Genomic DNA, 72,089 nt, shown 5'->3' on the forward strand with positions numbered 1-72,089 from the left:
TAATAGTTGAATTGTAAGGTAAACAATTTGTTACATCATTTTAAAGTATCGAATTTTACATAGCAAAATACAAAATTTGAGAGAAATCGGTCGAACAGTTTCTGAGAAATCGAATTTTAAAATTTGCTTTTTTTAAAATTTGATTTCTCAGGAATTATTCACCTGATTTCGCTAAAATTTTGTATTTTGCCATGAAAATTACAAACTTTAAAATGATTTAAAATATTGTATAACTTATAATTCAACATTTTCCCGGCTATTATTAAACAAATAATTAATATTTACTGTAATTTATTTTTTGCACTGTTCGGTTTCTTTTTTCCCTCGTTACTTATAGCTTTGTAAGCTATAAGCTTAAGTCAGCCATAAACGTGAAACTCAAAAAATTTAGTTGTTTGTTGTTTAATAAATTTGTTTATAATACAGCCATCAACCTTGATACTTCAAACAATAGCTGTTTATTAATGAATTCCTTAATTATTTACTTTAGTTTTTAAAAAAATTTAAAATGTGTCTTTACATCATGATACACATTTTATTTTTGTGTTAGTCATCTTGATTGAAATGACAGATCTGTTAAATCTGTCATCTTGCCTTGACATATTTGTCAGGGGATCTGCTTATATTTTTTGGAAACTCTTGTCTCAACATTGTACCAGACAATGTTTTACAAACATTAGTATTCAATGAAGGAATATTTATTAAATTTTATTCGTCCGATCTTATTCCAACGTAATGAAAATGGATCTGCGATATTTTATTGAAGCTCTCTCTTTGCTTTTCTTTTCTTCTATTGCCATAAAATTCATTGAATGCTTCCATGTTTACTCCCATCAATTCGTAGTTGAAGTATTAGGTGGTCCTGAAATAGCAAAGCAAGTGGCTAAAGAGCATGGATTTGAGTACCTTGGACATGTATGCAAATTAGTAAAATTGTTGACTTTTAATAATACAAAAACTGTTACCTTAAAGTTTTTCGAAAGCGTTTAATAATTTTAGAATGTACATGAATTAGGTGTTAAATATATCTTAACATGCAAATTATCTTTCTGTTTTTTTTATTTATTTATTTATTTTTTTGAAATTTATATCCAATATAGTCTTTTAATGTCTTAATTTACCTTTAAATTTAAAAGTTACAATGTGAGAGAAATGACTTCTTACAAAAGACATTTTTTTCTCTAATTAAGAAATTCTCTTTGGGACAAGTTAAAATATTAAACTTTTATTTTTGAATGATACTTGGTTTTTCAGCAATTTATAATTTAATTAGCTCAATAATTAGTTATAAGCTGAGCAAAATTTTAAATTTAATTTTGTAATAAAGTTTACTCCAAGAGCACTGAAGACAAAGTAACACTTATTAACAAGATACAAAATACAATTAAAAACACATAGAGCGCCATCTGGCGTCATTAAAAAAGCCTTTGTAGAATCATTTAATACTACACTCCCCTTGTGCGAAAAGGGTTTTACTTTTGGAAAAACAATCACATATCCACATAAATGAGTTTTAAAATAAAAATTTTTCTGAAGCAAATTTTAACTTATCAAATGTAACATCTTGATAAGAAATCTGAAATATTGTCATCAATATTATGATGTGGTAAAAATTTTTCATGCTTTTTGCGACGAAACTTTCTAGCCATAATATTTTTCTGCAAGACGCTTTCAATAATAACAAAGATATATGTTGCTAATTTAAGGGAACAAAAAGGCTGTGTCTAGAAAAACAAAATAACAATGTAATTTTTTTAGTATGTTAATTGAATATGTAAAATATTTTTGATTCTAATATTATGGGTGATATTCTCCCATTTTGTTGGGGGGGAGGGGACACACTAATTTTTTCCTTTATTGCATTTTGTAAATCATTATTACATTAAAAAAATAATTAAATATCATGAAATCCAAAGCACTTATTACTGAAAAACAGATCTACAACCAGATCATGCGAATCAGACTCTTCGGAAAAGAGTTACCCAAATGCATGTTTCATTTCAAGATTTGATTGTTGTAATAAATAACATCATATAAAAAATGCAGAGTTTTAAAGAAATATGCATGTGGAAATCAAAAGCAATGATCATTGCCTTAAAAAGTAAATGATTGAATGCGCGATTCGAATTTACCATCTCTCCTGAAATATATCGGAATATCTAAAAGCTATGTTAAAATCAATGTCAATAACTGCTAAAAATACAAACATAATGGATTTACGATGTTGCCTTAAATTGAGCTCTTCAAAAAGTGATTATTTAAATGTGAGATTCAAAATTTATGTGTAAATTTCTGCAGAGAAGCAAACCAATTTTTTTTACTTCTGAAAAGAAAAATCTTTCTGCAAGAATTCTTTAAAGTTCTGCTGCAATATCGCCATGTGGCCACAATTTTGCCAAGGGGTGATACATTATCTTTAAAATTTTATCATCAATCTTATCTCTAACAAAATGAAATATTAAAATTTAATGTCAAGTTTTGTTTGATGATTTACCATTATTTAACCGATCAATGGATGCTTGTCTATCAGAATAAATTTCAGTTGGAGCATTAATGAAATTTTGCTGTTTCAGCTATAGTAAATAGTTCTGCTTCACGAGTTGAGAGTCCAACAATTCTTTGTTTTTTGCTTTTCCACATGATGAAGGAATTACCTAAAATAATTACTCTTCCTGAAAAGGTTTTATAACTTCTTCACCGTTTTCCAGACTTGCATCTGTACTACAGTTTAAAAATCGAAATTCTTTATCATAAAACAAAATTTTATCTTTTGAACCATTTACATATTGCAAAACTTTTCTAACAAAAATATAGTACTTTTTCTCATGATGTTTGTTAAATTGTGATATATAATTAGTTGCGAAGGAAATAATTACACAGAAATGATCGTTAGAATTAGTAGAAAGGGGTTTATTTTTTAAATAACTGTTTTTCGCAATGTGATTTGGCTTCTTGCAGATATAACAGAAATTGGGCGTGTTACTTTTATTTCCAGTTTCTATGTAGAATGCTTCACTTTTTCGTGAAATATTTTCTGTTTTTGTTTTTAACATGCTCTCTTCCTCTCTCAGAATTTCGAGAACTTTGTCTAGTTGCTTTTCTCTCTCTGTTTTTAGGATTTCGCTAATTTTTGTAAATTTTCTTCTTAATCCTCTTACTGCATAGTAAACCAGCTCTCTTTTTGAAATTCCTAGTCCTAGACAGACACATTTTGTTTATAAGTCCACCAACTCTTGCTATGTAGTCACTTATATTTTCTTTGTCCTTCATTTCTATGCTTTTTATTTCGTTGCTGGCATCAATTTTTCGAGTTTTGGCATTGTCCATATAAGCAAATTGTAAACTTTCTTCATCTGTTTAGGAAAGTTTCATCTAGGCCGCAGCATTCTTCTTCTTCATAAGCGCAACAGCCTTTCACAGGCCAAGGCTGACTCGCAGATTTTCCTCCATCTGGCCCTGTCCGGTGCGACGGCCCGCCATCGGTTGACTCCCAACAGCTTGAGGTCCTTTTCAACGTCGTCTATCCATCTTGTAGGTGGTCGTCCCCTACGTCTCGTCCCTTCAATTGTGGAAAAAGTCACTTTTTTGGCAGGGACGGCATCAGAATTTCTGAAGAGGTGGCCCAGCCACCTAATGCGTGATGCTTTAATAGTTCTCACAATGTCGGTCCCACCGAATTTGTCATATTTTTTGTAAATTTCGTGGTTGTAAAGAATTCTCCATACGTTATTCTCTTGAAGAGATCCAAAGATTTTCCTCAAAATTTTTCAGGCCGCAGCATTAGCATTGTCGAAGATCCACTGCTCTTTTTCTTTTGGTTTCGTATCATCAAGGCATTCTTCATTTAGTACATATTTTATTCTTTTTAGTGTCAATACTGTGCTGATTTTAATTGACCATGTATAATAATTACTGCTGATTAGTAATGGAATGGACAGCAGGTTCCTTTCCATTTTGAAACTCAAACATTGTCAATCCTATAACATAGCCTAGAATATGTAGCAAAAATCATAATTTTTAAGGATTAGTTTTTCCTTTACATTCACAAAAATTGAAAATTCCTTACCATAAACTATTGAATAATTCCAAACATAAACAAATTGAGACATGTTGCACTTGCATATTTTCAGGCATAAGAATAAATGGCTACATCATAATTCTCCTATTAATTATTTTTGCTAATTTAAACTATGCAGTGAAAAAATTTTTTAAAATTTGTCTTAAAATAATTCATAAGATAATGAGCACATCAATAACATTTTGATATCAGATTTTTTTTTTTTTTAATATAGAGGGAAAACTTAGTTAATTTGAAGCCTGCATAATCTTACTTGATGTCGGTCTATCTGTGGTATTTTAATTAAGTTATTATTTTGCGGACAAAAAATTTGATCCCTGTATAGTATCATGACTGTGAATGAATAAGCTGAAGATTATTTATGTTATATTTAAAAACAAAAATTTAATTACAACTTCCGTTAAAATTGTTGCTTCACACTGCATGTTTTCTGTATGAACTGTTTATCAGACTACTTCATGTAAGCTATTCTAAAACCATTGGAACGTTCCTGACTACTCCTAAGTACCAAACACACAATCATAACTCTGAGAAACATAAAGGAACTTGTGCAATAATAAAAGTGGACATATTAACTTTAAAAATGTATTATGGATATTTATACTTCTTTTCAGTTTTAAAAAATAAATATTTATATAATATGTGTCATTGAAAAAGGATTTCTTGGTATAACTTCCAAGTTAGTGCTCACAAGACTTCTAACTACTTTGATCTTTCAAATTGTATATGTTTTATTTTTATTTTCTTTTAGATATTTGGGGATTATTATCATTTGCATCATAAAAGAGTTGTGAAAAGATCCTTACATAAAAGTTTGCCTCACCATGAACTTTTATCAAGTGATACAAGGGTATGATACACTTTTAAATATATATATTTTTTAAATGTACTTCATATTTTCCCACCATCAACACAACTTTCTGGATCACAATTCAAAATAAAACTCCTTTAAAAATGACAGGCTTGCACCCGGCACACAAAGATTCTACTCATCCCCACAAAATTGATCTGAACATTCCTTGCTTATCTGTACAGTTGTGCAGTTTGTAATAAATTAAAAAGGAATTGCCAGGTAATGTTTTAACCTTTGAAACCATTAGTGTAGTGTATTCTATTAAAATTTATGATATGCAATCCCAATTACCTTTAAAAATACATCTATGATTAATTTGCTTATGCATATGGTTTCTTATTTGACTTTTGAAACTCCATTATTGATCAAAACAACTGGATAATTCTTTAACTTTAAAACAATATCAATTCCAAGCAATTGCGCTTAAATAAGAACATCAGTGAAGGTATTACAGCAATAACTTTGCTACCCCTACTCTGCCTTGCAATTGAAGAAACAACATAAGTGCTTGTTAATAGATTTCGAGAAAAATTATTTGACAACTTTTTTCCTTCTTTTGCTAATAAACTTTAAAGTAGAATTTCAAAAAACTGATTAAACAAAATATAATTTTGAAAAATTTTTTACTTCGCTTATGTTGATTTTTTTAATGTACGGCAAAACTCTCTTGATCATTGCATCACTTTTTTAATCTCTGTGAACACAAGCCTAACCCAAATATTACATTGACAGCTATTATTGCTGTTGTTGGTAAGAAAAGAATTCCCGAAAAATAGATACAGTGTGGTAACAAACCAAAATCATGATTTTTTTTTTTCTGTACTAGACATTAATTTGGATTCTTGCATATTTAAATAAAACTGCATAAGAAAAACTTGAAAAAATAATGAAAAGAAAAGTTTTAGTCCAACCCAGACACATTGACAGCTTTTATCACCCATGTTAAAAAGAAAAAGTTATTCAAAAATAGGTATAATGTGATAACAAATCAGGGCTTTGAAATGTTTCTTTTTGTATCAGATATTAATTTAGATTCTTGCACATTAAAGAAAATGAATTTTTTTTTTTTAAAAATTATCGAAGAAATAACATTAATTTTAATATTTAAGAATATTAACAAAAAATGTAAGCATAAGCAATAACCATCGTAGTCCAAATGAGTAATATATAATATTAGTAGGCAGCCCAGTTTGTTTTTCTAAAATAAAAATACTACTGTGTTCATCCTGTGCATGAAAATAATCTGGATTGCCAATTATATAATTTCAGAAAAAAAATTACAAATTAGTTTGAATGCTACAAGTTGATATTCACTTAATTTCAAATTAAGAATAGTTTTTATGTTAACAGTTAAATATAAGTGAAGTAAGTATAACTGAACAGTTCTTCCTAGGAATCGTTTTGATCATATGCGTGCTTTTGAGTCAATTAATAATTAATGTGTCAATAATTTAAGTTTGCGTAAATGTTTGTGCAGTACAGAACCCGTTATTCGGAAATCAGAAAACCGGAAGACCAAAAAACCGGAAAACCAAAAAACCGGAACGAAATTCGATAAATTTTCCCGTCATTTAAAAAAAAAAAAACATTTCTTCATAAGATTTTAGGATTTTTCTTTCTTTTTTGAAAGATGTTTACCTTACCATCATTTTGGAAATAATCATTAGTATATTACTTCATCGTTTTTCCTTCTTTTTAAGATTATTTCCAAAAAAAATTATTTTTAGTTGGGTTTAACAATAAAAAAACGGCTTTTTGTAGTGATTCAGAAAACCGGAAAAATCAGTTATCCGGAATAGCGATGGTCCCGATCATTCCGGATAATCGGTTCCCTACTGTAATTAGTTTTTTATTAAGTCACAATTATGAACAATGTAATTTTGACTTTCTCTTTTGATTTCATTTAAAAGTAACATAAATTTTATTATTATTATTTTTTTTTACAGGTAAAAACATATAGCCAACAAGTAATTAAGAAAAGGGTCAAAAGAGATTTAAAAGGTTCTGCTGATTTAAATGATCCAAAATGGCCTGAAATGTGGTATTTGGTAAATATATTCTTGCTATTTGGTTTATAGTTATTATTATTGGATTTATATTGATTTTTATTGAATAAATTGACATTGTATTAGAATTTTTTTTTAATTGTGTGTATTAAAGGAATAAAGGTCTGTGAATTTTTTATAAATTCGATTTTTAAACCTTTCCGGAACCACTTTTATTTTATATTTTAAAAACAATTTCTTGAAAATATAGGTTGTTATTTAGCACTTTTAAATAGCAATTATATCACACATTTTATATTGATGTCCATATTTACATTGTAAATTTTTGTTCATTTAAATGAACATTTCTTCAGCATTTCTGTATATTTTAGATAGCTTAAATTTTTATCAGGTTTTATTTTGAATTTGAAAGCATGAACGTTTAATATACTTTTCAGTCCCCATTAAGTGCAAAGTAGTTTTTTGTTTAAAAAAATGATGAATCCTAACTTTTATCCATGACAAATGTTTTTTTTATCTAGTATTTGGTTGAATTTTTTTTTAATTCATAAAGTTTAAAATCAAAATGTTCAACATTAAACTAAATATTTATACTTTGTGACCAACACAAGCAATGATCTGCCTGAAAACAAAGTAATTTTGAAATTAGAAGAAACAAAAAAAAAAAAAACAAAAAACAGTTTATTATATTTTTTTTACAATTATCTTCAATTAATTAATTAATTAATTCTTACAATTAATTAATTTACAATGAAATTATTCTATTTGCAGAATAGAGGGTGGGGATTTGATATGAATGTGCAGTCTGCATGGGCCACAGGTGCTACTGGGAAAGGTGTAGTGGTCACTATTCTGGATGATGGCTTGGAGAAAGATCACCCCGATCTTGTTTTCAATTATGTAAGCACATTTTATTTAATTTATTTTTTATCAAATTTGCGTACATTACAATTTTACATTTCTGACAAAAAATTTATCTATTAAACATAAAAATCTTTTTCATCCTTTTTTGATTTTGAAACCTTGAATATTTTTTAGATTCTCTATTGAAAATGGAAATGTAACCTAATTTTTACAAGTAGCACTAATTAATTCACATGATTTCATTTTACGAAATATCTTTTTACTTAATTATTACATAGGTATGAACTTCTTTTCAACGATAAATTTTTAAGCAAAGTTTCCTACACTTATATGAGTTTTAACGTGAATTAAATATTCTGAAGATTATTTTAATGTTTAAAAAAGTAAATTGTTGCTATATCATTTCATTTTACTAAGGAAATTACTTCTGTTTTATGTATTTATTTCAGTTTTAAATCCGTTCTAAAAATTACTCCATAACTATGGAAAAATTATAAATCTCAGTGAATTCTATTTTTTTTTTCTATTTATTCATCATTTGGTTTCATTGATGCCTGTTTCAAAAAAGCTGCAATCTCATTTTTTTTTTTTTTTGTAACAGGGTTTCACAATTTACATCAAACAAATAATCACTTGATTTTTTTAATAAATTATTGTTTCAAACAATTAAAATGAAGAAAAAAAAGCATTAAAATGGTTTTTCCTTTTATAAAAAGATTTTGAGATTAAAAATAATAGAATCCTTGTAAAGCAATAAAATAATTTTAAATGTTTCTGAGATCAATTATCTTGTACACTAATTACCGATGATCGAGTAAAAAAATGAAACATTCTTAAAGAAATGCAAAATTAAATGATGCAAATATGAAGATGGCATATATAATGTGTCTGTCTTATATCTTAAATTTGTATTTATTGTCAAAATGGATTTATAAAGAAGAGGGTCTTTCTCCCTCTTCTTCTCTATATGAAAACTATGTTATATTTTAGAATGTTATGAATTCAGAATAGTTTTTTATCTTACTGTCTTAAAATTCTTTATGAGCATTTATAATGATCTTTATTTTTATTAATGTTAAAAGGTCATGAAAATAGTAAATATTTCAAGTGATTCAATTGTTAATCAAGAAATCTAAAACTTGAGATTAAAAAATGCAAACTATATGTTTCTGAAATAATGTAATAAACAATTACTTTAGAGCCTCTAATACTTTATACCCATTCAATAATTTCAATTTCGAAGTAAAATGCTTTGTTTAAAAAATTATTTTAACAGTCTAGTTATTGTTGTAAAATTAACTTTGTGTGAATATTGATGATTTAAATTATTATTATACATTAAGCAATATTATATATATTAGATTATATATTTGTGGAGAATTAAGGAAATACCAATCCTCTATTGGTCTTGCCTGGTCTGTTACTTGCCCAATCTGTTGCCTATTGATGTATTTTTTAATTTAATGATGACTACTAAAACCTCCACATATCTTGATGCTTCTTATTAAAACATGTAATTAGATTTATAATTAAAAACTGAAAAAACTGAAATTAAATGGAAAAATTATAAATGTAGAATTCTGATGCAAGTGGGAGGCAGCAATATTGGATAATAATTACTATTTAAAATGGATAATAAATTTATCACTGATTTATTTCCTTTTTTAGGATCCCGATGCTAGCTGTGATATCAATGATCATGATTTTGATCCCCAACCTCGATACGATAAGCTAGATTCAAACAGGTATTACATTCATTTTAGGATATATATAATTTAAAAAACTTACCTTTAGTTTGCATGATGAAGGAAGATTGCGCCATTTTATTTCATTGTATTTATTTTGGAAACTGCTACGCATATTACAATAAATAGTAAATGAAATTAAGGAAGAAAAAAAAATTGTTTTTTAATTACAAATATTTGATATAATTTCGTAAAAGAAATTCACTATCGCAAGATTAAGGCTCTTGATGGCTGTGTGATCAAATTTAAATCACTTGTAACAAGCACACTCTTAAGCACTATTTAATACTGAGATCATAAATTGTTGCCAAAAACACTGCTAGGACATAAAAAATGCTTTTTTGCAACATTAAGTACTGACTGTGTAAAGCTGAAAAATGTGTGAAAACTAATTTGCAGATTAGATATTTGTTTCTTAACAAAAGGATTACATATTGAACTGAAAAAAAAAATTGGTATATTTTCCTTTAATTTTAATTTTGTAATTCATTTATTGTAACGTGTGTAGTAGTTTCAAAAATTTAATTATTTAAAAATCCCATCATTCATTTATGCTTAACTTTGTGTATTCCATGCCAAAAATCTGCTTCTTAAATATTTTTTTTTTGCTTACAAAATTTTATTTCAGATTTATTTCATTTTGCAATTATCTGGGCTAATGACTTATCTGCTAAATGTGAATCATTAAATTCATTTAAATAAACTTATTCTAGACTGTGTTCTAGACATTGACACTGAAAGTTGATTGGCTTTGTTGGAATGATAGCTACATTTTGAACAAAATGTTTTTTGACTCTTGCTAATTTTTTACTGATTGATTTTTTGGACAAATTTTTACTAGATCAAACAACACATTTTGTTGTTTTGTTGCCAATATTCTTTAAATTTTAAGATATAATTTTTTTCTATCTTGCTTTCACTTTGAAAATTATTGCAGCAAAACTGGCTCAACATCCATGTGAAAAATAAATAAGTAAATAAAAGTGAGAAAAGAAATACCATAGAAAAATTAATTATTACATATTTATCGAATGATTTATTTAGATGGATAATAGTGTAAAATGTTTTCTCAAATAAAATGCAGTTACTGATCATTACATTATGAAATAACATTTTTTTAAATCTATTTTAGACATGGTACAAGATGTGCTGGAGAAGTTGCTGCCAGTGCGAATAATAGCCTATGTTCTGTAGGAATCGCTTATGGAGCTCGTGTTGGTGGTAAGCTATAAGCATTTAACTAAACTTTAATGAGTGATATTCTGCAACTAATAATTTGTCTCCTGCATTTTTAGGTTTCTTTTATTTCTTTTCACCAAATTATAGATTAGGAGCTGTATTGCTTAGTAGCTTTACCAAATTGGTATGTTAGAAACAGAACATTTCAAAACTGGCTTGAGTTTATGGTTCAGTATTAGATTAAGTTTATGCTAGAATGAATTGAAACAAAGTATAGACATGATTAGGAATACAAATATGCCGACACCTTTTTATAAAAACTGACATTTACAAGCTCAGGAAATGTTATAAGTGTTATGCTTCTTAAACTTGCTAGAGTTAATAATCTAGTATTAGATTAGTTTTTATCTTTAAGACTAAGTTTTATGTCCTAATGGATAGATCTTAACTTGGAACAAAATATTTTTTGTTCTAACGGCACACACTGAACTTGACAAAAATGTTGCTCATTTAATTTTACCTGATGAGCACCTGTGAACATAAGTCACAGAGATGAGCAGCTTTACCCACTCAACACTGCCACCAGCTCATTTATTTACACATCACACAACTGAGGTCAACACACAGAGAGAAACAATAATGCCTATAGTGGAGTTTGAACCCTCCACCATTGGCTTTGCAGTCAGGTATACTAAAGGCTCAGCCACCTGGCTTGCTTTAGACAAAATATAGACAATACTTATAATACAAATATGTAAATATTTTTAGTTCCATGGAAGAAACAGTGAAATTGTAATTCTATATTTGAAACAAAATGCAGTAGACTCCCAACTACCTGGCTTGTCCTTCATACTTTCCAGCCTTGTAAAAAATGAGGTAATTTGTAACTGATTTGTAGTAAAACTTGTCATTAGAGAGAAAGAGGAAATAATGATGAATGCTAATGCACTCTTTTGTACATTTTTGCTCTTCCTAGTCATATTTTCTCATTTGTGTAATTTATTAATAAACATTAACTATCGTTGTCTTATTTATTTATCTTAAAATGTGTAACATGTTTTTTGTTTGTAAATGGGAGAAAGGGCACCAAGTGGAACTTGGTCTTAACGGGTTATTTTGTTATTCGGCCTATCCTTCAACCATATTAGTCCAAATAGTTAGGAGCCTACTGTATGGACAGTTTTTGAACTACAAATATGCAAACTTTAAAGATTCACTCTAAAATTTAAGTAATTTTATTTTATTCAACGTAATTCTGTATTTTGAAATCAGTTTACAAGTGTTCTATTAACAAAGAAATAATTGTTTTAGGAATCCGAATGTTGGATGGCGATGTTACAGATGCGGTGGAAGCTCGATCACTGAGTCATAATTCCCAACATATTCATATTTATAGTGCATCTTGGGGTCCGGATGACAATGGAAAAACTGTTGATGGACCCAGTGATTTAGCATTCCAAGCATTTCAAGAAGGAGTTGAAAATGTAAGTAGTGGTATTATGTAGTGTTATTTTATTTATTTTTTAAGAGAAAGCAATCTTAATCCAATCTGAGTTCTTTAGTATGACCCTCATTAAACGACCCTTTCTTTATGACTACCAATACGTAAAGATCTAATTGCTATTACATGTGCAATATTATTTTTGTACCTATTAGAACATCTACAATGTACAGTTTATTCTAATATTGTGACCGAAATATATTTAGTTTGATTTAGAATAAGTTTGAAAAAAGTTATTTAAATCACATTACTTTTAATAATGTACATTAAATGTGACACTTTGTATGTGGCACATTAAGTGTGAAATATATTGAAACTTCTTTGAATGGAAAAAGATACAGATTCTTAGACTAGCTGATCGAGATTTATGGTACAAAAGTTAGGAAAATATAGGTAACATTGTTTTGATAATCAAAGCTGGTTATTGTTCTGCCATGTGCAAATTGGCCTGAAGTGCCTTATGCATTTATTAGTCTAAATGAATGCATTCAGAGTTAGTGTAAATTTCTTTCCAAAGAATGCTTAAGTTTATCAATCCTACTTTTCTTGTTTGACAATTGTATTCACTTTTTAAAAAAAAAAATATTAGTCCCTTTTTGTGGTTTGTTTTGTAACAAATAATTAGGTCCTTTGCAGTTATCTTGATTTATGTTTTCTTTAAAAATTGTCTGGCTCAAATCAAATCATTATTTCAAATAAAATTTTCACCTAATAATTTCCGCAGTGCCCTGTTGTGGGCCGGAGTCATGGAAGTTAAGGCTCTGTAATTTCATGTTTATTGCCATGACTGTCACAATGTAAGCAATTTCATGCACAAATCAGCTTTACTATCCAGATACGCTGATAGCCATCAATTTAAAGCATAATTTCCTCCTATAAAGTATTTTAAAAAGTACTTTTTATGTTAAAGGTTTTTTTATGTTAACATTGAAAAAAAAAAGCATGTTAATTCAATAATTAAATGTTCTGAAAGTTATCTAATTCTGATTCAAATTTTCTTAAAACTAGACTGGTAATTTTTAGATATAATTAAATATTAAGTGTCATTTAGTGCACTGCCCATATAAAGACTGCATGTTATGACCTTCTTTTTCATCTGGAGAATAGGAGTCGTTATATGACTGTAATCAATGTGTCAAAAAATGAACAGAACAAGATATAGCACAGAAGTTCAATGACATATTACATTATGTAACTGCTACAGAAATAGAAAAAAAAGCTGTTTTGTCTCACAAAGTTAAATTTAGTTCATAACAGCATGAAATGTAAAATTTTGGCTTTTTATTGAAAGCTCAAAAGTTATTACTTTTAAATTGTTGAATGATCTCTTTTTTACACCTAATTCTCTTGTATTTTTTCCCATTAGGGTAGAGGTGGACTTGGCTCAATTTTCATTTGGGCATCTGGCAATGGTGGTAGAGAATTTGATAACTGTAACTGTGATGGTTATACAAATTCCATTTATACTCTGTCCATTAGTAGTGCTACTGAGCATGGTCTGGTGCCTTGGTATAGTGAGGCGTGCTCTTCCACTCTTGCCACTACATATAGCAGTGGATCCTCTGGTGAAAAACAAGTGGTGAGTTTATCTTCTCCTAAGCATTTATGTTATTTTAGATGTTAAAACCCAAGATTAGAAAGTCTTTAGTGTGCAAAGAATTATCATTAATTGCATAATTGAAAGTATTACATAGTATAACCTATATTTTCTATGATAAATTTTTCAAATATTCAATTTTAATTTGTTCTTATAAGAACAAATTTCATCAACATTAATTTCGTTGATGCTTAATTTTAAATGAACTCATTTCACCTAGCATTTTGTCAACTTCTGATATATTGTATTTAATTAAATATATTGTATGTAATTATGTGATTAAATTTAGTTAATATATTTTGTATTAAATTTCTTTTTGACTTTTGTATACTGCAACTATTAACAAATTAAAAAAAAAAATTATAATTTTCCAATGCATTGAATTTTTCTCCCCAAATAAAACGGAGAAAAACTAAAGAAGCAACTAGTTCCACTTAAAAGCTGAAAGTTGAAAAATTGAGTAAAGGTGGGGTACCAATAGGAACGTGTGTTACTTTTGCTCTTATCAACTAATATTATGATACAAGCTGCATCTATTAAGTTCAGTGAATTAAAGTGTAAAACAAAAAATGGGAACAAAATATCTTTATTCACTTTCAAAGCAACATTAGTTGTTGTTGGCCATTAAGGCAGAGGGAATGCCAATGTTCTTGTTTTTCCAGTGGCGCCATCTATGACCAAGAATTTGACTTCTGCCACACCCATTTATATGGTGAACCCATTCATACATGCACAAATCGTAATTTTAACCTGAACCAGAGAGCGGCCAATCTCCAGTTCAGAACCCCCAGAGGTATTGATTTGTTATGGGAACATGGAGGACTTTGTGACCCAACAGATTTAACGTGCACCAGTTGCCATTTGGAGTCTGGATTCAAACTCCCGTTCTCAGAAGCGTGAGTCCAGCACCCTGCTAACCAAGCTAGCCACCACAATATACTTTTGACATTGTTTGTAAATCTATTGGAATGGGTGCTGTGAGGACCTGAATTGATTGGAGCATTGTTGCTCAACGTCTTCAATTAGTGTTGCATAAAATGGTGACAGATTTTGTCTTCATTCAAATCTTTGTGAATGATGATGCTAACATATTTTATTCTCAAATTTTCTGATTTCTATTGCCGATCATCATCAGCATCTGTGACACTCCCTCATTGTTGTGGATCATCCCTTTGTTGAGAATCATTTCAATTATGACTCATCATCAATGATTTATTTTTTCTTTAAGAAATGTATGACCTATTAAACATATTTTCTGTTTATGACATGCATTTTGTGCACCTGAACCAACACTATATGCAATTCTGATAACATTGTTAAAACAGAAGCTAACCGTTTAAGAAATTTTCTTAGTGCTATTTTATGATCCAGATAAATTCATTAAATGTGAAGCAAATTTAAAACTTTATTGAAACAAAACAGAATTAAGCCATTGTGAAGGTTTACAGCAATTTATGCTATTTAAAAATTAACTCTCATATCCCATCATTACTCTTATATACATCCATTTCCAAGTTTTTCAATCTCCTACAGTTTTATAAGTCATCCTCACAGTTCCCAAGTATAGGCACGCTTCCTCAATCAGTTATTTATCATTTTTTTCTTTCCTCAGATTTCCTTCATATTTCTGACCATTCCTGATATTATCTACTCTTTAATTTTTGTAACCTACCATGAAATATTTAAATTCCTTGCAGCCATTTTACCTATTTTTTAACAAAACTTTATGTTTATTAGTTGCTCTATTTTAATTTGACTTGAGTTTTCACACAACACCATTAGACAGCTTGCAGCAGTCTCATCTTCATCAGCTTCTTACTTTCTTCTCTGAGGGATTTTCTTTTGCATGCACATAATTGCATTTTAAACTAGCGTTGCATGTAAGATATTCAGCAATTTACAGAACTTTTTAGGTGGTTCTTATATGATTAAATGATTCTCCAAAGAAGATCCTTTGTGTATATTTATTAAATATGTAATAATGTTATCTTATAATGCTGGTATGTTTATAGATTTAAATTGTTTCTTTCAAGGTGACAACTGATTTGCATCATGGCTGTACTTCCACTCATACTGGTACATCTGCATCTGCACCTCTTGCTGCTGGTATATGTGCACTTACACTCGATGCAAAGTAAGTTAGGTTTCAGTATCATGTAATTCTGTTGATATTATATTTCTATTCAATATGCACTCATATTTACTTTTTAGCCCAAAACTAACATGGCGTGATATGCAGCACATTGTTGTGAGGACGGCTAATCCATCAAACCTTTTTGCTCGTGATTGGGTTACTAATGGTGTTGGGAGAAATGGTAATATTTTGTTCGTCTCATTATTGCACCATATTTGTTCTATTATTATTTCTTATTCTAAATAAATTGTAGAATTTAGTCAAAAAAATCTTTAAGCAATTTTTTTTTTAAATTTTAGAAAACTAGTTTAGAATGTACAGAAACATCTAGAAACTATTTACAACATATATTTTGCTGTTAGAAACGCCTTATTTAAAGTAGTTCTTGTTTTATTCTTAATGTCAAGCACATGCTCCGAAATCTGATAAACTATTTGTATTCAAAGATGTTGCTTATCTATCTTCAAATACTACTAAGTTTTTCAATTTGAGATACTCATTACTTAGCATAACAGTAACTGTGAAAGAATTATAGCATTGAAAATGTTCCAAACACTTGTTAGACAGTTAGAAACTCTCAGTGAAAATATATTTATTTCTTTTTGAAAAACATTTCTGTAATAAAATAGTGCTTTCTTTTTAAATCAATTCCGTACTGATTTTCAATAATTTTAACTCAGAAATAATCAATTGCAAACATTTAAGATCAGATGTTTCTGAAGGTTTATTATTATTTATATATATACTAAAAGCAGAGACTATTCTGAAACTGTTATGCTAACTGTGACCTATTATTTTGAAATTGTAACTTAAAATGCTTTGATTTGCTCCTTGAAAGTACTTATGTCCCATCTTTTTGATTAATTTTACATAAAGTGCTTTTCATTTAAATTTTAAATTTTTTACACAATTTAAAATTTTGTTGGTATTTTTCTAATAGTATTTTTTTATACATTAAAGCATTCTGCTCAGATGTTAAAATAGTTACAAGTTACACTATTAATTTAAAATTCATTGGAATTTTAGTTTTTACATGTAGTTTTTGCTGTTAACAAAGGTTTTAGATTCAGCCTTTAATTTTCTAGAAATCAACTACGCTTTTCGGAAACTTTTCCATGGTTAAAGCAATTCCTCCTACTACAGCCGTCTTTGGGAAATTCCTTAAACCATACAATCTCTTGCATTATTTACCCAATCTTACATTCAATTTGATTAAACTTAACTGACCCCCTTCTATTTGTATAAAATGTTGTTACTTACATTTTCATGCATGTTACATTTCATACATTACATTTTCATCAACTAGTTAATGAAAAAAAAATTATAATTATATTATGTAATTATTTTAGCAAAATATAATTATTTTGCCGTAAAAATCATTGTTTTTATTGCATACTTTGTTACTTTTAAAATATTTAAACTATTTGAAACAGAAAGAGGAATTTGTAACTAATTCTCTGTTGATTCTGTTTGCAAATTAAAAATTAAATTTTAAAAAAAAGAAGACTAATTTTTGTAATTCAAGTTGTCGAACGGTAGTAAGCAATTCATTCTCAATAATTATTTAGTATAATGACACATTAAAAACATAAGTTTGATTCCAGTAAAAAAAAAAAACAATTTGTGATTTTTTGTTAGATTTTGTTTTCAGAATTGCTCAAGACTAAAATATATAAATAAGCCTTTCCAAAACCAAAATTTTAATGTAACCACAGAACTGTAAATTTATACCATTAGATCTTTAGGAGACTGTGTGCTTAAATATGCATTTAACCGAGTGACATAATGCACTGCTGGACAATATACTTTCTGACTTATCTTTTCAGTTTGTTTCAGAATTAAAATGAATAATATATTCAAAATAGTCAATTTTATTTAATTTTAAAGTATTTATATTATTTGTAGTGAGTCACTCATTTGGATATGGAATGATGGATGCTGGAGCTATGGTTGGATTGGCTCGGATGTGGATGACTGTTCCTGAGCAAAAGATTTGTGAAATACGAGGACGCAATCTAAACCAGTGTGTACCAGTTTATGATTTATATATGTTGGTTTATGATTTGTATTTGTTCATATAAAAAAGACTCTGAATCTCTTAAAAAATAATCTAATAATCAGATTTTCTGAGAAGAAAACATGAAATCTTAATAATTTAAGGGGGAAACCTTCAATATGCATTTCTTAAGTTTTTATTGAATTTTAAGTTATGAAATAAGACAGGTAAATCTACTTCTTCAGATAACCCAGTTAAATTAGATCTGAAAAAATGCTGTGCCTCTAATGTATACTCAGAAAGCTGAAAAGGATTTTATTTCTCATAGGGCATCTCAAATAAGAATAATACGAGTCTTTGATGGTTTTTGATGTAAGCTAAACTTTTGAGAGCCAGATATCTGCAAAGTTTTAAGCATTTTTTTTCTGGTTATTTCTTTACAGCATCTAGATCTTACACAAAATTTTGTATACACAAAAATGAAAGAGCATATAATTTTGCTAAGGATGATATCCTTGCACATTAAGTTTGATCAAACAGTTTAATCAGAATCAGTGGTCATAAGTGAGCAAACTTTTTCTCTTTGGTTGAAAAAAAGTGTTACACTTATTTTTAAATGTTTTTAGCCTAAAACTATCCCTCCAAATAAAACATATGAAGGTTACTGAGTGTCATATTGTGCTGCCAAGGAGAACTTAATTTTTAAATTTTGCTAAATTCTACACATAGGTACAAACAAAGTTCAAAACCAGTTGTAACACTGTTTTTCTGCAATTTTTTGACAAATTATATTGCTATGTTATTTGACTGTTTAATTTGGCTCTCTGTGTTTTATAAAGGAAAACTGAGGTAGTCGGTGGCAGAAGAGTATAGAATTTCAATATGTGTAATGGGACTGTTTTTCTACACTAATACTTATAAAAATATACTCTAATACTTAAATTCTAAAACGTTTGTTTTGCTTCGTCTAATGTTTGAAGGAAAATATTAAGGTTTCAAATATAGGTACTATTTTAAAAAAAAGAATATAATATTATAACATATTTAAAGAAAACACCTATGTATTCTTTGATTATCACTTAATAAAGTCTCAAAGAAAGGCACAGCAATAAGAAAAAAACCAGAGTAAATTTTAATGAGATTTTGTTTTCTTTAAAGACATGATATAAAAACCAGGAGTAAGAACAGTTTTAGCACATAATTATGATAATGGTTTTACTGACTTATCTTATAATGTGACTTAAATTCATGCCTCTTTAAACACTCCCCACAATAAAAATTAAACAGACAAATAATAATAACAACAGATTCTGTTTTGCAATTCCGTTAAACTATGGTTCTCACTATGTTTACAGATAACCCGATAAACATTTCAAAGATCTAATCAAAATATAAAAACCTTATTTTGATTTTCATCATAGAAATACATTTTGTATTAAAATCATGGTAGAAAGAAGATTACCCCTTTTTAAAAGAATATTTTTTCAAATAGAAATTTGACATTGTTAATATTTTCTCAAGTGCATCATAAAGTTTATGCATTAAATGCTAACTTTATATGTTTCATTATAAAAAAAAATCTATTTATTCATAAAGTAAATCACAATTCAGTGTTATATAAATATGACAATTTTCTTTATAGATATTCATAATTATTTCGCACTTATTATTTTTCTTTGTCTTTCTACAATTTAAAATTTTATGGCATTTTAGGGGGGGGGGGGAAACCAATAAAACTTTGTGTAGAATTTAGATGTTATAATGCAATAAAATTGAAAATATGCCTAAAATTTCTCAGTTTTTTCAAAAGTTTAGGTCACAGACCGTCAGAACTCATCACAAATTGTTGCTAGCGTATATTATTCTTATTTAAAATATCTTATGTGAACTAAAAACATTTCTGTCTTTTTGGGAATTTGAACCAAAAGTCTTATTTAATTAAATTATAATTAACTATCGTTTCTTTCTTTTTTTTATGCATATTTACAATTTTGAGCTTTAAAATATGGACAAGGATAGTTGCTATCTGGTAAAAATGGTCCTAGGTTTAGTGAGAACAGAGAGTTCAAAAATTTGTGCCACATAATTACTTTTCAACATAGTTTACTTCGTCCCTCAAATTATTTAAGTAACTCAACAAAACTTTCCACACAGTTATAGATCAAAGATAGTTCCTTACAAAAAGTAGTTTTTATTAATTATTTAATATTTTTCTTACATTTAATTTTATAATTATTTGAAATTTTTTTAAAATCATTATTAAACTAAATGGAAGGAGATGCAATTGTGTAAAATTAGACTTGAAGCATATAATATTTTGTATTATTTAAGTGTGTGTAATTTTAATAATTCAATAATGTTATGAGAATTACATTATTTAGAACTATGTAATATGCTTTCAAGGAAACAAAATTAGAAATCTGGAATATGGAGAATCTTTAACTCTTGCCATAGTTTAAAAGAGAAAAAAAAAAGAACTTTTTTGATGGAATGTAGCATTCCCCCCCCTAAAGTTTAGTTTGAGTTAAGTGTTATACTTATCATTCATGTTTCATATTTTTTTAAAAATTGAAACACTATATTTGATTTTTAAAAAAAAATGTTAATAATGTCTTTAAATTTAAAAGAGATTTCTTTTAATTAACAAAAAGTTGATAATATTACTTGTATAGGAAGCAACTTATAACTCTTCTGTAGAGACATAGCAGATATTGAAATGTAGGAGTTCTCAACCTTTTTGTACCTAAAAGCACATTAAAAAATTCTCGTCCTTTTTGTACCTAAAAGAACATTAAAAAATTCTCTTCCTTTAAAGTATTCTTTGGATTACTCATATGTTAATTAAAATACACACATAATTTAAGATTTTTTTCCTGTTTTTTATTGAAATATTTATTAATAATTGTAATTTTTTTTAGACATATTCATCCTCGAAGTAAAGTGGAAGCTTATCTATCTGCAAATTGCTCTCAAGTTAGATACATAGAACATGTTCAGGCTAGAATAACAGTCACTGCGTCCAGGCGAGGTGAACTGCACATATATGTCACGTCTCCTATGGGCACAAGGTAATTAGTAATTCGATAGTAATTATATATGAGGTAGTCCTGTTTTATACTAATTAGTTCAAATTTAAAATGTTTGATTTGCATAACTGCAGTTATATTTATTAATTTCTTTGAAGATAGCTGATATGTATTATAAGTACTATGTTAAGAAAATACATAATATTGTTTATCTAACTAGAATTTGAATGAATTATTCTTACTTTTCACAGTATAACTTTTCTTTCACTTAAGATGATTCGACTGTTATAGGACTGCTGTAGCCTATTAAAACGTAGTTTTTTTTATATAAATATACATAGTCTAAAATGTTTAGAGAAATGAAGATTGAAAAGAAAAACTTTGCTTATTTATATAATAATTTCTGCAAGATCTTTTTTATTCATTCATTACCAGATGTACTTTTTGCATAATGGTGCACTATTAAATTTTAAAGTGGTTATCTACTATCACCTGGTTGTCAGTTTGTTGAACTGATTTGATGTTTAATTATTGTCATATTTATTGTACATCAATTAATTCTTATGGAAGTAACTAGAAGCTTTTATTTATGAAAGATCAGTTAAATTATTTTTAACGCAATAAAAACTACTGGTCCCAACTAATCTTGATTTTTGCGAAAGTGTATGGCAGCATACTCTTGCCATCTATATTTCATATGCTGTATAGTATCAAATGAATAGTTATATGCCAACACTCCCATATTTCCATCTTCATAATTTGTCTTTTTTAAGACAAATTTTGAAGATGGAAATATGGGAGTATATAATTTAGACTGCTATTTTTATTCCGAGCTTCTTGGTTTTAATTCCTCATTGCTTGACTATCTGTTGCAACTCCAGGCATATCTGGGACCTTTAGAACTGTTCACCAATCACTCTTTCTACTCTACTGAGCATGTGCTTTATTATAAACATTGTTGTAAAGAAGCACTTTGTGATAGTGGTGTCAATGAACATAGTTGCAAAGATGCATTTTGTGATAGTTATGGCAATGAACATAGTTGCAAAGATGCATTTTGTGATAGTTATGGCAATGAACATAGTTACAAAGAGGCAAAAATAATTTCGTTTTTGTAAACTCTATCACCTTTCACAATTTATCTCATGACTAAAACCTTAGAAACACTCTGTACAAATTGACTTTTAAAAACAGAAAAATATTCAAAAGTTTTCTAATTCTTTGAGTACCAGAGATAATTTTGCGTTTTAGTCTCATTCAAACTAACAGTTTAGTTTATTAACTGAGTATAAATTTACTATAAATATATATATTTATATAATATGAGTAATGATGTTTTTATAGATCCATGTTGTTGGCTCAACGTCCTCCTGATACAACTAGAGGGGGATTTAACAACTGGCCTTTTATGAGTGTACATATGTGGGGAGAAAATCCCAATGGCTTGTGGAAGTTAGAAGTTTCTAATGATGGACGAACTGGAGGTATGTTTATCTTAGAAATGACTGTTATTCAATACAATAGCATTGTAAGAGCAGTGAAATTTATGACTTTTCTGAAAGCATATTATTACATAATCCTAGCATGTCATAACCCACTCTATTTTTAGGGAGTCTCCTTAGTTTATCTCTTGCCATCTTCTGAACTCCTTTAGTTTATAGGTCTCAATACTATCTAGTATTTAGGAAGACCCTCTAAGTTATGTGTCACCTTCAAACTCTTTTGAAAAAAAAAAAAATTTATATCCCTATTTTTTATCAAAAATATGACTAATTTATTTTAAAGGCAGTTTTTGCATTTAAAAGTTCTTTTTTTCTCAGAGAAAATTGTTATACAAAAACTTGCAAATCTACTAAACATGTTATTTAAGCATTTGTAATTTCCGAAAGTATAATTTTATAGAAAAAAATAAGTTTTTGATAAAAGTTCATAAACAATGAACAATTATTGGAAATGTTTACTTATCCCATTTAAACGTTACTAACATATAAAAACAAAAATGTGTCCCGTCGAAAACTCTATTAAAAAAAACTATCTATAACAAAATCCCTGTAAGGAAAAACTTCCCTTGCATACCTATATTTTGTTGTGCATCCAATAAGCATTAAAACCTCTATAATTTCTTCTGTTAAGTGGGAAAGTCATTAGGGATGAGATGATCTCAGACTGAGCCTTGGTAGGACACAGGCTCAAGATTGTTTACTGAAGAAAGTTTTCAAGTTCTTGTGGGCTCAGATTTATGATAAACTTTTCATAAACTTTTTTACTACTTTTGAATAAACTTATTTTTTGTTTATCGAGTATAAAAAATGTAAAATTTATAAAGTATAAAAGTTTACAGGTGTCTGCTATTTTTGTTTGGTGCTTTAGCTTTGTGAGGTTGGTGCTTATTGCCAAATGACTTTTATTTAGCTTAAGATTTTGAACTCTTTTTTTTTAATTGTTGTTTTAGTCATCTTGGAGTTTTAGTTGGTTTACTTTTTCTTTCACAGGTTAGAGATAAAAAGTTTTTAATTTACTAATTCCCTTGTTTAGACATGAAAGTCCAAGCTATAAGACCATAAAATTTGGCCTTTATCTGATGTATTTTTGGTCCACCTCAGGATCGGGTGGGCTCGGATAATAAGTTTTTGGGCTTGATCAGATGGGGACCTCCGAAAGCGAGCCAAGCTCATCTCTAGTAGGCATGTCTTTTGTTAAAGCCTTGCAGATAAATAATTATTTTTAGATTTAAAAAAAAAAAACCTTTTTGTTTAATATTTTTTTCCAATTTAAATGTAACATTTTAAAATTTCTTTCTGCTTAATGTAGGACGTGCAGGATTGAAAGATTGGAATCTTGTAATCTATGGCACAACAGAAAATCCTGATGAATTTATTTTTGAAAGAAAACTGAACCGTCAACGTAAACGACCAAAAAAAGAACCGTCTCTGGAAGATCCTCCTTTTAGGGAAACACGAAAATATTTTAATGGACACAAAATTGGTAAGCTTTTTATGTTAAAATACTTAAAAGGTAACTTAAGATAAAGAACAAATAGACTAAAGTGGAAAGCAACAAATTTTATTGCAGTTATTTACCAAATGAAACTTGTTGATTTTTCAAATAGGTATGTGACCAAATAAGAACAGTACAAATGAAAACAATGCAAAATCATTAGCATATTTAAAAATATTGAAGAGTTTTTATACGAATTTTCATCTCTATAAAAAAAATATTTTTGGGGAATATATTTTTATAACTTTTAGAAATTACTGAATTTACTCTCTTTTTATTCAAAAATGAATTACTTTGAGGAAGTGGAAATGAGTTGCACATTCTTTAAGAATTACTTATCTCTGATTTTTATCCCATGTTACCACTATTAAGATTATCATGTGGGGTAGACGAATCAGTGTTTTACAAGCTAACTGAAACCACATGCTTTTTTTCTGTATATTTACTTTTATGAAATTTATTTAAACTTCATTAAAAAATCAACTCAAATAAAATCAACTTTTAAAAAAATAATTTACGTTTCATACTTAAGTGAAAAATTATTAGGAAATTGCAGGATTGTGGTAAAATTTGACTATCAAGTGTTGTAATGGCCTTGTTCAATAGCATCTTTTTTGATGCTGAATAATATTAAGAAATGGTTAATATTTGTTTTCTTTTTCTGAAATTTCAGGAATCAAGTTTTTTCTTTATCTAATAATGTAAAATTACTGGGAAGGGCAGCAAAAATTGGGGATAAAATAAAATTTAAATAGTTTTGAATTTTATAAATGTGTGACTTGCAGTTTTGTGTATGATTATGTAGCTTCTAATTAATACTAATTATTATTCATTGATTTTACAAGATCATTTTTTATGCATTGGTTTCAGTTAGTCAAATGTCCATAGATGTAGATTCATGGTTCCACCCTTTAGTTTCAGTAATATCATTAAAAAGTGCCTAGATTTTAAGAACTGGATAATGACCCAGAAAAAAAGGGAAACAGTGTGGCTATAGAGGGAACAAAGACCTTGACCTAAATAGTAATCCGAGCTCTCTGATAAGCAAAAATAAGCCACTGCAGAAGGATTATTCAAAGCACAATGAAAACCTGATAACCAAACTGAAAAGAATGCTAAAATAATATTAAGACTCAAACTTGCTATTTTGTTTAAAAACATGAACTTAACTTGTACTTGTACTACTATTAAACAATGGCCAATAGTTTTTCCTTAACTAGCAGTATCATTTGTTGACCAACTTTGTAATTTATTTTGAAACTTTGTTAGTATAAGTTCCTAAGCAATGTGTAACAAACCCTGATTTTCTATTTCCATCTCCTTAATTGCATTTTAAAATTCAATGTAATTTTTGAGACACGTAATTATAAATTTTTTTTTGTTGAAATGTTAGAAATTATACAACATTAATTTACATTACAACATTTTATCTTTATTTACAGATGTTATGTCCTCTAAGAAATATGGAACTACACGTGTCGACAAATCTAAAAGCAATGTCGGAACTGAACTACGTTTTGAAGTGATTAATGCATTTCTATTGTTATTATGTGCATTTATTTTCCTTCACTATTAATGAACTATGATATAAAATTATTCTCAATTTTATTTTTGTACATAATGTCAACATTTAGGAATTGTGATAACAATTGAAAAAGAAATAATTTTTAATTCTCCATTTTACTTGTTCTTATCAATTAAGAACCATGACTGTTAACATTGAAAAAAGATATTTTTTTCTTTCTTCTTGCAAGTAAGACATCAGTTGTAACTGCAAATGTCTAACATTTTATAAGTTTTAAATTTACTGTTTATCTTTTTTTTAAAGGTACCAATTGAATATAAAATTTAATCAAATTAAAAAAGCTTAATTAATGAAATCTAAAAAAATTATTCTCCATTTTATTATTGAACATTATGTTAACAAATAGGAATTTTGATAGCAGTTGAAAAAAAAAAGTCATTTTTAATTATCTTTTTGATCTGCTGTTACCAATTAAAAACAATGATTTTCAACATATTGAAAATTATTTCAATTTTTTGCTTGCTAGTGAGATATCAGTTTCACCTGAAAATATCTAACATTTAATGAGTTTCAAATTGACTGCTTGTCTTTTTTTGAAATTTTTTTTTTAAGGTATCAATCAGTTGGGAAAAGCAATCAGTAAGGAAGTCTAACAAAATTTTTCTCAATTTTATTTTTGCATATAATGCTAACAATTAGGGTTTGTGATTGAAACAAGCTGAAAAAGAAATAATTTTCAATTCTCTATTTTAATTGATGTTATCAATTAAGAACCGTGATTGCTAACATCTTAAATTATTTATTTATTTTACATGCCAGTTAAACAACAGTTGATCTGGTGCATTGTACAAGGCCAATTGCAGAATAATAAGTTTTAAATTATTGACAGATCTTTTTTGACAGTTATCAAAATAAATGTTTATTTATTTATTTTTACATGACTTTTGGTATCGATTTGTTACTATTATCATCTGGAATTTATTCATCAAAATAATTTTGTTGTTGTTATTTTCTGTTTTTAAATGATATTTACTATGATTTAATTTGCAAATGAGTTTTAGTGCTTGAAAGTTACTTAATATTACCTAATTGTAAATGTATTATCATATTATCTTTTACATTGCTTGAAATTTTTTTTATTTATTGAAATCTTTAACATGTATCTTAAGTAAGTGTTTTGTGTTCTCAGGGTTATGTTTTTTTGTTGTTATGTGCATATTATTTTTATTTTTTATTGTTTTTAAATAGGGAATATCATGTTTGCATTTGATTGCCATTTAAACCAATATGGCTTAACCAATAGATTATACAACATATTTATATGATCACTTTTTTACACTTGCATTATCTTATACACTTTTAGGAGCTATTTGATCTGAATTTATTTCTACATTGTCACTTTCTTGCCATTTTGGAATCTCTTAATTTCATATTGGTGTTGTTATTCTTCATTCTTTCTAAATATGCAGACAAGATATATATATTTTTACACATCATTGGTGTTTCACCTGAAGTGGAAAAAGTACACACTTTATTTTTCTTCCAATTAGCACTTCTGAGGTAGTATTATTTATTCATTTAGGCATCAAAATCAGTAGTTAATTTTTTTTAAATTGATTTTTCGCATTTTTACATACAGTAACTTCTCTTTTTAAAAAATAAATAAATTACGCTTTACAATAAGCAAGAATTATCACTTCAACAGTAATAATTCAGCAAAGCATCTCACAGACAACAAAGTACTCTCTTTCAATTTATATTTATGATCTAGTTGAAACAGATATATAAGTATCAAATATACAAAATTTACTTTTTCTCTAAATAAATGAGAAAGAAACAAAATCTCTTCTAATGTGCCAAATCAAAGATTTGCTTATAGAGAAAGCAAAATAATCATATGAAATTCACCAGTTAAAATTAGTAGAAAAATCACTTGTATGACAAACAGTGTAATATAATTTGGGAATTAATAAACCTTGTGTTTTATTTTAATATTATTGTAACTACTTTAAAAATACAAAGGTGCAAAGTTAATTTGAAATTTTGGTTCCATTTGCTTAAAAAACAAAGTATGGCTTTCAAAAAATCATTATGATTTATCATGACTGAAGGCGAGTGATTAAAAAATCAGACTCTGGTTTGGAGGGACTGGGGTTCAATCCTTGACTCTTCTAATGCTCACCTAATACATGTGATATACTATGTGCTCGTAAAATAGGAGGAATGAAAAGTCCTGTGGTCGATCACTGAGCAGTACCATAAGTACAGAGATCTGGTGAAAATTTCATTCCTCTTCAGATTTATGTCTTAATGTAGTAAGTTGCCTCACAAATGAGTGGTGCTGTCATCTATCCATGGGATTCTTAACTAAGACCTACTTTCACCCTTGTGGTGCTCTCTTGTCAAACAAAATACTCACTTTTCTGACTTTATTCACACACGCACAAAAAAAAAAAAAAAAAATGAATGGCTGGTAAGCATTTTTTACCCAGGGCTCATTAGTAACAACATTTTTTCAATATAAGCAGTATCTAAACACAGCTCATACTTAATATTAAAATAATTTTAATTACTATTTTCTTACCATATTCTAAATGTTTTCATCTACAAACATGATATTAAAGAATTATATTTTTATTTTATTTATATTGGGCTAGATTATTATTATCTTTTTTCTCAGGGAAAATATTTTTAGAGTATTAATGTGTGGTCAGTATCAAAAAAAGTCACACTTTTTAAGATCATTTTATTTTTATCCTATCAATAAACTATCAATGCAACACATATTGACTAACAGTAATTGTAGATTTAACTTGTGTTTTCATTAATAGAAATCCTAAACGGAGGGTTAATATAAATATGACCTAGTGAAGACACCTGTTTGAAAGCTTAGTACTTATCCCAGTAAAATTACAGATGGATATTTTGAAAATGCTCAAAATTTTGAAAAGTCTTTTTTTTTATTGCTTACCATTCAGAATATTTTTACATCAACAGAATCGGCACTCATATTTACTTAAAATATCTAATAAAGATATGCCATAAATACTGTTGTTTTAAAGGGCAAAGAACAAGCCTAAATAGTTCAAACTTATTTTAAATGAGATGGAAGATTATTTGCGTAACTTTGGCTTATATAAACAGCGTCTAAATTTAAATTCCTCTCTTTTCTCTGTAAATTTCCTCTTCTTTTTTTAAGTAAATTTAATACACGCTATGCACTGGCATATAGAAAAGCTGTAACAATTTACCATTAAGTTAAAAATAAAAATAATTCAAATTAGTAAAATTAAAGTTAGACAAGTTTTTTAATACTAACCCCAAAACTCATGTCTGCATTTTAAAAAAGTCAGGAGTGTGAAACTGAAAACACATTTTTATCTCATTTAAACTACAAAATATTCACAATCGAAACGTCCTTTAGCTTTCTTTCGTTTTGCAGAATCTTTGCAGCATCAGCTTATCGATTGTCTAGTTTCTGTCTTGAATTTTAAAAATTTTAAAAGTTTTATGAAACTGCATTAAACATAGTAGCTTAAATAAGCTCTCTCTGGAAATTTTGAGAAGTATTGAGGAAGGTTAAAATGAAATACCTTTACATACAACTGAAAGGGTGAAAAGAGGAGAGGTTTCTGGACATGAATCTGTTGTTCTGATATTCAAATGTTAAAATCATAAATTGATTGTATAAAATAAAAAATAGAAACGTGAGGCTTTTTTAGATACTGTATATTTATGGATAGCCAACAGTACAAAAAAGAAAAAAAATGAAATGCTGCAACATTTTTATGAGGAACAATCTTTTAAACTAAGTTAGTAGGTTCTATTTAGTTTATATAAAACTACTTATCCCTCTTTTTCAAAACGTTCTTGAAATACATTTTGTAATATTTTTTTTTTAAAGTTTGATTCAAGAATATACATTGGAATAAAATGTTAGTTATGGAAATATTAATAATATGGAGCAATTTTTTTAAAAAGAAAGAAAGAAAAATTGCATATAATTTTCTCTTGCAACTTATTTTAATATAACCAGTGAGTTTTTTTAAAATTAAAATTTGAAACATGCTTTTTGAGCAACTATTTCTTATTTTAATCTATTTAGCTTGGATTCTGCACCAGAATTCAATACTTTTTTAAAAATGCATAACAGTGTATGAAAATAATATATCATACTATAATATCTTTTTGGAAAAATAATTCAAAACAATTTTATTTATTTATGAATAAATGAAAAGAAAGTTATCGAAATATTAAAGTTTATTTAAAACATATTAATATAAATATGATATATGAAATTTGTTTCACTTATAGAAAGGAAGAAAATAGCAAAAGAATTTTTTTTTTTTAAATTAAAACATACATTGAGCTGTAAAGATACTATTTTGATCTTGAATTATATAAAAATTACTGACTTTTAATAAAAATTTCAAATTAATATTTCTTGATAGAATAATTTAAGTAGATTATTTAAAGCAATCTACTACACTTAGTTTAGCAGAAAATATATTGTGTAGAAGTAAAACAATGCAGAGCATTAAACATGTCAGCAACTGATATCCCCCCCCCCATTATTTACACAAGGATTTTTAGTCTTGTAAGGCTTGGCAAACATCCTTGTCTCCAAGATGGACCGAACAGGAAATCCAAGTCGCATCTGGAGCTTTCAAAAAGCCCAGAAAATGTTCAGTGCACCATTATTAGGTGCCGTTAACTCTTTATGTTAGAGTACCAGGATGGATTATTCAACCGACGGCCATACACGTATTTAGATACAAGCTTGGATCAGTATTTAACATAAGTTTTGATTAAAAATATTTGGTTGATATAAAATTGAATTTTTACTTAGTCCAAGTTTTTACTTATCTGCCTGTACTTATATCATTTTAATTACTTAAAATACATGGATAACTATCTGAGTACCAGGAGTAATGTGCATGAATAACTCTCTGAGTAACTAGTATCTGGAATAATTTGTATGAAATTTTTCACTTTGTGTAGGACTTTTCTGTTTAACTTAAACTGCTGGAAATATTTTTCAACCAGATTGAATAACAAATTCATGTCAAAAACTTAGAAAGTCATGTCAAACCTCTCAATAATGAAATACTTTTTAACCTATTAAAATATACCAGCCACCTGACATTTTTATAAAATGAATTGCAATGTTTCACTTTTTATGCTGTTTTATCGCACAAGTCTTTTTCTTAAGATCTGATTTTAATTAAATCTTTGCATGTGATAATGTCAATAATATGAGTGTACTGTCACATTTTAGAATCTTTATTTTTAGCTTCAAATTTTATGTAGCATAATCCTTTACTAGTTTATGTTGAACTGCATTGAACATTAGATTATATGCAAATTAATCTTACAAAAAATTATATTTTGAAATAACTTATTCCTTATTAAAGGCTATTTTTTTAATCATTAAAATAATGTTTTTATATGAAGTATTCTTTTATAAATGAATGTAAATTATAGTTTATAATAATAAATAGTTATAATCATAAAGCATGAATTTTGGAGTCTTCTTATTCATATATCACTATACAACTCATATTTTTTCATTCAATTGAGAGTGAAAATGAAAAAAAGTATAACTCTATCAAATTTTGTTTACCAGAAGATGAAAAGAATTTAACTCTTTATTCCTTTTTAGTTTAGATGGAGTTTATATCTATTTTTCAAACAATATTTTAATTTTTTGTATCTTTTTTTAAAAATGATTCAATTAATATTTACATTAGATGTGGCAAATAAATCTTTATAAAGGAATTAGAGAAAACGAATTCATTTTTGAATAAAAATAGGAGACACTTTATTTGACAGAAAGAATAAAAAGGAAACATTAGAAATAAAGGGTCAAATTTTCTAAAAATTAATTTTTACAAAATTTAATAGTATGCACATTCAATAATATTTTGTATGTTATAGATTACTTAATATCTTTTTTCGTGTGGGAATAAGAGAGTCCATCCTAATAAGTTTTTATTTTAAAAAATCTAAAAACCGACGAATGTGGTTGAATTATTTTAATAATTCCACACTACATGGAAAAGTTATTTATATTAACTATTATTCTTCAACTAACTATTTCAGATTTAAATCAATGTATAATCAACAAATAGTAAAAATGTGGAGAAAGCTTAAAATGCTGTGCCATTTTAACATCACTGGGTTTTTTTTATAATAATTTTTTTAAACCTGTAGTTAATTTCGATTTGATTGATTAATGAAAATTTGATTGATTGATTCTGAGTGAAATAAATATAAAAATTGAGAATTAAGTATTTCAGTTTTTAGATTTTAAAAGAAAAACTAATTTTGCATGTTTAAATTATTTTATAAAACTTATAACTTAATTGTGATATTTATTTCAATTAAAATGAAAAAGCTATAAAAATAAAGCAAAAATATTATAAGTTGAGGAAAATAACTAATTTTAAAGATCATATATTTTTATTTCAAAATTAACACGTAAGAGCTCCAGTTGTAATATAATAGTTTTTCAGAAAAACTTTAAAATGTGAATTAATAAAAGCGGATGGAAAGTTCGACTGAAATGCTAGGGACTATCATGGTTTCAAATGATAAGTTTAGTAGTGATCAGAGGCTAGAAAATATTTTGCCAAACATGAATAAGGAATCTTGTTTGGCTAGCAATGACTATTGATTTTTGCCAATCTTTTTTTTAGTTTCAAATTTTGAAATGTGTTGGTAATTATAGTTAAAAATGACTTCATAACATTGTAGCAACCATATAAGGGTTCCCATATTTTATGTTTTAGGCAATGGCTTTGTCTAATGTTTTGGCTTTGTCTAATTATTGGATAAATTACTTATAAATAAAGTTTGACCCCCCCCCCCTTCAAATTAGATTACATTGAGGTAAGGATTTAATTATATTTTTAATGCAAAAAGGAATAAATAAAATTTTTTATATAGAAAATGTCTATTTTTTCATGACAGTATTCATTAAAAAAACTCAATAAAAAATTAAATTCGATTTAAATAAAATAGAAACTGAATGTTTATATATAAGTTTAATCGCTTTGTTCATAAGAATACATTATGAAGATAAGAATGTCAAATTCAAAGGCTAATATATATATCACAATGTCAAATAAATCTTAAAAAAGAAAGACAACAGTCATACATTTCCAAAATACAAAATTGTACATGAGAAATTAGAAACATGAGATATCAAAGGAGATTATATATGTCGTATATATAAATAGGAATAACCTTTCATTACATAAAACTGTTATAAAGTCCTTAAACATATTTTTTAAACATTTATAATCAAAGAAGTTGTTTGTAAATATTCTTCTTAGATTTCAGCAGCAATTCAAGCAAAGGTAAATATAATACTTGTTGGAAATTAAGTATCTAATATCATTAAGTTCTAATATGAATGATTAAAGGTTTAGTCATGTGATAAAATCTACGAATGAGGGAAAGTCACACTTAATATGTATTGCTACCATTTCATTTAAGCTGCACTTTAAAAGAGAGGAAATCTGTGCTATTTATGGGAATGATGCAGTACAATATTTGATCAATGAAATTTTCAATATCTGGCATATTTAGGTTACATATAACATTTCAATACTATATATAAAATATATATTTGAAGCAACATACACATTGGAATCAAAAGGCTATCTCACAAAGGTGTTTAAGGAAAAATTTTCAACAAGTCTGTTGCTTAACAACAATGGGTAAAAATCAAATACCAATGAGGTAAAATGAAAGAATATTATCATACTCTTCTTAGTTTCCTAACATGGGGAAGGAAACTGATAAAATTTCTCCTGAACAGAGGATAACATGAGAAAATTTCCCCTAAACACAGCTATTTTCTTGTCTTGTCAAAACAACCTCTTGAAACTCAGGATTAGGGTTTTTAAAAATGGGAGTATTTATTTCTTATATTATTATATAGTTATTATTATTTAATATAATTATGCATAGAAGATTCCTTAATCTCAAAATTTTTTTATTTTAGGGAATCCTTGTAAAAAATAAAGCAAAACACTGAGACTCGGATAAAAAAAAGAATTTTAGTGAGGAATAAAGGATTACTAGGATTCTATTAAAACTTCACACATCATTACCAAGGTCAATTTTGCAGGGAAGATAAGATTAAAATACTGGTTTTAATTTTAAGCCAGATTGAAAAAATTTAATAATTATTCAACCCAAATTAATAATAATGTGAATTCTTTCATTTCTAAAAGTTTGATTTGACCTTTATTGGCAGGGTGCATAGCGTTTTTAAAATGTGCTTAAAGGTACTCATTTTCAATTTTTAAAAGCTCTTAAAGGTGTTTTTTTCCATGGGTGTTTTTAAAAAGTGCTTAATTTTCCCTTTTCCGAAATGTGATATTTTCTTTACCATGCTGATTTTCGCCACAAATTATGCAAAAAGACATTGTCCTATTCAACGTTTTCACAATGAATTCTACCCCAATCTACGATATTTTGGCGTACCATCGGTCTGTAGTGCATGAAAACACCATTTGTTGTACATGTTTGATGAAAGACTTGCAGGCCCGAACTTGCGTATACTGAGCTGGACTCTGTCTCACATGTGCAACCCTGCTGGATTTTGCGAGAGATTCTCAATTTCAGACTTCATTTTCTGCCCTCTATAATAGAATCGAAAAATCTCTCGAATTTTTGTGATTATGGTTACCAACTAAACATTGTCAATTTTTTTTCTCCATTAGTGATAGAAAATTTAATTTCTCTTGTTAATTGCATCGTTTGTGACACGTCATCGTCACTGTAAATAAAACCAGATAAAATCATCAATTGTCAAAAACTTTCCAACCCTGTCAATCTATGATATTTTTCAAAGTGCTTAAAAATATTTTTTGAGTGCTTGAAAAGTGCTTAGAAGGTGCTTATTTTTTGGTGAAAAATTTGGCTACACACCCTGATAGGCATTGACCTATGTTTTTGCACTTAAATATGAATTTGTAACTCTCAATGAGAAATCTTTTTCACAGTTTTTACAAGCATTTTAAAAATATATAACTGCAGAATAATGAAAATGTCATGGGTTTACTGTTCACAGTTTACTAGATAGTGAATTATTAATAAAGTGAATATTAAGTTTCGAATTGCATTTATATCCTAAAATTAAAAATCTGACAAAATTTAATTGAGCTTATTTTTTATACAAAAGTAGCTTTATGAGATACATTTATGTTTTTAATGAAACTGGAATTATATTTCCTGAAACATACATGAGAATTGCCAATACAACTCAAAAGATCTGCCAATATAATTAAAAGATTAAAAAAATCTTCATATAATTAAGTAAAATTAATTACTTTCTTCTAATCTGCATTTACAACTATCAAAAAGGTAATATTTGTTTTAATATTAACTCTTAAATCTGATTTGAATTAATTTTTTTCTAAATCAAGTATAAAAGTAGTAATATTATCAATAATAAAAGCAATAATTTTATTTGGGATCAAAAATCAATTAATCCATATTGGACTTGTTTTACTCTGATTCTCAATGGACTATAATAATGTAAGAGATAAAATGCTGAAATGAGCAATAAGTTCAGTTCAACCCGGCCACAAGTTCAATTTAATCTAGGTTTCAAGAGGATGATAATAATTAATGCCTAAGCATTATAGACAAGTATCCAATGCAAAAGAACAAAGATACATTTACACTGTAAATTACAATGTTTGCCATTAAAGAAATAGCAAATAAACTTTTATACACATTATACAATAACATATGAATGAATATGCAATGAAGACATAAAAATGAAAAGTGGTTGTAAGTATTACTGATTGATAAAACCATTATCACAGTTCCCATGACTAGATTGTTTACAAGCTTTACATCCTTTCTTTGAAAATTCTGCGCTATATTACAACTAGGGATGTACCCAATATTTAGCCAAATTTTGTTTAATTTTTAATGCAGATGTTTCGTTAGTAGGTTGACATTGGTTTCAACAATTAGTAACTAATGATACTGCATTACTTAGTATGATACTGCATACTAAGTTTTTCCTAGTTACATCAGGCTGACCTAGTAAAAAAAAAAACTTTCTTATCCAGGTACTGAAACTGGCAACTACTCAGAATTCGGTACGTCTCTAGGTAAAATGCAAACCTCGTTTTATAATTTATATACATACATACACATCAATCAAATTGCTTAGCATTTTAAGTTATAAAAATCTCAGTATACTCTTGATTACTTATGTGTAGACAAAAATAATTGACAGAAAAAGAACATAAGTGTAAAATATTTCATGTTAGAGGGTCCAGCAGAATGAATGGCAACTCGCACTTCCTCTTCAGAGTATGTTCAAGCTGACACAAATTTGTTCTAAACAGCATGCTTGATATAGATAAATGTAAAAGTTTTCATACTTTTATCTCCTTTGTACCATTAACTCATAAAAAAATAATTAGATATGCACAAAAAACTGATTTTTTGAGGCAACTTTATCTTACTTTTTTTGTACACCTTTGTTCTTCTGACTTAAAACCATGATACAAAAATTAATGTTTATACTGATGTTTGTTTTGTTACTATGCTGATAACAAAAAGAATGTATACAAAAGCATTTGTACATAAAGGCATAAGCAAAGGCATTTGCACAATATTAATCTGAGTATCTTGATTTTTTTTTCCGTGCTGAGATTAACAAGAGTATGCTGCACTTAACTTTAAATTTTTATCTAACACATAATACATTTTGATGGACTGATAAAGGGGCATACAGGTAATGATTTATTTAAAGGCTATAATGTAATAAGAAGTTACTTAAAATTAGGACAATTGAATTTCAAAAATACTTTAATCGAGGGGTGAAAAAATGTTTTTTTCTTTAACTCACACAGTGTTCCTATTTGGTTAAGTCAGCATTGAAATTTCTTAACACACAATTTCCTCATTGAATAGCAAGGGTTTAAAAACAATAAAAAATAAGTCTCTGATCTTTAATGAGAAAGTGTATTTAAAGAAATTCCTGTACAAATTTTTCCAAATCTGCAATGCTGATAGTTAAATTAAGCATATATGTAATGGCTAGTTATTACAAAATATGTTAACTATTTTTGTGAATATTGCTTCTGATGTTGTTAGAGTACATAATTCTTTACAGTGATGCTATGATAAAGAGTCTAACAATGATAAATGTAGATGATATTTATGATAACCCTAATACAGTTTTTTTAGATATAGTTAATTTTTGCATCCAAAAGTAATTGTAGTTCAAGAAATATTTTCTCATTTTATTACATTGCAAGACCAAGTTTTGTCTCGTCCATCGTTCATTTTGCAAAACGAAATTAAAAACTGACAAATCAGAATTTTAAAAATTTGAAAAATTAAATATACATATGTACAATGCAAAATGTTATATTTATGAGCTATGCCATATTGGTATCAATATTTAAATTCAACAAGCTATACAAATTGAATATTTTACATAAATCTGTTATTGATATGTGTTTCTAATGTAATAAAATATTTCGTGATTTTATTTAATAAATAAAGGCACACTAAGTACAATGTAAATATTTCTCAAGCTATCATAAAGTGTCTTTGATTCTAAGTGAAAACTCGAAAATTATTCTTTCTTTTGAACAGAAACTTATTTTAGTAATATTTCTTAAAAAACTATAATTTATATTGTATTTTTTAAATTTTACAATAACAGATTTCAAAATGTTTTGAAATTTAAACTTATTTTTCAATGAACATCAATAAAATTTGCATAATTTTTTAAACAAATACTTTATACTCTATTAGAGCCTTTATATTTAAAAATTTAATAATTTATTTGGATTATGAAAGAATTACTGATTTATAAACTCAACTTATGACCAAAAGTAAAAAATGAAGCTCTGAAAACTTAATACAGAGTCCACAGAGATTTTGCAAAGTGTAAGATTGAAAACCACTGTACTTAAACAATATTATTATAGAAAAATAAATAGCAATAATGTGATAGATAGAATGCACTTTATATAAAAAAAGAGAATATATATATCTATATAATTTATCCTGCTCTTATGATATATTTTAATTACAATTGTTCTTAACATTTTCATTGACTTACATTAATGATCAACAAAATCAGTCGTTAGATATTTTTGAACAACTTAAACTTTTTTTGACAAATATCTTTTAGAATCTAAAACAGTTACTACTATAGAGTTCGTACTCCAATAAAAAAAACTTTTCACCTAACTTGTATCAACATTTTTACAAAAACAGATAAATTTTCTGCTGGATGCCAAAAAAATAATAATAACCTTGAATTTGTAAGCATCTTTACAATCGTAGATTAATTATTCTTCTGTCGGAGACAGCAAATTCGGCAAAACAATTTAAAAATATGGCAATCTGCAAGAAAATAAAAAGACCCAACAATGAAAAATTAGCACTTTTAAAGGATTTTAACATTTAAAAGAATTAAGAATTTTTAAGCCACTTTAAGAACCCATAAAAAAAACTTCAGTAATAGTTTTAAAGTTTAACCAAAAAATTTTTATGAAATTTGCTAAATGCTTCACCAATATTGAGTTTCACAGTTGAGTTTAAATATACGAAAAACTCTAGAACCTTATAATCAAAATGTCTATGACTAAAGAGAGGATTAAGTAGTTTTACAGTAATGTTATTGCATAGTATAGTATAAATGACATATATTGACTGCAAGATATCACAACAACCATTTTAACTTAGTGGGTAAGGCCCCTAAAACAAAAGGGACAGTAGTTTTGTAGACCTCATTTACATGACAATCAACAAGGGATGCCAATTTTTGGACAATAAAAGTTAAGATAAGTCACAAAAAGTTCGGGGAGCTATTGAGTGCTCTGATTTTATTCCATCTTGAAAAAACCTAAATCCCAACTGCTATGTGAACTTCAAGGCTGATATAGGCCTTATTTATTTTTAGCCGTGTCTCAGACAATAAAATTGTTAAAAAAACATTTTGTATTTTTTGTTGTATTTTTTTCAGAACACCCAATACAACCATGAAAGTAAGGTAAATAGCAAATAAAAATAATACCATTGTAGTTCAAAACAAATTCCAAACTAAATCATAAAGCAAACAGTGCACAAATTTGGAACTTACATCATTTAACAACCAAGTCTTGGCAGAATAATTTCTGTTTGGATAAGAACTATTTATGCCCACTTTCATCCTGAATAATTTATGCTTCAATCGCAAACAAAATATTTCATGTGCTGTTAATTATGTAGGCATATTAATTAAAATTTAATATTTACATGATAAAGGTTTAAAATTTTGTTTGCAAAATAAAATTTAAGAAAATCTTAAAAACCTAATTAGTGAGAGTTGTTAATTTTTGACAATGGACCATAGAACATTTATCAAAATTCAAAGTCCTTTTACAGGTCACTAGATATAATTTTGCTCCCAAGATGACTGAATTGTATTTGGGTTAATAATTTTATAAACTTGTATTGGAGATCCAAACAGCTCCAGTTTAATTACGACTAAAATGCAATTTTCTAATTAAAAATAAATCAAAGCTTATTATAAGGGGTGTAGGTTGCCCAAAACTAAAATTTGGACCTTAAAATTAATGATATAACTTTGTTTTAATTTGTTGAAAATTAAAACAGCTTCATATTTATTTAAAAACACCAAACTTGTTGGGAAGACAAAATCAATAACTTAAGTTATGAATTAAATATAGGTCAACAGTTTTGTATTACAACATGCAAACCATTTAATATACCTACAAAAAAAAATTATTAAATATTTTTTCTCTCTCATAAACTTAGCAAATTTTGATTATATGACACGGTGCCGGAATCAAGGCTGGTAACCCCAGTAATTGGCATCCCTGCATGCATTTAATATGGCACTGTTTTGATGGCATTCACAGTGGGCTGAGATCGCTAGTGGGCGTTTGCACTGCACTGCTGTTCACCTCTAAAGGCTGGGATTTGTCTTCACTGCTAGTGGAGGAATTCTGAAATGAGAGTGCTCTCTTTAGTGCATGCTTCCTCTTCTTTAGGGAAGACATGAAACGCGAGCTGGCACTCGAGTTCGAACTACCACCCTGTTTTTTACTCGTTGACCCTGATGGGGTCGCATCAGGTGGAGAGTCAGATTCTTGTGAGGAATTCTTTTTCAAAATTTTGATTTGGGGCAAACTAAGCTTTCGCTGCACTCTTTTATGTTGATGCCTGGCATAAGGTGTTTCAAAATTGATGCTCATAGCATCGAGATCTTTCTGGATGATGGGTATACTTTCAAAACAGCTTTCATCAATGTCTTTCAATACTGTACTCTCTGTAGATGGCAGAGTTTCTGAATTGCCAGAGTGTGTTTTAGCGTCAACGGTCAGGTGGCTTTGAGTTGAGTCTTCTGGTTTCGGGACCAAGCGAGGAGTACTGGAAGGTGAAGAACCTAAAATTATTTCTGCTTTCTGATCATCAATGTTACGAATGATGGGAGAGTTTTCTTTCATAGGAAAGGAGAATGGATCTGTTTGGCAATTTTGGTCTCTCTTTTTTGAATTGCTAGTCAATTTTTTGGTAGATTTTGGGCATTGAACAGGAGAATCAAAACTGCTGTTGTTATACTCCATTCGTCTTTTCTTTTTTGATAGAGAACTGCGGTGAAAATGCTACAAAAATGAAATGAAAAGTATTAAAAAATATTTTGATATGTAGAATTAAAAACAGTTAGGAAATATATTTTTATCCATACTTTAACAGCTTCTCGTCTTTGAAACTCCACTTTTGCCATTTTTGTAGCTACCCATTGTGGTACATCAGGAATAGCATATGCAATACCAAATTTAATAGACAAAATAATGTGCTGCAACAATAATGTCTCTTATAAGTTCATATATGTACATACAAAGATTTAAAATGAGTTGTTAATATAAAATTTCTCAACAAAATATGATAAACCTTATGCAAAACCAAAACAGATGTAAGTTATTAAATATTAGATAGTAACCTGATAGAATGAAGATGTTAGTTGAAAATAAGATAAATATAGGTATCAAAAAAATAACTTTAAAAAGTATAAATTTTAATTTAAAAATAAGCACATAATTGAAAAGTGCAAACTCATCATTTTGAAGTCATAAATAGATAATTTAAGAGCTGAACTACTACTTTATAATTTTACAATTAGATTTACGATTAGACTTTTTCAGATATAAGTCATTGAAAGTTTGGATTAAGAGATAGATAAACACATTCGTTTTTCTTTTCTTTTAAATCAATAGTTGTTAATATTTATATATCAATGGAAGTAAATTACCCCTTTAATGCTACACTGTATAGTTTAATTTAATACGTAAAATCTTTAAGCAACAAATAAATTTTTTAGGAACAATACGTTATATTTTTTAGAATTTGGACAACTACACTGTATAAAAAACAAAACACTTAAGTAAACAGTTTTACAAAATTTGAGTTAGTTTTCTTTGAGATATATCTAAAATTTATTTTTTTTATTAGTTAGAGATTTAAGATGTAAAATGAACACACACTAATTTGATAAAATTTTATGAATTCTCAAATGATATGACTTAGAACAGCTAAAATATCAGCTGTGTACCTTTAAGAGAAAAAACGGTTTTAGAATAAGGGATTGCAAAAACTACACAAACCTCTAATATTACAATTAGAATTATAGTTCCTTGAGTTGAAAGATTGGGAAACATTCTTTGGACTTGTCCTGACATGCCAATCAATGCACAATTTACTATAACAGCGATAACTCCCATCACTTCCATGGCATCCTATAATCCAAAAAGCATAAATCATTAAGTATACACAACAACCAGTTATATTAAGATCAGTAAAATTCGTACATTTTTCTTGATCTAAGCTGAACAAAAATGAATTTAAACTATTGCAATGTGTGTTCATCTTTTAACATTTTATATTATTTAATTTATAAACATACAATATAAAAAAGCAGTGGTCTGAATTAACTTGCTACATGTAATGAAATTACTGTAGTCACTACTTCTTTCGTAATTTTCAGTGAAGTGCGCTACTAAAAAAACATAGTGTAGCGAATAGTGCAGCACAAAGAAAAAAAAGTAGTTTATTGCGATTCCTAACAAATACTTTTAACATTAGTTTAGAAAAGAAACAAGGTTCAAACGCAAGTAATTATTTTTAAAATTTGACAGAAGCAAATCTTAAAGCCCCTCAGTGGCTCAATGTGAGTGAGTGTAATGTATGTTTATGAATAAGAAACAACAAATGATGCTTTGAAAATTTACAGCCACCATCTGTTTCTTACCTTTTATCTACGGCAAACCTGAAACAATTCTTTGGTGGAACTTCTAAAGTATAAAAAGCAAAGAGTTTTTTATGGAGCAACCCACTTAATATTCTTATTGTTGCTTAGCTTCTCTATGTAGTGTCCCTGATTTTATGGTAATTAGCTTTAACTACTTAAACAAAAACATTTGATTTTCGACAACATCAACTAAAATTCTTCCCATTTAATTTTTTCTCTGACGCTTTTTTTTAACTCTTTTATTCTTAGAAACATCTTTCAATAATGAAATATCTCTGATTTCAAAAACATCTCCTTGTTTTTACTTAAAATTGCAAAGTTGGATTAATACAACATTGTGTTCTGCTAAGGGAAATAAAAGATTAAGATCATATTTAAATCATTAGATTATTTGTCTTAATGAATGTTTTCCATTGTTAAATAGATACTTTGATACTTTATTGAGACTTTTAATTTTACATAGAATGATTACAGCCTTGTGGTACAGATTTTAATCATGCAGTGAAATTGTCTAAGCAAAACAGTGTTTAAAAAATAATTATCTTGGGGTTAAATTTTTAAAACATTTTCTGATTAAATTTGTCCAAAAAAAACTTATTAAACTTTTGATTTTTATTTGACTAAATGCATACATGCTAACAGATTTTTGCCAATTCGAAAAAAGCTCAAAGTTATGATGATTCCCTCCAACATCTACCAGTTTTCAATAGTCACAGCTATACTCAAAATTTTTATAAAACTCAGTTTTATTGTCTGGAATGCTTGAACAGAATTTTTTTCCCCCCACTATCAACTTTTTATATTTTAATTTTTTTTCCGAGTGAGCAAACATAAGCTGTCTCATCTGGAAAGGTCAATTTAATCATTTGAAAATTATTTCCATAAAAATAAATGATTTAAAAATTTTCATGTTTAAATAAGCCAATTTATTATTCTAATCCATTTTTTATAATTAACATAACTCGAACCATTTTTTAACAAGAAATTGAAGTAGTCAAGCAGGACTACATTTCGAAAGTAGTATGAAGTCACTACATTAAAAACAATGTAGTTGTAATTAGCAACAAAAAAATTTAGTTAGCAATAAAAATTTCCTATCACTGACAGTTATATTTTAACTACGGAAGCATTAATTCCAACTTAATCAATGCTTTAATCTGGTTCCTCTCTAAAATGTCAAATTAAATTATTAAAAAAATTATTAAATGGTTTAGATGTACCAGAAGAAGGAAATTTTATAAAAACTCTGGAAGGATTAAATAAAATCCTAAAACAAAGAGAAATTTCTTTTTAATTGACTATCTCTAAAAACTGCTCTTTGATGAAAAAGAAACATTTCATAATAGATTAATCTAGAAATATTTTAAAGATAAGTAATAAAAAGATATCAGTACATCTTATTCCTAATTTAAAAAAGAGCCTATTAATAAAGTGCTTTATTTTTCTTAAGAAAAAAATAGTTGCTATAATTGTTAATAGTATTTAATGTGCTTAATGTTTTACCACAATAATTGGCCTATTATACAATTCTTTTCCAAAGAGAAAAATCAATCAGCAATTTTTTAAATGAACTAAAATAAAATGCAACTAATATCCATTTTACCAAATCATTATCCTACACATAGACCATGCATGCATTAAAAGATGATTTTATTTTGTCAGATAAACAGCAAACTACAAAAAAACATGCCAACTCCTACCTGCCAAGTTCCTATATTCTCTGCTCGCTGACCAAAAGGCCTTTGAAATATCATGCACAATTTAAATGCATCACTCCTGATCTCAATAACATTGTTCAAGAGAGCACACATAGCAGCCATTGGGAAGGCAGATGAAAAAAGAATAACATAACCAAACTGAATAAACATTTCTAAGTAATCTTCAAAAGTTCCCTCATACTGAAACAAAATGCAATCAGTCAAAAAAAGTACAGGACTGAAATAGCTAAGCTATATCATAAAATGCATTAAAATCATCCTATTAATCTCTTCAGGGGTGGCAGAATAAAAATTGTCCCACTTATTTTTTAAAATCAATATATACCGATAATATTGTAATTATTTCTTAAAGAATGCAGTTTTTCATCTACCAATCAACCACTTTTAATTTTGAAAATGTAAAGATAAAGCAAATAGCTACATTGAGCATTGATATGCAATTGCAACCAATGACCACAATTTTCTTGACTATATTTTTTTATTGAAATTATCAGCATGACAAAGGGTTATAAAACAACATTATATTGATTAAACAAAACAAGTAGCACTGGCAGAAATGCATCTATGTATTTCTGCCAGTACAGTAGGATACAGTAATCTGTTTAACCAGGATGGTAAGGAAATGACATGTCCAAGATAAGTAAATATCCCAAATTATTAAATTATACGAAATTTTTTAAAAAAATGTAAAATTATACAATTATGACATTAATAATTTATTTTCTAACTCAAAAGAAATAGAATGAACGTAAATTTTAATGTTATATTACAACTACTCATAACGATACAGTTGAATGAATTTTAAGTAGGAAATTTTGAGAAGAAATTGAAACTTCCAATATATTTCTCCCTATTCTGTATTTGTCCTTTTCCAGGTCAACCCAGATAATTCAATTTCGGTTAATAGAGTGTTTACTGTATTAATAAACTACTGATACAGAATTAAGTGGCAAGATAACCACAGATGAGGGAGTTCTCCGAAATGGCCAAAAAATATCATTCAGTTATTCATTCATGCAATGGGAATTTTTATTAATATTTTGCCATTCCAACAAAGATAAGTATCACTGATGAAAATTTAAAAGAAAAATTAAGATGAAACCTCGGTCACCTGGTCTAAGTATTGCAAAATTGTATTGTTTTAAGTATTGCAGTAACAAAATATTTTGGACTAAATATTAATAAGAAAAAAAGTCTGAATTTCTTGTTAAAAGTAATAACATCATTTATTTACTTTTTTTTTTTTAAAGTTTATCTTAATAGCAGAAACACTAGGATCCAAATTTTGCATTATAAGCCTCTTGTTCAATATTTAACTGTAATTTTATGAAAATTATGAATTATAAAATATCTACTAAATAAATGAAGAAGAAAAACCCAATTATAATTATTTTAAACAATTGTAAATATTTCATATAATAAATGTATATTTTCTGGGAAAGGGCACTAGGACATAGGCACAATTGAAACATAACCAGGTCATAAGACTACTTGTCCCCATTTTTTTTTTAAATACTAGATTTTAAATTACTAGTTAGTGAATACAACATTTTGTACTTAATTTGTATTTAACAGATTTTTCTAACAATGTAAGTATAGGCAATTAACTTTTTCCCTCCTCTGAAATCCTAACATTAAGTGTAATAAGGATATTTGATTTAACTACATTTAATGCAAATCTGTTGTATTGAAATATCTTATGAAAAGTTAATCTTAATTCATATACATACTCGAATATAAAATACATAGTAAGATAGTTAGTTTTCATGGAGATTTTATATATTTTATAAAAGCATGTAACAAATACAAAAATAATGTATTTTTTATTGAATTCAAACACAATCTTCCCTTCAGTCATACAATCTGACCATATTCACTCGTACTCATGATCAAATTTTTGAAAATTTTGATAGGAAAATATTAAAATAATAGAATTATTTTATTTTCATTTTATTTTATAACCGTCATTGAACTGCCGACTTAATATTGGGTTTACAACTACTAATGTTCAACTACTTAGCCTTGTAATTTTGAGCCCAATCCAAAAGACAAGGGAACTCCTGGATCAAGTATTGGGAGAAATTTGCCTTCGTGGAGGACTTTTTGATGGAACCAATCAACATTTAATTTACAAGGAGAGAAAGACCACGAGAATCTCGAACAGTTAACCTGACGGCAAGGGGACTCTAACTCATGATCTGTCAACCACTGAGGATAGTTTTACGTCAGCATTGTGGTCAATGCAAGGCGGATGCGGAATTCGTATCGACCAACCATTGCTGGGATTCGAACCCGGTTCACCTCATTGGAAGGCGAAACCTAAATCCACTGAGCCATCACGGCTCGAATTATTTCATTTTTTATTTTATATTATAACCGTCATTAAACAGATGAGCCAATTTTAGGTTCACGACTACTAATGTTCAACTCTATAGCCTTGTAATTTTGAACCAATCCAGGAGACAACAGAACTCCTGAATCAGTACCCCCAGAGGCATGATTTGTTATGGGAACATGGAGGCCTTTGTGACTCAACAGATTTAACGTGCATCAGTCACCATTTACTACACGAGAAGTCTTCAGCCTGCAGGGATCGAATCCACGACCTCTTGGACATGGGCCTAGAGACCTACCACCCAGGCTAACCCAGCCCCGAATTATTCCACTTGGAAAGTTCAGAAAGATCCAATATTCTACAACTATAAGTTAAACATATAAATATATTTTAAAACTTCAGCTTACTTTATACATGGCACTTTCTACTTCAGCCTGAGTGAGGCTGTTGTAGTTTTTCCTTTTTTTCTGATGATCATGAACAGGAGTTGAGGATGTTGAAGACAAATAGTCACTTTCCTGATCAGAACTAACATCTTTCTGTTCCTGATCAGATCCAGCAGGGGAGTGAAGAGCCTGATTTGAATTCAAATGAGCCAATTTAAATGTTTCAGTAATAAAAGGTATGAAGGATTCCTTGATATTGCCAACCACTTGCCGTGTTATCAAGAGAGCAGCTAATTGCTAATGAATGTAAAAATGGTTTAGAATTAGTAAAAACTAAATTGAGAAAAACTTTAAAATGATCAAAGAGATTCGTTACCAGTAATTTTTTGAAACTTAAAAAAATTTAATAAAATGCTTTAAGTAAGTTTAAAGAAATAATTTTAATTTAACTGAAGTTTGTACAGTTTTCTATAAAATTTTTAACTTTATGTTTTAAAAGTATAATTGTTTCTTAATGATTAAAAATTTTAAAACAAACACCAGAAATATTTACCTCTTTTAACTTTTCCATGTCTTGCAGATAGAAGGCAATGTAGAAAAGAGATAGAAAGGAGTTCACAAACTGAAACTAGATAGAAAAATTAGAAACCCTATATTAATTAAAATAAAAAACTATTTTACAAATTCAAAACAAGAAATATAAAGATTATGTTATTAAGGTATATAAAAAAGCTATTATTCACATACAATATAAATAAACAATATAAATAAACAATTTATTTAAATTTCATGCATTATGCTGTTATTTCTGTTTCTTTGACATTATTTAAACACTTTTAAATGAGATTTCTTTTCTCCAACTGATTTTCAAGAACCAACACATAGTAGTAGTTGTTTTATTTTTTTACCTGCTAAACCTTTAGAAAAAATCAAACATATGGAAACATATATCTAAAAGTATCGTACTATTTAAACACATTAAAAAAAATTTATTCCATAAAGGTAAGTATCATTTAATTTTAAAAAAATAACTTGCTCTCAGTGACTATCCTTTTGGAGTGAAGTAAAACCTTTTTTCTCTTTGATGAGATTTGTCTACATGTTTTCATAAACACCTAAAGTTAGAAGGCAGTACATAAAATAATAAGCTTATTATTTACAGTTTTGAAAAGAAAATTTTTTTAAAAATTTAAACGTTAATTTAGACAAAATAACATTCATATTAGCACACTTCTTATCATTTTATAGGCAAATCTTACAGTTAAATTTTAATTTAACAAATAGTTGATAAAATACTCATAGTTACATCTCCAGCATATTGTAGCTATGATTTGAACATTTGTAGTCAAAAGTTTGCCAGAGATTTTTAAACTTTTTTACAAGTTTACAAGAAAACATGTATGAGCTAGAAATAATAAAATTTTTTTCATGTAACCAATGGCAAAAGAAACATTATAAAAAATTATTAAAAACTAAAAAATATTTTTGAAACAAACTAGTAAAACATATATATATATTAAAAAAACATATATAAACAAAAATCCATTCATTCATAATTAAAAAAAAGTGTAACAATACAGAATAGTAATAAAAACGTATAAAAATATCATTGTCTTTACAAATGATTTAGAGAACACACTATTCTTAATTAAGTGCAGGAAAAAGTAGCTTCTTGGACACAATAAGCCTAGCAATACAATAAGTAAAAATTCTTGGCAGGCATAAAAAAAAAATTTATAAAAATTTTTACAATTCTTTTCAGGCAAAAAAATAACCAAATCAGTAGCATAAAAGAAACATTAATTTACATTCAAATATTAAGCTGCAAATATTCATGCAGGAAAAGGAACGACAATATGGGAGGAAATTTCAAGCATAACAATACTGATATACCATACTAACCAATAACTCTTTGGCTACAAGATGATTTTCATATTCCTCTTCTCCCCTATAGTTCTCTGGGAAAGCATAAAAAAAAGGGAAAATAAACGTATAGAACTATTTGGATTTTGGAATCTAAATTGATCATTGCAGGGGATAGAAGAGTATATTTTCCCAATTCCACAGGAAACAGAGAGTACATTTCCCCAGTTTCGCCTTCTACATGAATGTTAAGCTAAAATGTTAAGTTTTCTAAAAGAGCATTAGTAGGATAGAACTTGAGTGCATCGGAGAACTTTCGAATGAATGATGCGAGGCAAGCGTTATAGCAATCTGTTATGAAGAATATGTTAGGCCCATCTATTGCTAAAGTTAATACTATATTTAATATTACCAATAGAAGATAAATATGTAATGCTTATGTTAAGTCTATGCTAAGGTATTGTATCTCTACTGATGGCAAAAAAAAAACAACAAAAAAAAAAAGCTGAAATATATTTGCAATTTTTTTATAATAATAATAAATGATTACTTTATAAATTTAGATGAATGAATAGTTTTAGAACAATTGACAGCATTGCTTGAGAACTGATTTAAATAAGGAAATAAATATTCAATCATATGTAAATTTAAAAAAAATTTCAATAGCACTAAAAGTAGTGAAAATAAGTAATACAAACATATGAAAAATAAAGCATTTTTAAAGCTGCGGAAAAAAATAGATCTTAGGAAAAAATATATTTAGTTTTTTAAAAAATTTCTATAAAATATATGTAAGAAAAGTGGAATAACAGAAATAAATTTTCTTTTTTATATTTTACATTTAAAAAAATGCAATAAAAAAGTAAATAAATAAATTATTTATAGTCTACAAATTATTAATGCAAAAAGCCTCTAATCTCAAGCAACTAGAGTTTATACTAGATAAGATTGAGAAATCAAGATATCAAAATTGGCATTCAAATATTTTTCAAAAGAAAAACTACATGAATAACTAATATTATAAAAAACAATAAAAACTAAAAATTATTTTATAAAGTTCGGATAGAGCTAACTGAAAAACTACTTTAACAGAACAGCACACATAACTCATAGCCTGCTTCCGTGGATGAAGACCAGAGTTTTAAGAGAAAATAAATAAGATAGCTGAACTAAATGATTAAAAGTTAAAAAAAAAAATTGTAAGAGCATACTTTACCTAAAAAAAATGTTTATAAAAAATTCTTAAAAATAATTATGAAGCTTAATAAAGGGGTATTTAATTAAATGTTAGAGTTTTCAGTTCTTTTTCTATAAGGTTAATAACAGGCAAGAGATTGCAAAAAAAAGAGGAAATGCACATGAATTTAAATTACTTTAATTAATTACATTTCCCAGCATCTGATACTAATCTATCAATAAATAGATTTGAAAATTACTTTTATTTTTGCTTATACATTTTGAAAAGTATATGATAGAAAATTATCAGCAGAGTGATTATTTTGCAATCAAAAATAATTTTTCTTATGATGTAATGCTCTTAATGTAATGCACTTAATTAAGGAAATTATAGTAACTGACTGCTCTAAATGTTAATATAAAACATTTATTTTTTTAAGGCAACTGAGTATAACTTAACAAAAAATAAATTAGTGATTTATTTCCTAAAATCTTAACTGCTTAAAGCCATCAAAAAAATCTAAATTTCAAGCAACTGATCACAATCTCTATCCACAGATGGACTTAAGGTTCAGTTGATTAGAATTCATACATTTTGAAAAGTGTATGAAAGAAAAAGTATGGCAATATGGTCTCAGAAAAATTGAAAAATAGTAGATCCAAGAAAAAATTTCATGCCTGTAATAATTACTTTATAATATAATATGTACATTTGAATTTGCTAATATATAATATCAAAGAATGAATTGTAAAATGATCCTGATGTTGAATTCCAATACAAATAAGTATTATATCATTAAACATCAAATTATCATAGCGTGAAATATCCAATGAATCAGGAATCTTAAATTTTAACTTGCTACTTATTGGAGAAGAATTTGCGCAGCAAACTAAAGATACAAAATATCATGTTAAGCTTAATTTTAAAAACTTTGAATTTTTAAAATATAAGTAATTTGCTTAAGAAAGCCATATATCATGCAAATAAAGTAAAGTAGCCAAATATCATCTATAAGCTGCATAGCTCAATTATTGTGCTAAGCTTCTGAAGTCAAAATGATATGGTACAGTAGACCTTCAACAATCTGGATAACTTTAGAGGGGGATAAAAGCAGGTAATGGATGCTATCCAAATGGTTTTTCCACCCAAAAAGGAAAAACACTTAAACAAATTTCAATTGTTGTTATTATTTTTTTTAAATTTGAAATCTGAAATAGTATTGAAATGCAACTAATCCCAACACAAATGTTTAAATAAAACATCTAATGATTTCAGCAAATGAAAATACATCTTTTCAGCAATGCTCTTTTGCATCAGTGTCATAACCGTTTGCTAATTATCTATACTTCTTAAAATAGTATTTTTGAAAAATATAATAAAATAGTTATTGAAATAATAATTAAGATTATTGTGAGAAAAATGTTATTAATATGCAATTATTGGCATAAAGAATTGTAACAATTGTAGCTAATTAGTTACATTTCAGACAATTAGAAATACCGCTAAATAATAAATAAATAAATTTTGCTAATGTTTATCTGAGAAAAATGTTATTAATATGCAATTATTGGCATAGAGAATTGTAACAATTGTAGCTAATTAGTTACATTTCAGACAATTAGAAATACTGCTAAATAATAAATAAATAAATTTTGCTAATGTTTATCTGTGCTACTTCATAACAATAGTACCACACGTCATACCATAAATCTAGGTAGTGTTGTATATTGTTATTATCAGCACCTCATGACTGTCTCATCAGTCCTCATAAATTTTAAGTAATGCTTAAAATTTTAATTTTAAGTTAAGCCTTAAAAGGAAATTTTAAGTTAAGCCTTATGGATTTTCCTTTTATACTGGATTAATTAATTTATTAAGTATACTATTAATTTATAGCCTTTATTAAATTATTTTTTAGCTTTAATTTCAATTAACCAGTAAAATAAATATTTTTTAGTAAGTATAGATAGGGGCTCTGACCTATAAACATATACCCTAATAAATGTGTAAAATATGTGTAGACTTTATAATTATATAAAAATGGTTTTATTTATTATACTTCCTTACTTCAGGGCCTTAATTAAAAATTAATATTTTTGTTGAATTATTAAAATATAAATAAATCCTTTTGAATGATTTAAACAAATTTAAATGCTATACTTTTTTAATTTTTAGAAACTTCTTTTCATAAGTTCTGGTTTATGTTACCAAAGTTTTTTCCAATATTATTATTCTTAATGTGCTTTTTTCATAGATTTCAGCACTGAAATTTAAATAGCTAAATCTTACAAATTAGTTCATATAATTCCAGCTAAAAACCCATACCCTATTATTTTTCTTCTTACCAATTTTTGTTAATTATTAGTCAAACTATTTTTAACGTATTTTTTTTTATTATTTTGCTTTATAAGTTTGTTTTGTTTTTTTCTTCTTTCATTTGTACCTCATTTACAAGTACATTATTATTTCTTTTCTTTTTTTTGAGACATTGGTGTATTATATTGAGTAATTTTCATCTTAGGATAATTATTCTTTATTTTAAAATGTGTCTGTCACAACAGAATACATCTTGAAGAGAACCTTAACGCTCATTTTTCCTTCGTTCATTCAGTTCGTTTTTATTATATTTCTAATATTATATATATATATATATATATATATATATATATATATATATATATATATATATATATATATATATATAGTAATAATTTATGAATTTTATTAATTAATAATATAAATTATTAGAAGACAAAACAATAACAAATAATGTAAATAAATTTCTTGTTTGGTCTTTTTTGCAAATTTTCTTTAATTCCATATTAGACAATAGTAATAAATTCAGTAAATTATTCAAATAGTTGATTATTCAGTCTGGGTTTGGTTATTCCAGACAATTGAAACTCTACTGTACATAATAAATAAATGAATGATGTATTTAAGAACTTAATATAAAGTTTCTAAAGATGAAAAATTGATTGGAAAAATATTATAGCGAAAAATTTAAGTAAAATTTTTTCGTATTCAGTACCAACCAGAACTAATTTGATAATCAGATGGTTTTGAAAACTTTCTTCCAGTCTATAGCTTTCTGTAAAATAAGACATTTGTTTAGTTTGCTTTTCTCATTTAGTTAAATTTAACCTTCATTTTTAATGCTTTTTACAATACCTGTTCATAATTGTGAGATTTTTTGTTATCTAATATTTAGTGGAAAAAAGCAAATATTAACCTAAACCAAAGTTTAAAATGTTTGTTTTTAACAAAAAATAAAAAAGAACACTTAATACCTTTCAACAATATCTTTTTTGAGTCATTAATAAATAATTTAAAATATTTAATAAGAACATCTGAATATAATAAAGGACATGCAGATTAGAAGAATAAAAAAAACTCATTCTTATTTTCATTATCACTTATTAAATAAATGGCAACTAGGAACTTTAGATAAATATTACACAGAAATTAATAAACAATTGAAAAGCATTGAATTTATTGAAGAGCATGGAAACATTTTCAATTATAAAAATTATTAATTATTTCAATTGAAAATGTACCGTTAAAGCTACGAATTTAATTTCAGAGCATACCCTCTAACAACTACAGAATTTTGTAATTGTTTGAAAATATTTTTCTCAACAGTTAATGTTTCAATATAATATAGTAATAAATCAGAATGACAATTTTGTGATATCAACTTTACTTCACTACTAAGGGAAAAAATATTTTGCAAAAACTTCAAACGTTTAAGTGCATGTAAAGTTCTATTTTAGTTATAGCATAAGATATAATAAAGTACTAAAAATTAGCATGTAAACTTCATATTCTAAAAAGTATTATTTTCCATAAAAGTAGCAGAATACAGCAAAGTATTATTTTTTAAATTTATTTTTAGAAAAAACTTACGTTTCTTATTTAATGAAAACTTAATGAATAAAAACTTTCCAGATAATGAAAAAAAATAATGCAAGCTTTATTACAAAAGGTTTAATAAAATATTCAACTCACCTTTATCATTTAACCATACAGCTATTTTGTGATAAACACCATCCAAAACATTTATAACTAATGCCAAAAGGACTTTCGGAAAAAGAGTCATCCAAAATGGGAAGCCACGAGCATCAATCATTCGATCCCACCAAGTCTGTGAAGAAGAAAATTCGGCGAATTACTAACCATTAGACTTTTTTTTAATAATTAAAAAAAATATGAAAAGGACATAAGTGTCCATTTTATGTCAAAGTTTTAAAGCTTCACAATTCAAAAACCATTACATATATAATAAAATGATATATATTTTCATAATTTAAATCCAGTCAGGAAGTAACAAGGACAAAAGATATAAATTTGAAGAAAAAATATTTTGTGAGGTATTGCTGAATATTAAAGATAGCTTTTTTGTGATATAATGAATTAGGAATCTGAAATAAATAAAAATTGCTTTTGCTATCCAAAACTTTGGAGACAATTGGGGGGGGGGATTTGATTAAAATAATAATTGAAAAATGCATTACTGATAAAGACATGTTATATATTTTTTCTGAATAAATAATCACTATTTAAATGTTCTGAGTTCTGAAACCAGAATTTCAAAAAATAAATCTTGGCGGTTACTCTGGAGTTGGTGGTATCTAAAGCCATATAGGTCAGTGATCTATTGGGAGTCCATATAAATCCAAAATTAAAATAAATTTTTTCAGAAAATTTTAGCAAGTTTTTCAATTTTTCTTCCATTTAATAAAATAAAAAAGAATAAATTAAGACTTACCTTAACACTTGTTACAAGGTTAAAATTAAAAATCTTATCAGCAAGGTTAAAATTATAAAACATAAATTTTTTGTATAAGTATTTGAAAAAAAATTTAAAAAAAGGCAGGTAAAAAATATGTTTATTTTTTTAAAAAACTAATGTAAAGAATGATTAGAAAAGATAAGAAATATTAACGAAATTCAAGAAGAACATATAAACCAACAAAGGATTTAAAAAATAATTAACATTTAAAACAACATATTCATTTTTTGAAACGAAGCACTTTCACTTTACAACACATACAAAGAATGCAATAAATTGCAAGCTAATAACAAGCACATTATTTAACAATAAATTTATTATTTTAAACACTTAAATTTATTATATTTAAATTATTCTTTAACTTCATGAAAATCTTCTTTGTAAAGGAAATAACACTAAATTTTTTTAAAAAAGTGTGTAAAAGGTAAAAGCTTTGAAAAATTAGACATTCTGCCTTAGATTTTAGCCTCATCTAACTACAGCTATTGCCACTTATTCCAAGGAATATTTTTAAGAGAGGTGTTATTTTTTAAGCCACACACGTATGGTTGTTTTAAGATGAGAACAGAGTTAATATAGAAAAAGAAGTATAACATCAAAAGAGGAAGATTGAATTTTACCTGAAGCTCAAATATAAGAAACATGACAAGAAACACAGAAAGAAGACAAAAAGCTATGATAGGTAAGCTAACACAGTAGCGAAACAGATTACGTTTCCATGCAGGATAAGTAGGCTCCATTCTTCCAGTAATGGGACTGACTGCTAAAGGACCCTAAAATAGTTTAGAAAAAATCACAACCAATTGATATATTTTACTAAAAGATTCACGCAAAGAAATTTAAATTAAATAGAAAATTATAAATCTGTAAAAGATAGGAATAAAGCTACTTAAAATTTTCAAGACTTAGTTGCAATTAATTTAAAATAAGCAAACAATTAAAGATTATAAATTTTTTCTCATGACATGACATATGACTTACAGTTTAAAGAAGGTAAAAGAGGCAAAAAAATCAAGCGAAAGTGGAAAAGTGATCAGCTTGAACGAAACATAGCTTTTGGCTTTCAAGACATATCTATAATCTAGGTGTAGATTTACAGCACTGAGTAACTTTAATTCTGAGTAAGAATAAAAATTATTATTTTTTAGTAGGAAGTCAAAAGATTGTTTAACACTGCTGTTCACCATAATATAAATTATTAAACATTAAATGAAATTATTATTCAGTGGAAATTAAAATTCTAGAAGTTTTGAAACATATAAACCATAAAAATTCACAGGTTAAGAGTTACGATGATTCAAAGAATGCATGAATGACAAAAGTCATATTTAAAAGATTGTTTCTTCAAGCTATTCACTCAGTATGATTGCTATTAAAAACATTATATAAAAAAATAAAAAACTTTCTGACAAAAAATTCTTTTATGTTATTTTTTTTTATTGATAACATAGAACTAAGCATTAAATAACGGAGGTTATGTATTACATTAAATATTTTCACAAATTTACTCACAGTAAAAAGGGGTCTTGGTTCAGCTAAAAGTTCATTATGAATATCCAATGTACCCCAACGATAAGCCAACTCTGCACAGTTCCTTTTCCATGATTCCAGGTACAGAGTAGCCCATAAAACATTAAAAAGTGCAAACACAACAAAACAAATATCTTCTGTTGCCTAAAAAATAATGCATATAAATAAGAACAAAAAAGATGACTTCTCAGTTTAATTTCTTATTTTTTTCCAATTCAAAACATTTAATTTGTTATGCATTTTAAAACTAGCAAGAAAGTAAAATTAATAAAATCATATAAATATAGATAGAAAAAGTTTAGCAACAGAGAAATAGATATAGCCTATGCTTTTTAAAACTACACTCTATTACAATGACAAATACACACACAGTGCCATTTCCAATGAAAAACAAAAAAGAAAACTTTACGACATAAAAATAACATTAAAAATTATAGTACTGCACCTCATTTTATTGGACATAAATTATTATTCATTTTATAAAAATAAATTATAAATATTATAAAAGAAATCAAAATGTTATGCCGCATTAACAATGCCAAAATGCTTAAAAATTCAATAAAGCTTCGTTTATATATTTCACATTCATACATCTTTCTAATTTATACGAGGTTTCATGGCAGTCTCAGTTCATTCTTAATTTATGCAATGTTAAAATTCTTTGTTTATATAATGGGAAAAAAACAATTCCCAGGTTTATGTTGCTTTTTTCAATCTTTTTTCTTTCATTTGTCAAAAACATAAATATTTGGCCTGGATTTGAGAAAATATAAATAAGGTTCACAAAAGGAATTTTTCGTCTCAAATCTATAGTCATCCTGTATGAAAAGCTTGGACAAATTGTGTACTCAAGAAGTGAATTTGATGTATGCTTTCTTCTTCATTTTTGTAATAAATGCTCTTTTTTTAATTTTTATTACTACTATCTCTATATTTTCTATATGAATAACATTTACTTTATAAGAACAATTATTTTTATTATGAACCTTTATTAATTTGTTGAATTTTTATTTTTATGTCTTTTGCATTTATACGTCTTTTCATTTAAACCTCTTTTTATTTAGATGTCTTTTCATTTATACTTCTTTACATTTAAACCTCTTTTTATATTGGTCCCTAGAAAGGTGTATAAATGGAGATCCACTTTTCATGAAAAGTAAAGATTTTAAATTGAATTCTTTATATTAACAAAAGCTTTAATTATGAAATAATTTAATCGAAAAATATAAGCAAAACAAACTATAAGGATAATAGGAAAACAAAATGAAAAATCTAGGAAATATTGAATGGATTTATCACTTAAGATTTATTTGCACCCAAACACTGTCATTGAGAAATCAAACATTTACTACAGTAAAAGATCTACATATTGCAATTCTATAAATTGCAATTTTCCACAAACCACATTAACTTTTATGTTCACGCATAAAAGTTAATGTGGTTTGTGGAAAATTGCAATTTATAGATCTTTGAAAATTCCAGCTAAGAAATTTCCATAGCTAAGTAAGAACACTTAACATTTTAAATTAATTGTTTAAATATTTCTGAAAAGGTTACAATTTCAAAAGATAGGCAAACTAAAATGGATACATTTGTTTGCTACTAATTCTAAAAAATTTAATTTTTTCCTGTAACTAATAAATACTTAGTTTATATATCTGTACTTTTAAATATTTGTCTCTAAAGATTATTTTAAAGAATTTTTTAATTGATCTGTACCGGATCAATATTGTTGGCATATATTTGTGGAGTAATTTTAAATATGTATAAAATGAGCAATTCAATATACAACACAAATTTCTATAAAAACCTAAAACCTAGCTTTTCAAAATTAGCATTATAAAAATCTCCTACAGTAGAAGTATTAATCTTAACCCTTTCATCATTGAGCCTTAAATTGAACCAAAATTTCTTATTTGGGCATGACTTCGCCATCAAACAACATGAGACATACCAACTAAAAAATAAATAAAACGGAGGAGTAATCCTCAGAGAATTAAGTATAACTTAAAGAAATATCCTTTACAGAAAATGTGTCATAAAATATAGTCTAATGAATAAAAAAAACTGTTCAACTTCAATTGAAAATTTAAACTACGAATAAAAATGAGTAAAATATGAATACCAATACCTGATCCTTTCCATAATAACGTAGCCATAGAAAAAGACCAAAAAAAGCAGGTAAAGTAAGAGCTTTAGTATAATGTCCTAGCCATGCAAAATACATTGCAATTTTCACACCAAAATAGTCACAAATATCATCTGCAAAACAATAAAAACTGTTTAAGAGAATTACTAAGTAGATGATACATGTACATATTAAACATTTCAATCATATCAAGTTTTTTTTTTAGAGTTATTAGTAAAACTTTCAATAAAACTAGTCTTTTTTAAAAAAAATTGTATGCATAAAAACTTTCAAACATTTTAATAAATAATTTTTCTTAATCGAATACAATAAAACACATAAAAAATCAGAGACAAATACATAATGAAAAAACATTAAAAAATCAAAATATTAATTATAAAATAAAATTACACGTTTAATCAATTTTAATACAAAATTCTGTGAAGAAAAATTAGAAATTTTCAAATAAATGAGGTTTGGTGGAGATGAGGTCATTTCTAAAAAATTAAAGGGAAATGAAATTTAATTAGATTTTAATTAAATTCAATAAAATCTGCAATATCTGATTTAAAAATTCTTTACAGTTATTATAGATTACATTTTTTATTATTGTTTTGAATGGAGATTTATTATTTCAGAAATTTTGTAATTATCCTGCATATACAATTTTAAATGAAACAAAGAAAAAAACTTACTTAATGGTTGATAATTTAAAAATGCTTGCATCCAAGTTCTTTTCAGCTTATTAAGATCTTCTGAGTTGTGTAATGGCAAAACTTGAGAAATTACACCATCAGCCAAGCATTTTGGAACTAAAAAATTTATAATTATCAAATTTTTTTTAAAAAAAAGACCTCAAATTTTACTAGATGTTAAGAACATAAAAGCACAAATTGCATATTTTCCTTTAAATTTATAATTTTGAAGCGAACTTGCATAGTTAGTACAGTATGCAGTTTACTTTCCTACAATTTCTTTACCTCTTATAAGTTCTTACGGAAAGAATGTGCTCTGTTAGTTTCTAAATATATATAACAATATAATTTATTCTGTAACAAAATTTATGGGTGGTAATAAACCCAGTAGCAGAATTTACGGAGAATTAAGCAACACTATCCTCCTAAATCTAAATTTGCCTATGACCTTAACAGAGTAAGATAAAGAATATTATTAAAATTCAGCTTATCATTATATACAAGTAGCAAAATTTGCAAATATCAGGTCCTTAAAAATTATACATGAACATTTTTGAATTGTAGTGGAATTTTATACAATGATACTAAAAAAATGGAATAAATTCCCATACAGTTAATCCTGAAGGAAAAAAATTCTTCACTCTTAGTTTTTTTACAGTGTTATTTCAATTCAGCTTTTTAATTTTCAGCAGAAAATTTTTTAGAGATGCTTTAATAAGCAGTCTTAGCATTTATTTGTCAGCTTTTTAAAAAGAAAACTTTGATGAAAAATAATATGCAGATACTGTAATAATATACAACACACACTGTGCTATAGGGTTTCTGTTACTGAGGCTAGATTCAGTTAATAAAAAGAATGTCCGATAAGTCATAAGTTTGGGAACATCAGGACTATAGACTTTGAAGTGACAAGAATATATTTGAAAAAGCAGATAATTAAGAGATAATGAAAAGTTACTGACTAATAGGTTGTCCTTCAATGAATTTAATGTGTACAAGTTCATCCTTGTCTGATGCTCTCAGCCCATGTAGAAGATTCAAAATGATACTTTGCCTCTCTTGGCTACTTAAGAAGACATCCCTGTTCTCAGATTGGTTGAAGCATTCTCTCTCTTCGTAAACAAATTCTTTCATGCCACCACCAAACTGCGGTTTTAGCGGTTTGCGAAGTCGTTCCTCTTCAGCTCCTTTCAGCAAGCTATAAACACAAGTAAAAAATAATAAAATATTTTCACACCAGTTCAGTTTAAATAGTGTTTTTCAACAAATATGCAATAAATCACTAGGACACATAACAGTTTATCTGATGCTTTATAAAATGCAAAGAACATTTTTGTTAAAATGTTTTGTGCTTAATAATGATGAAACTTGAAGATTTCTTAACATGACAGAAAAAGCTTCAATTCCAAATTCTAAAGTTTATTGCAACATGCACTTCTGTATGAATGCACAACTACTACTATTCCACAACTCTACAGTCCATGAAGGACCTTGGCCTCCTTTACCTCGCAGCTTCACTTTTTCCGGTTCTTGGCCTTTATACAGTGGTACAAAATAAGAAGATTTTGTTGCTGGTTCACAGACAGTGACTAAAAGATATAACTAAGTTCATAAACATTGTCACTGGTTTGCTTACGTGTCTCCATTAAATATTTTGTTAAAAAAAAACTTAATTTGAATAAAAAAAGTTAATTCGAATGAAAAATTGCTTTACAAAGAATGCATTATTTTCACAGTTATGACAAATTATGCTTTCACATGACAACAATTCAAACCAAAACATGAAACTGAAATCAAAACAGAAACAGCATTCCGTCCCTTTACATCAATTGTTGGTTGAAGGAAACAATTTATGTAAAGGGTGATTATTATTTTAAAATGGTCTGAAGTAAGTTTTAGTGGTCGATGTAAGTATAGCTCTGGAGCTCTGATATATGTATATTACGAAATATTTGAAATAATAAAAAGGCAGAAATCTTAAGAAGGAAAAAGAAAATGATCAAACAGAGCTAGATGAGTGAGCTGGTCAGAAGTAAGATCTGCTGTCATTGATTGACCGATGTTTAGTTTTTGTACTAACTTACAATGGCCGTCGTGGTTTTTATGTACTTTGTAATATGTATCATTAAAACTATGTTTGAATCATCTTAAGTGTCTGCAAACTTGATTTATATACAATTATGCCGTCCTCCACCATCAATTAATTATTTTCCTTGCAGTTAGTGCATTTCCCTTCCATTAGACTATAATTTTATGCTTTTGGCGAAAGCATGTGGTGAACTAGAAACCTATTTTGAAGTATGTGCATTCTAGATCATCAAACAATAACAAATTATATTATTAAATACAACTTGAGATATTTTATAAAACTGAATCAAAATAATGACTATACATTCACACTAAGTACAGATATATTTATAGCTTTTAACACACTTATTAGAGTCACATCTTTATAGTTTTATTTTTTAAAACATTATAATTTTATTTTTATGACGCAATAAATTTGCTGGTGGCAAACAAGAGCTTGCATAGCAAAAAGTTTTTTTGGGGTCCAACATCCTAAGAATGTAGGAAAAATTGTAATTTTAAAATACATTTTCAGCAAAACCATGAGGTAAAAAAATACCATTTTCTTTACCATTAAAGAATTGTAAAACTACAAATAATTGTTTAATTGTAAAACTACAAGTTTAATTAAAAAGGCCTATTTCACTTTTTCAAAAAAAAAAAAAAAAAAAAAAAAAAAAAAAAAAAAAAAATCAGCTTTAATAGATTTTTGTTTAAAAAAATTTCTGAATAAAGATAAATACATGTTTTAAAAGTTTCAAATTATGAACAACAAACTCTCTTTTACTCGTTTTTAATAAAAAAAAATTGTCTATAAGAATGGCCAAATTAGATTTCAAAACAAAGTAAAATATTTTCTTTTCTTCATTTATTAAAAATGTAAGGTTCTTCCTTTATTTGCAATCTTATGCACAGATAAGGGTAGGGAGGAAACCTTTTACACAAATACATTTCGGCAGAATATATAAGAAAGTCATAAAATGTGAAATTCATTGGCTTTAAAAAAAAACCTAAGTTTTCTTTCCTTCTCTTTCTCATTATATTAGGCATCAGTTTTAAAATGAAAAAGTTGAATAATTTCACTTAATTTTTCTTTTTTTTACAATTCAAAATAACTTTAAAAGTAAGACAAGTGTTTCAAAATAATTGTTTTTTTTTACTTTATGATTTCTTAAATCAATGACACGGCAATCAAGATATTGCAATCCTGATTTAAATTACTGATTTTAATTCTCTTATATGAAATATTGAAACCCTAGTAAATATGAGGGTCGATTTACTTTTCAAAAGATGTCGTTAAGTAAAATCCATAGACATTAGTGTGCCGATGATGTCGAACTTCTACCATCAATTCCGGTACATTCGCCCTCAGTTGTGTTAACACCCATACAAGAGTCTCCTCATCTGCTGTAGGAGGAAAAGTTATCACAACATCACAGTCATGACTAGGGAGGCTATTTTTCCAAACTTGTCCAGCAGCTAACAACTGTCTTGATACCGATATTCGTTTTCGAAGTAGTCTTCCAGCTATTGATAAATAATATAGTAAATGTAAATAGTGAATTTTTTTTTTTGGAAAAAATAACATACATAGAAATCTAATTCAAACTAAATCAACACATATCGTCAAAAAATAATACTAATAATTCATTTTTATAAACTGTGTTAACTTTTAGATTTTCAGTTAACACACTCATGAGGCAATTTATTAGAAATAAGCTTTATTTTCCAAAAAATCTGCTAAGAATAAAATATTTAATTATAATTTGAATGTGACAAGTTATTAAAATCCCCCCTGTACAACTTTCTCAAATATTGATGAGCAGCAGATGACCAAGGCATGTGAAATATAATTGCTGGACCTGGTGCAAGAAGATAGTAAGTCCAGGTTCTCAAATTTTAGGTGACAATTTCATTAAATTTTAAAGCATGACAGGTTTATGTAGTTTTTGTCCAAGCTATTTACCATACAGGAAAGGACTGGCATTGCATTTGTACGCAATTCTTGCACTCAGGACCTGATATAGAAATGAAGGGTTTGGAGGCATAGAACTGGTGGAAATTAACCTGTTGTTTAATCTGAGTTCTCCCTAGGAATAAAATAGAGCAGAGTGCTTATTCACAGAAAAGGGCAATTTAAGTTTTGAAAGGGCACTCACTTACCACCATTAAAATTTAACAAAATAAGCCATTACCACCAGAAGCCATCATCTAAGCCACTACCACCATTAAAATTTATGTACTAATAATTGAATTTAATCCCAGATTATTAGATTACCATCTTATACTATTTTAGGTGTGTATTTCACTAAGAAATTCTCATTCATTATCAAAATGAAAAAAATATTTTAAGCTTCGGAAAAATAATTAAAGGCAAGCTAAAAGACAATCACTGAGTATAAATTTTCTTCAAAAAAAATAAGCTAAACAAATTATTTTAATTGATGAACAACTTTAAGACTTTTTCTATAATTTAAATTGAAAATTATGAGAAACAAACATTTAAAGGTTCATTTTTTAGTAAAAAATAATTATTCAAAAAAAAGAAAAAAAAATATGGAGAAATTTAAAACAACTAAAAAGTTCATTAATATTCCCCCTCACTAATAAAAATTTTGAATATCTCTGGAACTGGACAATATATAACTGGACAACTGAACTGAACTTCTTACTGAAATGAAGGAATCAAATTAAAAATTAAAGTTAAATATTTACCAGTCACTAAATAAATCAGAAGTGGACTTTTCATGAAAAGAAGCAAAAAAAAAAAAAAAAAACTTTTCCTGGAAAAATAAAATAAAAAGGCAGTGTTAAGATATGGCGGTTATTTTTACAATAGGGCAAGAAGGGGGCATTTATAGGGATCAAGGGCAAGTAGGGGGTGCTGCCCTTCAAAAATGATTAGGAATTTATTAAAGTGTTATTATTTATGATATATCAGTAAATTTGGGCTTATGTTGATTTCAATCTTTAACAATTCTTAAAAAGAAACATAAAAAGAAATTGATTGTAACATTTATGAGGCCTCTATAAATGAGGGGGCCTAAGCCTAGGCATCTCAGACTTTATTTAAAACAAGTATTGCTCACACTGATCAGAGCAACTATATTCTATGCATTCGAAATGGCATTAAATTTTTTTTAGAAAGTTTGGACTCACCAGCCACTCTGTCAGTACCTATACTAAAATAATCACAAAGTTTTGATAACATTTTAAAAACTAAAAATAAATATTACAAAATGGAACAAGCTCAAAAAGTAAAATTCACAACCACACCCACACAGAGGATATTTCCATATTGGTACTGATTAGCGTGAACTGATATCATTATTTCATCAAGTGAAACTTTCTGGTTTTTTAATTGGAATGAATTTTAATAAATATTCATAGTTACTAGTCTGGCATAGCAATGTGTTGTACCATTTCAGTTTACCTGATTCTGTGATACTTTTCTTAGTTTCTTACATGCCACTGTTAAGTTTACAACAAAATCAAGTGATTTTTTCTGAGCAGACGCAAGTACAAAAATCCTCCTCCCTCCTGAATTTTTTTAAAAATTTCTTACAAAGATAAAAACCAGGCAGATTAACTCCCTGATTTCAGTTGGTACAAACAGGTACCAATGTAGACACATCCCTTACCTAGTTTTTGCATTTATTCACTGATTTTAATTAAATAAAATGGTTAAAAAGATATTATTTAACTCATGAAAGATTTAATTAATAATAAAAAGTATCAATGTAAAGTTCGGCCAGAAATTAACTTAGAAATATTTTTGCATATGTACGATATCTGTTCGAGGCAATTTCAATTGCCAAGGCACAAAAATTTTAAATTTGGAAAAATAAAAAAAAATCTGAGGTTTGTCATATTGAATTGGTTCCCCCTAGGAGGTTTTTTATGTTTTTCAATGGCCACACTAACAGGAGGTTGCAAAAACTTGACGTCGATACTGATATGAAAATCTAACTTTGAACGAGAAAAAACAAAACAAAAATCTAATCTCATTAACTTTGAAAATATTATAAAATACTTTAATTAGCAAAAAATCTTAAATAATTATGTATTTGAAAGCTGTCACCACTCAAAAATTTACTACGTTTTTTAAAAAATTTTAAATAGATTAACTATTTTTATTTAAAATAGTTTTTTGTTAAGAATCTAAAAAAACATGCAATAGCCTAATCAAAAATGTCACTATTTAACATAAATCGGCACATACTTTTTTAAGAAATCATTACCCCAATTCACAACAGTTCTGAATAACATATGAAACACACATCAGGACAATCTTTCTGAACTACATATAAATAAACATTATTTACATCAACATAAGAAAAATAAAAAAAGATAATTTTACCTTCAGACAGTGTCATTCGAGACCCTTTTTTCCTGTTACGCATCTCGCTACTTGTATGTGATCTAGAACCTAGCATTTTGTTCGACTATTATAAATCGACAGTAAAATATAAACGTAAAATTCCTTTAGAAAAACAGAACTGCTTCAAAAATCTTTAAAAATGTTATATTTTAAGTACAATATAAATTCATCTTCCCACACATTTCAATGCGAAACTGTTTCTGCTCTGCAGATTAATTAGTGATGCCATTTTTATAGTAATAAATTAACAATAACAAAAAAATTTTGCACCGATATTTAAAACTAAATAACTTTTCATTGTAATAAAAATTTTATAAAAATAATAGATCAAACAACTTTGATGAGCTATTACTATCAAGAGAAAGTATTTTAATTACATTTGTCCGACAATAATGTAAGTGGCAACAAATCGACTATTAACAAAACGTAAACAAATATGTAGATATGTTCGGTTTATATGTTTACTTTATACTGTTATCTAAATTCCTCTTAAAATGGGCGATGTAAAATGTTATTTGAGAAAAATGGATTTCCCCAGCGTAGTACCCGAAGCCCTGCGACATATTCAAAAACTATTTCTTCCCGACTGTACTTCGCAACAGCTCGGATTACTTAAAGAACTTTCTGAGGAGTTCGTATTTTTTGAGATTGATAAATGGGGTAATTCTCGAAATCAAAAACTTCCCCCGATTAAAGAATTGCAAATAGTTGATCGTATCGCCTGGTATTTCCGACAGCCAGAGAATGATCAAAAAATGGCGACTTTCCAGGTATTATTTCCTTTCGGTTCAAAATTACTAGATAATAGACTACCTGTATTAGGCAAGCTGTTGTCTCTTGCAATAGCCACTGAGAATGGTAACGTCTTGAGTTACATTGGTACATGGATGCAATTATGTACCTGCCATTCTGATTATTCCGCTTATATAGCAAAGGCTGTTATCAGAGAGCATATAAAACCTGCTTCTAAGAACGAACTCGTTCGTAATCTTCCTATGATCTCCCCCATTTTTTGCGCAAGTTTAATATCAGCCATCACTAACATGTATCTGACTTCCTGTCCCCCTGATCATATAATACAGACAATTTTAATTTGGATTAATATGTCCCCAACATTGTGTTTTTCACCTTTTAAACTGAGCGTACCAACATCTTTTAATTATCCTGGACCCCAGACTCCCATTCCAGGTTTGATGTTTTGGTGTATTTTGTCCCCGTTGTATAAAGAATGTGCTGAAAATGTGGAAGGTCAAGACATAAGCGCTGAAACATTTTCCTCCCTGCTTTTGGCTTTGCTGCAGTGCATGATAAAATCAACCGTATCCCGTGATCCATCATGGTGCGAAGCTGTATCAATAACAAGTGTTATTGTCATTGCAGAAACTCTAAAGAAAATGAGTCTATCGTTGCCTAAAGATAGGCTTGATACTTCGTTAGATAGATTTGCTATGTGTGTAGAAGTGGCGCTTTCAACAAATTGTTTACATGTTTATCCTGAAAGACTGGGAAAACTGTTTCATAATTGTCTGCAATTGCCTTACAATCGTCCAATGAAAATTGTTATTCAAAAATGGAGCAATGTGATTGGCGGTGTTAAGAAAACATGAAATTTGAAATATTCTTATTATATTGTGTTCTGTACTATTGATTTGGCAAGTTTTTGACTTATGTCAATTTTTGATGGTTTTAACTGAAGATGAGACCGATATGTCTATTGTATTTGTATACCTGTATAAATATTTTTTTCATACTTTAAAGAGTACATTACATCTGTTGTGTTTTAATGCAAACTTAATGCGTGATAGAAAAATAAACAAAAAGGTCTGCGGAAAGCTCTATAGCTTAAAAGAAAGTTGCTTTAAACAAATCATTCCAATAACAAAGAAATTGTTTTAAATGTTCGAATAATTATTGCTGCCATCATTCCTTTAGATTAGGGGTGCACAACTTTTGACCTGCCGACTGTTGAAGTGCAGCTCAAAAAAGCTTCTGGACACAATACAGTTTTTTTTTCTTGGAAAATAAGAAAAAGTCGAAAAATTTGAAGTGCGCATTTGAGTCATCACTTTTTCAAGTGCTCAATTGGCACAGTGTAAATCTAAGTTGTTTCTCTATTGCTTTTTCCATGTTAATTGCTTTGAAATTCCGCATGATTTTTAAAAAACACAATATTTTATTCATACATTACAATGCAGGAATTTATAATCTGAGTAAACACTTTTTTACTCACTTTATTTTTGCTGATTTCATCATAAATCCAATCATTTTCAATTTTTTTTAGCAGTTTTAACTATTAATTTCCTTGTGTATTTAAAATCCTGATGCATTTAATGCATATTACAACTCGTGAATTACAAATTGTACATTCAATTGATAACATTTTGACTTGCTTTATATTTGGACCAATTTCATTGTCGATCTAAATGATTCAACTATTTTTTGTGTAGTTATTGCTCTACATTCCCAAATGGTTTTAAAAATTTTGATTTTTATTTCAATATGCTAATTTTAAAAAACCCATTTAGATAATTACTTATTGACGTACTTTATTCATGCTCATTTTATCATAAATTTAAATACACTTTTTTCGCAATTATTGCGGTGATTTTGAGGATGCCTTTTTTATAACTATGATGTTGTTATGACACTAGTTTCTAATTACACATTTAAATAATCATTTTTTTATTCAACTTTGTGCCTATTTCTTAGTAAATCCAAATTATTTTCCCACCCTTTTTTAGTCAGTTAGAGCCATGTGTTTCCACATAATTTTTAAAATCTCTATATTTTAATACACTGTTATTGCAACATGAGAAATTTGAAAAGTAGTAAAAAGAAGTAAATTTTTTGTAGCTGAGGTGATTCTTCTTAGAGAAAATGAAAAAGAAAATGTATCTTATTTAAAAGTCATAAAACTTCTAATAATTCAAGAAATAGAAATAATATCTGATGTATAATACCAAATAATCTTATTTTACACAACAATGGTTTTGTTTTAATTCTTGGTTTTTGTATAAACCTTATAAATTTTCTTTACTTTTTACAATATTTAATTTGAATTTATAATACTTATTAAAATTTGCTTTTTTATATACTTTCATTTCATGAACATAAATTTTTTTTTCTCATTTGTTATAATTTATTTTAAAATGAATTTTTGTATGTTGCAGTATGATTTTAAAAAAAGTCATTTCTGTTCAATTTCTTTCTCTCTCTTTTTCTTTTTTTGATATATCAATTTTTAATAAAAAGGAGAAAAAAGTTTAAAATAAGTGTAAGTTTTTTTCTTTTTTTGGGAATGAATTCTAATAATTAAAAGTATTTAATTTTCTGTAAATATTATACCAAATTTAATGATAAAATAATTTAGTACTTTGAACATTAATGTTTATAATAAAAATTATATTTGCCGTCAGCATGTCTAAAGACATATGCAGCCCTTCGTTATTTAACCTGCTGTGCAAGTGGCTCTTCACTCGAAATGATTGTGCACCCCTGCTTTAGATTGCAAACATAAAGTCCTGTGTCTAAATGCTAAATTTCAAGAATAGTAGATAGCTCATAATTCTTTGCAATTTTATCAACATTTAAGTTTATGCTTTTATCAACTTTTTTTCTTTTATTCATTCTATTTATAAATTAATAAAAGTCTATTATAATTTGAATTTAATGTAATATAACAAAATAAAATGTCTCTATTTCAATATTATGAAAATTAAAATAATAATTGTTTTATGAGGAGATTACAATGAGTATATTTCAAAGTTAAAATAATACATTAAAACACAACATGGAGATAAAGTATAAATTTATTTAAAGCAAAAATTTTATTTATTCTTTTCAAAACAGTAATTTCTACTTCTAAAAAAATAATTGTTAACTATACATTGATATTTGTTGCTTATATTTTTTATTAAATATATGTTAAATTATCATATCAAACATATACAACAAACATTAGACAGCAATAACTTACACTTGCCAATTTTTTTTATCATGTCTGGTTGATAATTTATTAAAGCAAGACATAATTAAAATAAAAAGGAAATATTCAATGTTTTAATTTTCCTGAGTTTGTTGTTGTTCTCCAATACAAAAATAACAATAATAAATTATATACAAATTAGTTTTTTTTTTTAAATTTAATGTTTAAAACTTTATTTAATCATTGATTATGCAGGTTCTACTTTTTTTATTACAATTTCAATTATTCAAAAATAAAGTAGAAGTTATCTAAGCAAGATTATTTAAAATTTGAGTCTAATATATTATCCATTGTTAATACTAAATTTTACAAAAAAATAAAATTAAATCTAAACACAGGCTTGTGAGAAACATTGAGGAATGTTTGAGTAACATTGTCAATGAATTATAATTCAAAATGCTTGTCAGAAACATTCCTTTCAACAAAAGGAAGAAAAATTACATTTTAAAATAATAGCTTTATTTATTTATTTAACATTTATTTATGAGTTTTCAGTCCCATATATCAGTAAAACTTTTTCTAAGCAATTGTTATTCGATTGATGTTTTTTTTACTAGAATGGAAAAAAAACTCATGGATAAAAATTTTAAGATATGTTTATGAAATAGTAATTAGTTTTGTGAATTCAAAGAAATTAACCTGTCCTAAAGTAATTTGTATAGATTTTCATTATCTCCTTTTTCACTACTTTCTTATTTGCATTATTTATAAATGACTGCTTAAATTTCTTGCAAATTCTTTTCCATCTTTTTTTGTTGTAGATGTTCCTTTTTGTAAACATTAAATTTTTTTTTTCTTCAAGTTTTAAAATAATCTTTTGATGTTTTAGTTCTCATGGAAAGAGAAATTGTTATGGTAATTATTATTATTTTCTTTGTATCCCATTAAATAAAAAGACAATAAAATAATAATTTTTTTAAAAAAATTTTATGTGTTTCCTATTTTCAGTTCTATTTAAAAAATGAAACTGAAATGAAGTTTTGGAGCATCTTGCTTAATTTCTAGCAACTCTAATAACTTAATAATATCCCTCTCGCAATTCCTTAATAATATCCTTCCCGCAATTCTCCCAAAATTTTTTAAGTTTAGTTAAAACAAATGTTGCTAACAACAACCAAACTTAAAATTATCACAAATTTATCATATAACATAAGAAACTATACCTTAAAATTTAGCAATATTACACACATTTTGTCACATTCTTTATATTACAACGCAATATTTAAAAAATTATAAAGTATCCCCAATATTTTCCAGTAACAAATCTTGTAAGATGGATTGTATTGTGACACAAGGCAAGTAATATATTTAATTTTGAAATAATGTTAAAAAGGAAAAAATTATTTAAATTATAAATATGAAAAATATTAATTACTATTAGCTTAAAATTAATATTCAGGTATGTAAAATAGTTTAAAAAATAATGTTGCCCTTTTATAAATTAAACGCAAGTAATAAAGAAAGGAAGAAAAAACATATTTTTCTATTTGTATCTTTTTGTAAAATAATACAACAAATGTAGGGAAATATACAATAAATGAACCACCAATGCCATGCACCTTTAGATTCCAGATCAAATTAAAAATATTAGTAATTTATTATTAGAAGAATTTATAATTTTACTTTATATTTAAACAAAGAGATGAAAAAATTTTTTTTATTTGTAAATAGATAACTGGGTTTTGGTAAAATTTGAATTATTAGATTTTCAAACAATTTTCTTTTAACATCCATAGTCAAAATTCGTTTTTTTTCTTTCATTGTGTACACTTTCAGATATGCACCGAATAATGATGTTTTTTCAGATACAAAATACTTGGACAACTGAAAACTAATTATTTGGCCAACAAATAATAGTTTCATTGCTAATTAGATTTTTATCAAAAAAAAAAACTTTTTTTTTATACACAATATTTACAGATAATAATGTAAATGTATCTAAAGGATCTAGATCAATTATATTTTAATACAAAACCCATAATCAAATGAACTAGTCAAATTCAACATATACAGTAGGGAACCGATTATCCGGAACGGTCGGGACCATCGCTATTCCGGATAACTGATTTTTCCGGTTTTCTGAATCGCTACAAAAAGCCGTTTTTTATTGTTAAACCCAACTAAAAAAAAAATTTGGAAATAATCTTAAAAATAAGAAAAAACGATGAAGTAATACACTAATGATTATTTCCAAAATGATGGTAAAGTAAACATCTTTAAAAAAAGAAAGAAAAATCGTAAAATCTTACGAGGGAAATTTTTTTTTTTTTTAAATGGCGAGAAAATTTATTGAATTTTGTTCCGGTTTTCTGATTTCCGGATAACGGGTTCTGTACTGTATATGTATGATACTTTAACATTATTAGGTATATTATGCAATATGTAATCACTGTCTGTGGTTCAGATTTGGCATATTAAATCTTGAATTTAAATTAAATGTAGAAGCATGTATATTATAAATTATAAGGTTAGCAATTTGTCTGGGTGAAACCTATTTCTTCCAGGATGCTAGAAAAAACTGAGGAAACCGAACAAAATAGAAAAAACTAAAAATGACCAATAGAAGTGATTAGTGATAAATATCATAAGAATAATTTTAAAATAAATTTAATATAGTACAAGAAAGTTAAATTTCTTTTTAGTTTTTAAAAAAAAAATAATTTTATACTTATTGTAATTTTAAAAAGAACTTAAAACTTATGTAGCATTAATCTAAATTATTTTAATTTGTGTATTTAAGCTATCCTTATTTCTTAAAAAAAAAAAATTATATCTAAATTATGTGCATTTATATAATTTTCAGAATATCATGTTTTAAGATTGATTACATTAAAAAAAATACTTTGTAAAAATCTTTCTTAACTGCTTTAATTTTTATGAAAATTTTCCTTTTTTCAATATTAATGTGTTTTTTCAGTAATTTTATATATTATTTTGTTTATAATATACGAAACAGAAATTTTTTTTTAATTTTAAAAAAAGATAATATGCAACAATAAAATAACTGCCAAACTATATTCAGTGCATCCTGAAACAAACATCAACCTTGATATACTTTAGCATGGGTGCAGTTGGAAAAAAGACCAAGACTGAAAATTTTTTGACTGAAATACCTAACATACACAACACCCCCTCGACAAATGCAAACTGTCTAAGAAAGCTTTACCATAATACATCAAGTTTAAATACTGTACAAAAAATATTTATTCATCTGTCTTTTGA

General features: G+C 27.1%; 3 protein-coding genes across 4 annotated transcripts; 2 read left to right on the top strand and 1 right to left on the bottom strand.

Annotated features, from left to right (window-relative positions):
- Positions 1–367: 367 nt before the first annotated feature.
- On the top strand, positions 368–27,939 carry LOC107454912 (furin-like protease 1, isoforms 1/1-X/2). Its single transcript, XM_016072255.3, has 15 exons — positions 368–915; positions 4,830–4,928; positions 6,878–6,979; positions 7,709–7,837; positions 9,470–9,546; positions 10,679–10,767; positions 12,037–12,209; positions 13,593–13,805; positions 15,857–15,957; positions 16,035–16,138; positions 17,863–17,980; positions 20,872–21,021; positions 22,324–22,463; positions 23,791–23,964; positions 25,419–27,939. The coding sequence occupies exons 1-15, from the start codon at positions 736–738 to the stop codon at positions 25,550–25,552; spliced, it is 1,983 nt and encodes a 660-aa protein (XP_015927741.1). The 5' UTR covers positions 368–735; the 3' UTR covers positions 25,553–27,939.
- A 10,554-nt stretch (positions 27,940–38,493) lies between these two features.
- wwk (anoctamin 8 white walker) lies at positions 38,494–65,109 on the bottom strand. 2 transcript variants are annotated; one of them, XM_016072267.4, is made up of 15 exons: positions 64,862–65,109; positions 61,782–62,028; positions 59,397–59,632; positions 58,435–58,551; positions 57,743–57,873; positions 55,594–55,755; positions 54,702–54,854; positions 53,298–53,433; positions 48,152–48,207; positions 46,803–46,877; positions 46,271–46,546; positions 43,511–43,708; positions 41,167–41,298; positions 40,251–40,361; positions 38,494–40,167 (listed from the first exon to the last, which is right to left on the bottom strand). In XM_016072267.4, the coding sequence occupies exons 1-15, from the start codon at positions 64,935–64,937 to the stop codon at positions 39,415–39,417; spliced, it is 2,859 nt and encodes a 952-aa protein (XP_015927753.1). In that variant the 5' UTR covers positions 64,938–65,109; the 3' UTR covers positions 38,494–39,414. The 2 variants fall into 2 exon arrangements, with proteins under 2 accessions (XP_015927753.1, XP_087025313.1); XM_087169187.1 differs by lacking the exon at positions 54,702–54,854 and having other exon boundaries at positions 64,862–65,084.
- Positions 65,110–65,283: 174 nt separating this feature from the next.
- Positions 65,284–66,651, top strand: LOC107454934 (integrator complex subunit 15). Its single transcript, XM_016072294.4, has one exon. The coding sequence runs from the start codon at positions 65,377–65,379 to the stop codon at positions 66,487–66,489; it is 1,113 nt and encodes a 370-aa protein (XP_015927780.1). The 5' UTR covers positions 65,284–65,376; the 3' UTR covers positions 66,490–66,651.
- Positions 66,652–72,089: the final 5,438 nt, after the last annotated feature.

Source organism: Parasteatoda tepidariorum, chromosome 8 (assembly GCF_982258835.1).
Source record: "Parasteatoda tepidariorum strain Cologne lab strain chromosome 8, Ptep-v5.0, whole genome shotgun sequence".
Lineage (NCBI taxonomy): Eukaryota > Metazoa > Arthropoda > Arachnida > Araneae > Theridiidae > Parasteatoda > Parasteatoda tepidariorum.

Bases quoted from the DNA above. Each gene is read 5' to 3' on its own strand.
- LOC107454912 (XM_016072255.3), top strand. From the start codon at position 736: ATGAAAATGGATCTGCGATATTTTATTGAAGCTCTCTCTTTGCTTTTC. The intron at 12,210-13,592 runs GTAAGTAGTGGT...TTTTCCCATTAG, and splicing joins TTCAAGAAGGAGTTGAAAAT to GGTAGAGGTGGACTTGGCTC. The intron at 23,965-25,418 runs GTAAGCTTTTTA...CTTTATTTACAG, and splicing joins TTTTAATGGACACAAAATTG to ATGTTATGTCCTCTAAGAAA.
- wwk (XM_016072267.4), bottom strand. From the start codon at position 64,937: ATGCTAGGTTCTAGATCACATACAAGTAGCGAGATGCGTAACAGGAAA. The intron at 59,633-61,781 runs GTAAATCGACCC...TTGTGTTTATAG, and splicing joins TTAACGACATCTTTTGAAAA to CTTGCTGAAAGGAGCTGAAG. The intron at 48,208-53,297 runs GTGAGTTGAATA...ATGCTTTCCCAG, and splicing joins TGTATGGTTAAATGATAAAG to AGAACTATAGGGGAGAAGAG.
- LOC107454934 (XM_016072294.4), top strand. From the start codon at position 65,377: ATGGGCGATGTAAAATGTTATTTGAGAAAAATGGATTTCCCCAGCGTA.